The 62139-nt window shown below is 37.4% G+C and overlaps 2 protein-coding genes across 3 annotated transcripts; both read right to left on the bottom strand.

The window, feature by feature from the left end:
- Window positions 1-25136: 25136 nt before the first annotated feature.
- Window positions 25137-32235, bottom strand: SPINK9 (serine peptidase inhibitor Kazal type 9). 2 transcript variants are annotated; one of them, XM_001143757.4, is made up of 4 exons: window positions 29315-29424; window positions 28531-28562; window positions 26384-26511; window positions 25137-25322 (listed from the first exon to the last, which is right to left on the bottom strand). In XM_001143757.4, exons 1-4 carry the CDS (start codon window positions 29367-29369, stop codon window positions 25277-25279), a joined length of 261 nt encoding a protein of 86 aa, XP_001143757.1. In that variant the 5' UTR covers window positions 29370-29424; the 3' UTR covers window positions 25137-25276. The 2 variants fall into 2 exon arrangements, 1 of the variants encoding a protein (XP_001143757.1); XR_680396.5 differs by lacking the exons at window positions 25137-25322; window positions 29315-29424 and adding an exon at window positions 32148-32235 and having other exon boundaries at window positions 26453-26511.
- Window positions 32236-49033: 16798 nt separating this feature from the next.
- Window positions 49034-52530, bottom strand: SPINK7 (serine peptidase inhibitor Kazal type 7). Its single transcript, XM_001160972.6, has 4 exons — window positions 52409-52530; window positions 51554-51579; window positions 50729-50853; window positions 49034-49314 (listed from the first exon to the last, which is right to left on the bottom strand). Exons 1-4 carry the CDS (start codon window positions 52467-52469, stop codon window positions 49269-49271), a joined length of 258 nt encoding a protein of 85 aa, XP_001160972.1. The 5' UTR covers window positions 52470-52530; the 3' UTR covers window positions 49034-49268.
- Window positions 52531-62139: the final 9609 nt, after the last annotated feature.

The following is a 62139-nucleotide window of genomic DNA, read 5'->3' as shown; positions in this document are numbered from 1 at the left end:
AGTTAGTTGAACCCTGGGATCCGGAGGGCTGCTTGTGAGTGTGTGTGTGTGTGTGTGTACATATACTATATATATACACACACACACACACACGTGTACATACATATATATTTGAATTGAGTAAGGAGATTCTGATTCACCTCTAATAAAGGAATGATAGATTAGAGGACCACAGTTTTACACTAAAGGGCTAATTTTCTAGATCTTTTTCTCCCTTATTCCCTAAAGGCATTTGTTCTGTCAGAGCAAACTCTTTTTCCCTTATTATTGTACTCATTCCTACCTCCCTAGATGTAGCACCTACTATCTTATATTTAACATAAAACATATTAAATAAATAAAAAGAGTATCCATGGAAACTTAAGGCCATTATGTATGATTTTTGGTATAATACCTGGCCTAACAAGGAAAGGACCTGGAGATCTTGTAAAATCAGTGATTCTATACTGAAGATTGCGTTGTGATCAGATGCAGTGGGGCTTAGTTCATAGTGTTACCAAATCAAAGACATGAGAAAATGTAGTCTAACTCTTAAGGAAGTAAGTCTTAAAAAAATGAATGGTTTTCAGATTTCCTAGGGATACCAGGTTCCTCTCAGTGCTGGTGTAACTGCACCAGACCAATTTGGCTCAATTTATATGTAACAAAGTTGTAAGCTGTTTTTCAGTTGCTATGAATCCCCGGGTTGAAGTGACCATGCCCATATGAACCAAGGGTGCAACCACAAGCAGAACCTAAGTGCTTGGACTGAGGAGTGGGAATTGAATTAAAAAGTGAACACTGCATGGTAGGATCCAGGACCCATCAGATCATTGCCTACTGGCATCACCTCATTGCAAGACATAATCAGATCACACCTCATTACCCTATGCTAATAAAACTCAAGCCAGCCCCCAGCTTGGTGAGACAGAGTTGATCATTTTCCTCCTGTCCTCTTGCCAGTCAAGTTGCAATAAACCTTTCTTGCTGCAAAATCCTAGCACTTTAGTATTTGGCTTCCTGTTGCACATCGGCAAACGGACCCAGTTTGGTTCATTAATAGGAGAGTTTGAATAACAAAAATGGAGTATCTTAGAACCGAAAATTCCTCTATAGAACAATGGAGTAGAAAGAAAGATTGAACCAAAAGGCCTGGGCTCTCATTCTGTGTCTCTCAGTACTTGATAGGATGTTAAATTCTGCCTCATTTCAGGGCATGTTTTCTTACCTGTGAAATAAATAGCTACCCAAAGGATCCTAAGGGTTTTTTGAACGCCACAAAGATACTCCTCGAGAAGAGCAACTCCAAGACACATAATTGTCAGATTCACCAAAGTTGAAATGAAGGAAAAAATGTTAAGGGCAGCCAGAGAGAAAGGTCAGGTTACCCACAAAGGGAAGCCCATCAGACTAACAATGGATCTCTCCGCAGAAACTCTACAAGCCAGAAGAGGGTGGGGGCCAATATTCAAAATTCTTAAAGAAAAGAATTTTCAACCCAGAATTTCATATCCAGCCAAACTAAGCTTCATAAGTGAAGGAGAAATAAAATCCTTTACAGACAAGCAAATGCTGAGAGATTTTGTCACCACCAGGCCTGCCCTAAAAGGGCTCCTGAAGGAAGCACTAAACATGGAAAGGAACAACCAGTACCAGCCACTGCAAAAACATGCCAAAATGTAAAGACCATCAAGGCTAAGAAGAAAAATGCATCAACTAACGAGCAAAATAACCAGCTAACATCACAATGACAGGACCAAATACACACATAACAATATTAACTTTAAATGTAAATGGGCTAAATACTCCAATTAAAAGACACAGACTAGCAAATTGGATAAAGAGTCAAGACCCATCAGTGTGCTGTATTCAGGAAACCCATCTCACGAGCAGAGAAACACATAGGCTCAAAATAAAGGGATGGAGGAAGATCTACCAAGCAAATGGAAAACAAAAAAAGGCAGGGGTTGCAATCCTAGTCTCGGATAAAACAGACTTTAAACCAACAAAGATCAAAAGAGACAAAGAAGGCCATTACATAATGGTAAAGGGATCAATTCAACAAGAAGAACTAACTATCCTAAATATATATGCACCCAATACAGGAGCACCCAGATTCATAAAGCAAGTCCTTAGTGACCTACAAAGAGACTTAGACTCCCACACAATAATAATGGGAGACTTTAACACCCCACTGTCAACATTAGACAGATCAACAAGTCAGAAAGTTAACAAGGATACCCAGGAATTGAACTCAGCTCTGCAGCAAGCAGACCTAATAGACGTCTACAGAACTCTCCACCCCAAATCAACAGAATATACATTTTTTTCAGCACCACACCACACCTATTCCCAAATTGACCACATACTTGGAAGTAAAGCACTCCTCAGCAAATGTAAAATAACAGAAATTATAGCAAACTGTCTCTGAGACCACAGTGCAGTCAAACTAGAATGCAGGACTAAGAAACTCACTCAAAACCGCTAAACTACATAGAAACTGAACAACCTGCTCCTGAATGACTACTGGGTATATAACGAAATGAAGGCAGAAATAAAGATGTTCTTTGAAACCAATGAGAACAAAGACACAACATACCAGAATTTCTGGGACACATTCAAAGCAGTGTGTAGAGGGAAATTTATAGCACTAAATGCCCACAAGAGACAGCAGGAAAGATCCAAAATCGGCACCCAAACGTCACAATTAAAAGAACTAGAAAAGCAAGAGCAAACACATTCAAAAGCTAGCAGAAGGCAAGAAATAACTAAAATCAGAGCAGAACTGAAGGAAATAGAGACACAAAAAACCCTTCAAAAAATTAATGAATCCAGGAGCTGGTTTTCTGAAAAGATCAACAAAATTGATAGACCGCTAGCAAGACTAATAAAGAAGAAAAGAGAGAAGAATCAAATACACGCAATAAAAAATGATAAAGGGGATATCACCACCGATCCCACAGAAATACAAACTACCATCAGAGAATACTACAAACACCTCTACACAAATAAACTAGAAAATCTAGAAGAAATGGATAAATTCCTCGACACACATACCCTCACAAGACTAAACCAGGAAGAAGTTGAATCTCTGAATAGACCAATAACAGGATCTGAAATAATCAATAGCTTACCAACCAAAAAAAGTCCGGGACCAGATGGATTCACAGCCAAATTCTACCAGGGGTACAAGGAGGAGCTGGTACCATTCCTTCTGAAACTATTCCAATCAATAGAAAAAGAGGGAATCCTCCCTAACTCATTTTATGAGGCCAGCATCATCCAGATACCAAAGCCGGGCAGAGACACAACCAAAAAAGAGAATTTTAGACCAATATCCTTGATGAACATTGACGCAAAAATCCTCAATAAAATACTGGCAAACCGAATCCAGCAGCACATCAAAAAGTTTATCCACCATGATCAAGTGGGCTTCATCCCTGGGATGCAAGGCTGGTTCAACATACACAAATCAATAAATGTAATCCAGCATATAAACAGAACCAAAGACAAAAACCACATGATTATCTCAATAGATGCAGAAAAGGCCTTTGACAAAATTCAACAACCCTTCATGCTAAAAACTCTCAATAAATCAGGTATTGATGGGACATACCTCAAAATAATAAGAGCTGTCTATGACAAACCCACAGCCAATATCATACTGAATGGGCAAAAACTGGAAGCATTCCCTTTGAAAACTGGCACAAGACAGGAATGCCTTCTCTCACCACTCCTATTCAACATAGTGTTGGAAGTTCTAGCCAGGGCAATTAGGCAGGAGAAGGAAATAATTGGCATTCCATTAGGAAAAGAGGAAGTCAAATTGTCCCTGTTTGCAGATGACATGATTGTATATCTAGAAAACCCCATCGTCTCAGCCCAAAATCTCCTTAAGCTGATAAGCAACTTCAGCAAAGTCTCAGGATACAAAATCAATGTACAAAAATCACAAGCATTCTTATACACCAATAACAGACAAACAGAGAGCCAAATCATGAGTGAACTCCCATTCACAATTGCTTCAAAGAGAATAAAATACCTAGGAATCCAACTTACAAGGGATGTGAAGGACCTCTTCAAGGAGAACTACAAACCACTGCTCAATGAAATAAAAGAGGATACAAAGCAATGGAAGAACATTCCATGCTCATGGGTAGGAAGAATCAATATCATGAAAATGGCCATACTGCCCAAGGTAATTTATAGATTCAACGCCATCCCCATCAAGTTACCAATGACTTTCTTCTCAGAATGGGAAAAAACTACTTTAAAGTTCATATGGAACCAAAAAAGAGCTCGCATTGCCAAGTCAACCCTAAGCCAAAAGAACAAAGCTGGAGGCATCATGCTACCTGACTTCAAACTATACTACAAGGCCACAGTAACCAAAACAGCATGGTACTGGTACCAAAACAGAGATACAGATCAATGGAACAGAACAGAGCCCTCAGAAATAATGCCGCGTATCTACAACCAACTGATCTTTGACAAATCTGACAAAAACAAGCAATGGGGAAAGGATTCCCTATTTAATAAATGGGGCTGGGAAAACTGGCTGGCCATATGTAGAAAGCTGAAACTGGATCCCTTCCTTATACCTTATACAAAAATTAATTCAAGATGGATTAAAGACTTACATGTTAGAACTAAAACCATAAAAACCCTAGAAGAAAACCTAGGCAATACCATTCAGGACATAGGCATGGGCAAGGACTTCATATCTAAAACACCGAAGGCAATGGCAACAAAAGCCAAAATTGACAAATGGGAATTAATTAAACTAAAGAGCTTCTGCACAGCAAAAGAAACTACCATCAGAGTGAACAGGCAAGCTACAAAATGGGAGAAAATTTTTGCAACCTACTCATCTGAAAAAGGGCTAATATCCAGAATCTACAATGAACTCAAACAAATTTACAAGAAAAAACAAATAACCCCATCAAAAAGTGGGCAAAGGATATGAACTGACACTTCTCAAAAGAAGACATTTATGCAGCCAAAAAACACATGAAAAAATGCTCATCATCACTGGCCATCAGAGAAATGCAAATCAAAACCACAATGAGATACCATCTCACACCTGTTAGAATGGCGATCATTAAAAGGTCAGGAAACAACAGGTGCTGGAGAGGATGTGGAGAAATAGGAACACTTTTACACTGTTGGTGGGACTGTAAACTAGTTCAACCCATTGTGGAAGTCAGTGTGGCGATTCCTCAGGGATCTAGAACTAGAAATACCATTTGACCCAGCCATCCCATTACTGGGTATATACCCAAAGGATTATAAATCATGCTGCTATAAAGACACATGCACACGTATGTTTATTGCGGCACTATTCACAATAGCAAAGACTTGGAACCAACCCAAATGTCCAACAACGATAGACTGGATTAAGAAAATGTGGCACGTATACACCATGGAATACTGTGCAGCCATAAAAAATGAAGAGTTCAAGTCCTTTGTAGGGACATGGATGAAACTGGAAACAATCATTCTCAGCAAACTATCGCAAGGACAAAAAACCAAACACCACATGTTCTCACTCATAGGTGGGAATTGAACAATGAGAACACATGGACACAGGAAGGGGAACATCACACTCCGGGGACTGTTGTGGGGTGGGGAGAGGGGGGAGGGATAGCATTAGGAGATATACGTAATGCTAAATGACGAGTTAATGGGTGCAGCACACCAACATGGCACATGTATACATATGTAACAAACCTGCGCATTGTGCACATGTACCCTAAATCTTAAAGTATAATAATAATAATAATAATAAAAGAATAACTACTAAACCAAAAAAAAAAAAATTCTAAGGCGTAATGTCTAGACCAGTTAGGAAAGTACTCCCCAGTCAGACCAAATTTGGAGTAGTTCCGATGCTACACCTGGAGTGAAGCTCTAGGGAGATCAAGATGTTGATGGATCTGTATACTAAGTCTCATGAATGGATAAAAGAACTGGGATAATTTACTATGGAGAGGAAAATATTTAGGAAGACATGAGGTGTCTTTCAGCTCCTTAGGGCCTTCAAGTAGAATTAAAAGCTCATTTTTGGTCTCCAGACACAGATTAGGACAAATAGCTAACATTTACATTATTTCTCTTAAAAACTCTGTTAGTAGTTACTATTAATATAAGTATCTCCAATACACAGATGAGAAGATTGAGGCAAAAATGGTTAAATTGTTCTCTCAAGGCCACAGTGATAACAAGTGTTATCGGTGGAATTCAAACCTAGGAAATCTGACTCCAGAGCTTGCCAACTTTACTATATTATTTAGCATTTTGGTTCAACAGAAAGAGTTCATTGAAGATACAGACTATTCTATTTATCATTGCATCTTGGGCTCTTAGCCCAATGCCTGACACATTATATGGGTTAAAAGATTAAGTGAATAAGCAATTTTCTCAAACTCCTGGCCTCAAGCAGTCCTCCCACCTACCCTTTCAAGTAGCTGAGATTATAGGCGCAAGCCACGGTGTCTTGAAGGAATGGTTTTCTGAACACTCAAGATGCCTAACAATTAAAACAAGCTGCCTTATGGAGGCCTTAATACCTCGTCTTCAGGGCTATTGAGACAGAAGCAAAAGGTGAATGATGATCTCTCAAAGATGTGGAATAAGATTTCTTTAGGAGTGAAAAGTTGAAGGAGAAGGTCTTTACATAGTCTTTTTTCAGACGCTGTGATTCTATGATTCAAGATTTCTCAATAGTCATAGAAATGAATTTCCAAAATTCCCTCCAGCTGAAAAGTATACTCACCCATCTGTGAGACGACAGTATCTCTAAACTCTGTGGACAGAAGGTTTGGGAAGGGTAATGACAATGGTGGAAGGGAGATATACACTGAAGACAGAGGCAGAGGCAGAGGCAAAGGCAAAGAGAAAGGGACAGGAGGCAAATGCCACTCTCTTGCGTTGAGGTGACCAAGGTGGTAAGGGGGATTCAAAAGAGGTGACCTGGTAATATCAGCCAAATCCCGATACTCCCATTATATTCAAGCAAGAGATTCCATGTCGATTATTAAATTACCTTTTAGTAATTCAAGGTAGTAAAACACATGCTAGAAATACTGTTGTCTCTCAGTGTCCATGGGGAATTGGTTCCAGGATTCCCCACAGATACCCAAATCACAGATGCCCAAGTCCCTTCTATAAAATGGTGTAATATTTGCATATAATCTACACACATCTTCCCATATACTTTAAAACATCTCTAGATTACTTATAATACCTAATACATTGTAAATGCAATGTAAATATTATACTATATTGTTTAAGGAATAAAAACAAAATAATCTATACATGTTTAGTACAGATATAATCATCTTTTATTTTTCCAAATATTTTTGATATGCAATTGGTTGAGTCCATGGATGTGGAACCCATGGATATAAAGGGCCAACTATATTTGCAGACCTATGAGAAGGCTTCATTTAGAAAAAGAATGCTTAGAACCAGAAAACAGATATGGGGATACATGACCTCAAATCCCTCAGGAATACCCCCTATGCTGCTGATCTGGAGAGCTTCTTCAAATCAACAGCCATCACAAATGTAGATTCACCTTCATATAATAACTAATGAAAATGTCTTTCAATGTGTTATAGGGTCCATAGTAATTAGTTTTATTGAAATACTACCTGTGTTCCTGTATCACCTAATGGTTTTGCAAGCATATTCTAATAACAATGCCAACAATAACAACAACATAAACAACATCATTTACATAATTTGAAATTGTTATATTTTCTAGGTACTTTCCTTCCATATCTGTTAATCTTCATAATAGTTTTGAAAAGTAGGTATCACTAATACCACTTTTACATCTATGCAAGAGGGTCTCCTTTGCCCTAGAGCCCTGTTTTAAAGAGCCTCCCTCCAGGTCTTCTCCATCCATGTCTCTCTCCAAAGTGCTTGGAGCTTGTAGGTCAAGGACATCTGCCCAGCACAAGACTTTAATCCCCTTCTTGTTTATAAATTGGAATCCTAAACTTTTGAATTTGCTTCCTAAGCAAACTTTAACCTGCTTACAGGGCCTATGTAAACTTCTTCAGGTCATCTCCCTCAAGGAAGACTATGTTTCTGATATGCACCTTCTTTACTCCAAAGTATGACCTAAGGGTGAATATTTGCAGTAGTTTGGATGAAGATTGGACTTGCAGGCTTTGGTATGCAGGCCCATGTTCACACTGCTCTTATGAGGCATAACAGAACTGAGTTGGATAGAGATCAGTGGCAGACCAGGAGAGAGACTGATGCTCTGTAGCTAACTTCTCTCATGCTGCTAGATTCCCACAAGAAACACTTAAGGAGTTTGAGAATCTTAAATTTGAGTCTGAGCTTTCATGTTGCAATGAAGACATATTTGCCAAGATATAAGAATAGAATTGTATTTAAACATGTGTTATCTATAAATTTTAAATGGTTTCTAAATACATTGTAGATATAGAATGCAAGAGCTTCCATTTTAATTCTTGCCTGGAGCCCAACACATGTTAGGAATGGGCCTGGATATTACTCTTAACTCTAAAAGTGTGTTAAAAATTCTGAGATAGATACCAAGTAACTTTCTTATGATCATAAAGTGAGACTAAAATTTTTAAAACTGCTTTATTGAAATATGATTGACATAAATATCTGTATATATTTAAAATATAGAACTTAGTGTATTTGAAGATAAATAAGTATATACTTCTGAAATCATCATAACAATTAATGCAATAAATTTATCCAGTATCTCCAAAAGTTTCCTTCTGCCTCCTTTTACTGTGTGCTTTGTTTTCTTTTGTTTTTCCTTTTCTGATAAAAGCACTTAAAATAAAAATCTATCCTCTTAGCAAAATTTTAAATATAAAATACAGTATTGTTAACCACAGGCCCTATGTTGTAGGGTAGATCTTTAAAACTTACTTATTTTGCATAACCGAAACTTTGTACCCTTTGATCAACATCTCCTCATTTCCTTCTTCTTCCATTCCCTGACAACAACCATTATACTCTCTGCTTCTATGAGTTTGGCTATTTTAGTTTATACATGTAAGTGAGATCATGTGATATTTTGTCTTTCTGGGTCTGGCTTATTTTAATTAGCATAATGTCTGCCAGGTCATCCATGTTATTGCAAATGGCAGCATTTCCTTCTTTTTTAAAAGGCTGAATGATATTTCATTATATATGTGGTATGTAGCACATTTTAAAAATTCATTCATTTATTGATGTCTGATAGAACAGAGTAGAGAGCCCAGAAATAAACCCACACATATATAGTCAATTGATCTTTGACAAGGATGACAAGGATACACAATGGGGAAAAGATAATGCCCTTCATAAATGATGTAGGGAAAATTAGATATCAACTTGCAAAGAATAAAATTGGACCCTTATCCCACACCATGTGCACAAGTCAACTTGAAATACATTAAAAAGTTAAATGTTAGACAAAACAATAAAACTCTTAGAAGAAAACATAGGGAAATAGCTTATAGCCATTGGACTAGGCAATAATTGATTGGAAATGGTACTAAAAGCACAGATAACAAAAAGGAAAATAGACAAGTGGAATTACATAAAATTAAATGGCTGCTACATGGCAAAGGAAACAACAAATTTAAAGGTGACCTACACGATAGGAAAAAATATTTGCATACCATATATCTAATAAGGAATAAATTCCAAAATACATAAGAAACTCCTGTAACTCAATAGCAAAAAACCTAATAACCTGTTGAAAGATGGGAAAAATAACCTGAATAGGCATTTTTTTCCAAAGAGGAACAACTGGCCCACAGGTACGTGAAAAGGTACTCAACATAACTAATTATCAGAGAAATGCAAATCAAAACCACAATGAGATATCATCTCACACCTGTTAGGATGGCTACCATCAGTGAAAAAACAAAAAGAAAAAAGTGTTAGGAAGGATGTGGAAAAGTTGGAACCTTTGTATATTGTTAGTGGGAATGGAAATTGGTGCATCTGCTGTAGGAGAGTTCTCAAAAAATTAAAAATAGGACTACTATTTGATCTAGCTATCCCACTTCTGGATATGTATCTAAAGAAACTGAAATCTGGATCTCAGAGGTATATCTACACTCCCATGTTCATTACAGTATTATTTGCAATAGCCAAGATATGAAAACTACCTAGCTTTTATTTTTTATTAGTCCTACCTTACTTCTGGAGACCTCATCTTATTAAGGACCCTAATATTTTTTTTGCCTGTGGAGAAATCAAGTAACAGTTACACTCTCAGTGTTTTTTTTTTTTTTTGGCAACTCACTAACATTTATTTCTTTAACCCCATCATCAAGTGTTTAGGAACCCATTATGGAAGGAAGATGAACTATTTTATCAGGCTATTGAATACATGGCTGGGTCCAGTGATATCCTGTGGTGATTTCAGAGTGTGTCTTCTAGAATAATCTTTAACATTTGTTCAACACGTGTTTATTAAATGTGACCTCTAAGTTTGTTTACATTCTATGTTAGGCCACGGGAGCAGGAGATAATTTAGATGCAATTCCACTTTTCAAGAGGTCCATACTCCAGTAGTGGAGTTTTGCTTATCAGCAGACAATTACATTTCAATGTGGCAAATAACAGAAAAATATATAACATTTAGTATAGTAGTGGTATCAAAAATTGAGACAGCAAATATTGTTGGAGGAGAGTGAGCAAATAAGTCATCAAAGAAGAGGTTCTAGCTGAAGGATGGGGAAGCAGTCTTTAGTCACATTTACAGGGTAAGGCCTATGTCTTCCGAAAGCATTCTCCCAGTGTTCCTGGCTAGTGATTGTTTCATCCTCTGATCTCCTGTAATATGTAGAATCTGTTATTTTGTATTTATCCTCTGGATTTTGGTATTATTTATTTCTTTTTGCAAATGACCTGTCTCCCAAATGCAAGTTCCATAAAGTCAGGAACACTTTATGTTTCTTTGTATTGCTAAAGAGTAGCCATTGGAAATTTTCAAGTAAGAAGTAACACAATTGAAATGCTGCTCAAACTCAGTTATTGTTCGTTCAAAAGTATTTATCGATTGCAATTAAATGTAAGGAATTGTATTTAGGTTCTATCTTCCAAGTACGTCATATCTTCTCAACTACAAAGAAAACTCAGTAAGGGCAGAAATAATGTTGATGCTGTTCATTGTTTTATCCCCAGATGTCAGCACAATACCATGTATTTAGGAATTGAATGATTTTTGTTTGATGACTAATATATGAAAGAGTTTTAAGGATGATCAGGGCACCTTCCTTGATCTCCAAAAATTATGTATCCAACTAGGGGTGTAAGACAAATTTCAGACCTGGTCTTAGGGATCAAAAATTTTAAAAAGTAGTGGAAAGATAAAAAAAAAAATGACCCAATGGAACATGCATGACTTTATGTTGATTCTCTTTCTCTACACTTCAGACCAATCCACTTGGGAGGGTAGGAAGAGTCAGAATCCTAATCTAGGGCAGTTCTCTATGCCATACTTCAGGGGATGTCAGCTGCTGCTGGTAAAAGTACATTTTCTGGTTATCAGAAGTTGAGGCTGCAATCTTCTTATTTATGAAACATTTTCCTTTATTTTTTTCAGGTTTCAGTAAAGAATCTACACAAAGCAAGCAAACCATAGGGTTTATTTCCATGGCCTGGGTTAGAAAAAAGCATGTTTTGGGCTCTTGAGCTGATTCCCATGATTCGCCAAGAGGGAAATTTCTGGCAGAAAGAGGCTATTAGCCATTATTTATGACTAAAGTAAATCCAAAAGATATAATTCCATACCAAAATTTTTAGAAAGAATTTCCTTAAGTTCTATTTTATTTAAAAATCAAATTAAGCAGTGCTTAAAATTAAGCATTTTACTTCAAAAGAATTTCCTTTAAGTGCAATTACTTAAAAAGCATCTTACTTAAAAAATAATTTTTAAGCCTTTTACTTAAAAAAGCATCCTTTTCCTGGAAAATAATTGCCTCTTGTGCTCAGAATGCACTGTAAGACATTTTAGAACCTCTTTACCTTCCCATTTGTAAACACTTAAATGCATTAATATGTGCTTCATGAAAAGAAAGACAAATGCTAAATACTAAGCCCGTAAGCATTTTCTTAGCATTACACTTCACCATTATGACTCAGAAGACTCCTTGCAACTTGTCAATTTTAATGGAAAGGACTGCAGCCCAATAATATCTTAGCGACTGATGTAATGTATTAAATAGAAATATCTTTTAATTAATAACTTTTGTCATTATTTTTATTAATTTTTATTTTCAAGGTGATCAAAATAGCTTAGAAGCTTCCTTTTATTCTAGATTATTAGTGTTTTCTCAGGGGGTAGGTAGAGGGTGAGAGGATCTGAATAAACTGCCAGATAAATTTTATGCTTGTTTTTCTTCACAAATATTATGTCTTGCAAATAATTAAAATGAAGGATATGTACTTCTTCAGATTTGACTGTAATTTTATTAACTTTTTGATATAGTACTAATGTGTCTTTTGAGATGATCACTTTGAAACTATTAGAGAATTTCAGTCTATATCATAAATCCTTCATATCCACCTTTGAGGCTTCTAGCACAAGGAAAGTGTCTTAGGTTTAGCAAAACATTTAAACCATTTGCTAATTTTTAACGTATAAGAACAAAAAATCTGAGCTCTTTCTAGCTGTCAGAGCTGTTCAGGAATGTGTTGTGCAAACAGAGAAAGTGAGTTTCCTTTCACTAGAAGTATTTAATGTGGCCTGGTAGACAACTTGGTGGGCTTCCTGGGGAAAGAATTGAAGCAGTAGATTTGATGAGAGGATATTTTATGATCCTCTGGCTCATCTTAGTAACCAGCTTGTGCTATGAGAAAAACAACATAATTTTTCTAAACCTGCTGTACATCAGCAGAATACTGTTCCTTAGAGGGACCATATGACACATTAAATTCTAAAAGAAATCTCTGAAATGAAGTTTACTTTAAAATTTAAGTATAGGAAATAAGCCCTTTATATATTTAACTTTGGAGCAAAAATGTTAATTTTTGGAATAGATTTTGCCTATAGGTTTGTCATCTTTTGTAAATTACCACTGTTAGTGACAGCTTCTTCTAAGAAAATATTTTTATATTTTTAAATGATGGATATTAACTGTTCTGAGCTATTATTTCAGGGATTTGGATTTTTCAATTAAATCTGTCAGACTGTAAGTACAAAAAATCCTGTCTTATCTACCTCCTATGAGATAAATGAAAGAGGCAAATCTCTGTGAATTGCTAACCTTCTCAAAGCTCTTGTTCTTTATAAAATGTGGATCTAATCACATCTATCTCATGTATTTGTAGTGAGGAATAATAAAAGAAATCGAACATGTTTAGGATTGGTATAGTGTGTTACAAACAGTAAGGACTAAATTTTAGTCATTATATTTAGTTTTGTCTTAAGTTATCCACCCAGATGATTACAAAATTTCCATCAGTATTTTTTACTATCCCAAAGTACCTACTCTGAATTTCTAATCAATTGCCAAACATCTCTACTTGAGTATCTTGCAGTATCTGCAGACTTAAGGTGTCCAAAATTTAATTCGTCTTCCTCCTCTCAACCTGCTCCTACCACTTACTTATTCTTCTACATGTTGTGACCCTATTGTTTTTAAGGCACTGGGAAGGGTTCTGAGATTATATAAGACACAATGCTGGCCAAATACCACCACAGACTCTAGTGGAGACAAGAATGACAAAATCTCTTGCACAATGTAAGGCAGCATTGCACATTAAGTAGGAAGGGTTGGAACACATTAAGGACAACAAATTCTGCACCTAGTTTTATAGAAAACTGACTGAGAAGTAATAACATTATCGTGTAAGCAATGGTCCAAACCAAAAACATCAACACCATCCTAAATATTTAAGTTCTCCTAATCATGCATATAAATAGTTTGCCAACTCTTTTTAAGTTCTGTTTCTGAAATTTATCTCCAATCTTCCATGCCCTGCTTTTTTCTCCTGTTGACTAATTTTATTTAGATGCACATTATAATTTCCAAATATCTCCGAACTTTTCTCCTTTGCTCTCTCTCCTCATTCTACCCATCCTCCATCCTCCATAACTCAGCAGAGAGCTGCCCTCTCCTCTCCTTTCTTTTTTTATTTCTCAGCATCTCTTCACCTCACTACTATGCAGAGGCAGTATGGTGTAGTGTTTAAAAGTAGAGACTGTGCTGCTAAATTTTGGTTTCAAATCTCACCTAAACTTGGGCAAATTGCTTAACCTTTATGTGACCTTTTCCTTAGGTAAAATGGGGGAATAGTACCTACCTCATATAGTTGTTTTGAACATTAAATGCATTTATATGAATTAAGCACTTAGAATAGTAGTTGTCGTGTAAAAAAGGACTACATGTATTTTCTATCATTATTTTTACTACTTCTGTCTGGAAAGAAATTTTTCTCAAGCACAGGCCTGCTAGAAACTCCCTATTAATAATATGTATGGTGCTGTGGCTGCAAGATGGAGGCTGACTTTTCCAACACTGTGGAGTGGTCTTCACTACCCCAAGCTACCTCAGGGCTCTTCATAGCGCTAGGAGAGCTCTTGAGTCCCACTACCAAACCTGTACCTACAACCCTCAGACAAATACTTCATTTTAGTTCCAGTCAAATTCTCACTGCTCCCAATTCAAGGTAAAGTACTTTAATCCCTACGATTTGCAGCCTCTCGTTGCTTGCTTAGAAAAAAAACTCCTACTTATTGTTCAAAACCAACTTACTCATCATTTCACAAACACTCCTCTGCCACTTCTTTTACAGAATGTATGCATCTTGGGAAAACAAAATGGCAATAGCTGACATTTATCCAACACTGGCCAGCTACCAGGAGCCCTCTGAAAACCCTACATGTGGTTACTGCTTAACTCTTGTAATCCTTTGAGGTAAATACTATAAATTTTCCTAAAGAAAAGGAAACCAAAACAGAAAAGTTAAGTAAAATTTTCAGGATCATATAGCTGTTAATTGATGAACCTATTACTTGAGCCCAACCCTATGACTTTAAAGTCAATAATCTTGATTTGTATGCTTATTTTATATTGTTTTACTTACAAGTCTCAGCCTCAAAGACAACTAAGTGTGATGCTTAGATTGCTTGCCCACTAATTGAAAGTTTTTATTGCCTTATATGAGAATTGTCTAAAATATATTAACAATTTTCACAATGAATCAAAATAGAAAGGCTAAATCATGTTCTTCATCCCTTGATGGGTAAGTAAAGACATATATGACCATTTTGTAATAATACGAGGTAGTTGCTATAATTTGGGTATTTGTCCCCACCCAAATCTCATGTTGAAATGTAATCCCCAGTCTTGGAGGTGAAGCCTGCTGGGATGTGTTTGGATCATGGGGGCAGATCTCCCATGAGTGGTTTGGGCCATCTTAGTGATAAGTGAGCTCTTAGTGATAAGTGAGCTCTTGCTCTGAGTTGACACAAGTTCTGGTCCTTTAAAAGTGTGTGGCACCGCCAGTCCTTTACTTCTGCTTTCACCATGTGATGTTTCTGCTCCCGCTTTGCCTTCCACCGTGACTGAAATCTCCCTGAGGCTTCACCAGAAGCCAGGCAGATGCCAGCACCATGCTTCCTATATAGGCTGTAGAATCATGAGCCAATTAAACTTCTTTTGTTTACAAATTACCCAGTCTCAAGTATTTCTTTATAGCAATGCAAGAATGGCCTAACATGGGAGCCCTCCTAGAATTTTTACAATGTGCAAAGGGCTATGTTGAGCTCTTTGTAAGACTTATGGCATTTAAGCTCCTAGAAATCCATTGAGGCAGGTATTATAATTATTTTCATTTTGTAAATGAGGAGACTGAAGTCCAGAAAAAGTCATTTATTCTAGCCACATTGTGACAAAGCTGGGAATCAACAGAATTTTGCCTGACTCTAAACCCAGTACATGTATGGCTACTATGTTCTATTAACTTCATTTAATAATGATTTGAATCTAAAATACTTTCAGTGAAACCAGCTTTGATATTCAAATGGGTAAATATTAGCTACATAACAAAATTATATGGCATATCAAATATATTTCTGATAGGTGACTCTAAATCATGTATTTTACATGTCGAAAAATATATGAAAGGGCTTTTGATTTTTGAGATGGAAAAATTTATCCCAACTTTTAGATTACATAAAAATAATAATTATATACTACATGTTGTGGAATGACCATTTTCTCTGGGACATACGTTTTGCATCTAGAATAAAATAAAAACCATTTTTTGAAAAAAATATGGTTATTTGCTTCAGTTATTAGTCTGTGCCACTGAAATAGGGTTCTCTTCAAGGCTTTGAATTAAAATAATTATCAGGGTTGATTCGCTCAGCAAGTGTGGGAATGCTATGGTTGCTCTTTGAGAGAGGTTGAGGGGAGAATAGAACACAGGAAAAAGGGCCTTGGCCTGGGAAAGTGACCATCATCATCATGAGAGATGAGTTTAGTAAATAATGCCAGACCATATTTAGTACTCAATAAATATGGAATGGATAAAACCATGATATATTTTTAAACCTTTAAAATCTTCTGTCAGTCACAGATGATGAGTCGAATCAACGTTGATTTCTACTCAATAAAGTAAGAATATTATGTAAACAAACGGGTCAATAATGGGCTGGGTTTTTGTTGTTGTTGTTGTTGTTGTTTTGACAAGAGAGTTGTTGCATCAAAGCAGAGATTGGATTGTGATCACCTTCAGGGATCCCACAGGAAACTTTCTTATACAGTAAGAAGTTGGGTTAGATGAGCTTTATGCTCCACTCCACTCCTGAGACAATGTGATTCAGTGATTTCTTGATGGAGAGAGAAAAATGCATAACAAAAACAAAAACAAAATAGACTTGCTCATTTTTGAGATGAAAGAATCTTAGAATTTCTTGGACTCAGGTTCTCAGTTCAGAAGATAAATCAAAGTGGTAGGATCAAGAGAGATTATTGCTTCTATAATTCTGAAAGTGGCTAAAGGTGGAGGCAAAAGAAGTAACCTGCTGTTATTAACCTAGCCCATTAAAGGCTTGAATTATGTCCTAGTTAGATGTGTCATCTCTATTAAGAAATGACTATTTCCCAGATCATGGCACTAGAACAGGTTTAAAATAATGAATCATTGGAAATAATTCCTGTGGAATATTATTACATAATATGACCCAAATTAGTGCTATGTTACATTTGAATGGTACATGAATAATTCTTACTGTGTTCACATATATTATGTTATGTTATTAGACTCACATATAAGTCTGGGGTGGATATTACCATCATCTCCATTTTATAGAGAAGGAAATTGGCCCTTAGAGAAGCTAAATAACTTGCTCAAAATCTCATAACTAGTGAATTTCTAAAATAAGTCTTAAAAATAGGTTCTTGGGTTCAGAACTCATTTTCTACAATGGCACCATTTTCATGTGAGTCTGCTGCAATGATCAGTAAGGCTCTCGTCACCAGCTGTCTTGGTTCTCTACCCAGATCCCTCTTCTGGAACCCTGTCAGGTCAAGTTCTACACTGGTCATAAAGCAGAGGAATCCATTCACTGATCTTGGTTGACAAGGCTCAACTAGTAACCCATCTTCTTAACAGAGAATGACTTTGTTAAGAGTGTAGAATTTGGTGGTGCAATAATGGAGATAGGGAGAGAGCTAACTGAACACCTGCTGTGAATCTACCTGTTCTATGTTGGAAGTTTCTTATATAAGTTTCCTTAGAGGGAAGATCAGTAGCATTCTCAGGCACTAGAATAAGGATCCATGTGTATATCTTAAGAATCAGATGGTACAGAAGCTGGACTGTCCCTGATGCTTTGACCATGATTGCCATATCTCCAAACATGGCTAACTCTAAGAGGCCACATGTATTTTGATGCATCAAGAACCAGAGACCTCCATTGTGTTCAGTCTCAAGGGGCATACTTAGCTAGTGATCATCAACTGCATTGCCATTTCTAAAGGAAGGGCAACATTTGCGCTTCTCACTATGCCAAACATTAGGAAATAACTTAGTTACCAGGAATGAAGATTTTAAGAAAATATTCTTTATTTATGCCCTTTGGCTTTGACTGTGCAAAATGGCATTTTCAAAGAGCCATTCTATGGCTTTACAATAAGACCACTGGCAATTCCTCTGGCCTTTTGTGTTCATGGGCAGGAAGGCACTCTGTGACACTAATGAACGTAGCACCTACAGCCTGAAAAGGTTGGATTACAGAGACCTTACTTACATTTATTTCCCTGTAAATCAATAAAACAGCCAGAATCTGTTCAGATGAGCTGCTGTGGGGATAGGAATTATGATGTTGCCTAGGGAACAGAGTACAGCAGTGTTTAAAAGCTTGGGTTCCGGACCCAGTAAATGCCCTTGCCAATCACAATTCCATAATTTCCTATTTGTGTTGAACAACATAGTCTGTCTTCACTGAATCTCATTTTTCACAAGTGAGAAAAAAGAGGACTCATTCATTAACTTATTACTTTTGGTTTTTGGTTTTTTGAACTCCTACTACGTTCATTACTATATTAGGTGTTAGGTATACCCTAGTAAACGTTATAAAACACTGTCTTCAAGGAAGTTTCCAAGCTGGTGACATGAAAAGGTCTGTATTCATAAGGTTGTTTTGGGATTTAAATGAGATTATGATGTAAAGCATTTAGTAAGAACCTGGTATCAGATATTCTTCAATGAATGTTAGTAAACTCAGGAGGCATGCGAGAACTATCTTAAAAATACCAAAAGTGTTCTCAACTAGACTTTTTCTCTGTGGCCCCAAGAGCTACATTTAGGACACATGAGGGGGTAAATAATACATGGTCAATTTAACTTGATGACCTTTTGGTAGTAAAATTCCTCATTAATTACTGCCTCCAGAAATGATGAGCTCCTGCTCACTCCAGGGATCCATGAAGTTACATGAATATCTGTTAGGAATCCCATGGAGACAATTGCTGCATTGAGTGTGAGGATTGTAGCCATCAGTATTTTGTACTTTTTAACAGTAATACTAATACTTGTTGAATGCTAATTATGTACCATAAATATTCTAAGCACTTTAATTCATGAAGTTGTTTAATGCTTACACAAATTCTATGAAGTGGGCACAAACAGGATCCCTATGTAACTGAAGAGGAAACTGAATCCCGGAAATTAAACACTTGCCCAAGTTCATACAGCTAGCCAGTAGTGAAGCTGGGAATCTAACCATAACCCAGTATAAAAAATATATAAAAGAGATGCATCTCTGAATTGAAGTTGGAGTAGAGAAGTCTAGTTTGTTGGTCCTGCTTTTTCTTTACTGAGCTGCTGCAGCATACTTGGGAATTCCTAAATTTCCTTAGAATGCCATTTGAGGACCACTGGTCTTCCTCAGTGGTTGTTAAATGCCACTATTACTCTTCCAGTAGTTACTTTATATAAATATTATGTTTACTGCTTGTTTCAGTTATTTTAGGAGGTTATTGTTTGGGAGGAAAGAAAAACAGACCCAAAAATGCAAGTATTCTTGCATTTTAACATTAAGCCAAAGGGAATACAACATTTATTTATTATATTATTGCCAATATGTGAATTTTGTGCCTTTATATAGATAAGGGCTAAAATGATGACATAGTTTCCTAAAAATTGTGGGTGATTTTTGTCTTGCAACAAATAGAATTTCTATTTTGGTTTTTGCTTTATTTTACAATAAATAATTATAAAAAATGTAATTGGTCTGTGATATCTAGAAATCTTTAGATTTCTGAATCACTGGTTCAATATTTAAGGTGTCTTCTTTGACCAAAAGTTTCTGTCAGAAAATGCTCTTGATGCTTTGCTTTGCTCTTCATGGAAGCTGTCACAGAGAAAGTGGAAATATTCACCACAGTTAAGCAACGTAATGCCCTACTCCAGTCTGCATTACATTCTTTGTAAAGTGGGCCCCTATGTGGATGAATTTCCTGGTCAACTTAATATATTTTAGTAGAAAAGTAATTCCCTTGAGGAAAAAAAGTCCTTGTGATCAAAGAGGCCTGAAGATATTAGAGAAGGTGTCTTTAAGAAAATACCTTAAATGCAAATATATTGATGCTTTTCACAAAGCAAATGTTTTCAAATTCATGGCCAATTTATTCCTGAGAACACCTACTTATTTTCTCCTTGTCCTTCTAATCTTTTCTCTATTTCGTCATATATTGTGTATACACAATGTATATGATAAATATACAGTTTAAATAATAATGATAATGACAATACACATGCTCATACGTCTTATCAGTCAGTTTACGAAATAGCACGTGGGCTCTATCTTTTAAACTGTTTGTATGCCTCCCTTCCAGCTGCCGTTCTTTACTGCTGCTCAGGCTACCAGCTCTCCTCTAATTCTGTTTCCATCTTCCTCTCTTTTAGGAAGGACACTCACGCAACCACAGATTCTAGAAACATTTCTTCATCTGTGGAGGTATTCAGTTGGTTTTGTTCTCTTGCCTTGGCTAAATAATACTGGTCTCTTTTGTAATTTTCAGGCAATGTAGAATTCACTATGGGGCTCTTTGTGCCCTTAGGATATTACATATGTGTTTTTAAATATATTTATCCTAGAGTTGGTTTTGATGTTGTTTTCCCTCACAGTAGAGTTTGTTTTGATGTCGTTTACCCTGACAGTTTAAAAATTACATATATATGTCAGGCGTTGCCTACTATGCGTCAGGCAGAAGAGATGAATATTTATTTGAGACACAAGGATGAACAAGACCCAATTCCCTACTCTTAAGGGGCTCGAAACCAGAAGATATATATATAATTTTATTTTATTTCTAAAAAACACTGAGGATAATTTTTTAAATGTCCTTCCAGAAGCCCTAATGGAGGTTTGTGTCTTCATTTCATTGCAGTCAAGCCTCTCTGCTGACCTCTGTGGCTGTCCCTGTGATTATCTACTCTAACAGGAGGCTCTCAGTGCTGTATCTCAGGATAGGGTCAAGTGGGAGTGGTGGTTGCGATAGGGTGGGGTTGCAGAAAATACTAGGAAGTGCCAGAACCTAAATTAGAACCACCCATAGGCTTACGAGGCAAACTTATTACAACTACAGATTTTTGTTATTATATTTTAAATCTGCCATTTCCTGTTAGCTAATTACATGCCAGGCACAATATTATGTGCTGTATACATATTAGTTCATGCTAATCTGGAAGGAACTGTTATTGTCTCCATTCGAAATGCAGGAACAGAAACTCAAGAGATTAAGCCACTAACTCAAGGCTACTTAGAAGTGGCAAACCTAAATTTGACCCCAGGACTTTCTCTGCCCAAAGCCCCTTAGTTCTTAACCATTATATTCTACAGGCTTCACAGATAATTTTAGTTTGACAGAGAGGACAAGTTAATATCTAAAGGGTGTGGCAGCAAACAGATGGTAGTTCAAGCAATTGGTGGGCCTCAGAGATGTATAAGAAACAACTGGAGCCCAGACAGGCAGCCAAAACAGAAGTAGGGTGGCCAGTGTTTTAAGGGTGTTTGCCACTGGGCTGCCATTCTAGAAGTAGTAAAGTGGAGAAGAGAGAAGCAAGGAGCACAACCTAGAGGTGCAAAGTACCAGAGGACTAGGCTCCTGGGCACATTACAGAGTCAGGGGCTCAGGCTGGGGATGCAGCAGTCACCAGGAGTTTCACGGGCAGGCAGAATAAGATTCAGAAACTGGGCACAAGGATAGAAAGAAACCCAAAGCCAGGCTTACTCTTTGATTAGTCATGCAGGGCTTGGCTGGGTGGGGCCTCAGTTGTTTTAACCTCCACACCTATTTGTGAGCATGAAATGCCTCATGTCCTAGAAAGGAGCACTTCGAGTCTGGCAACTGGGAGTGATGCACCAGTTTCCTGAACTCTCCAGAAGCATCTTGCAGAACTCCAGTAACCTTTTTCCTATTTTTAAGCAGGTGCTCTTAAAAAGCTTAATTTTTTATTGACTGCTGTGTTTGGATTTAGAGTTCTTTTTAAAGGAAGTTCTGAAATATTTCCAGAATGTGTCCATGTGGATGTGTTTTGTTAAGGAACGTATTTATAACTCTGGATTCCATTTCCTTGATCTGCACCCTTATTGTTAATCAACATTCCAAAGTCAATACTTCAGCTTAAAATTGTTCTCTGACAGACATGAGTTACCTGTTTTACAAGGACTGGTTTATTGGATATAGTAATGTGTGGTTTGCTTAAATGTGAGGAAGAGCTAATTAAAAATGAAACGAAGTGAGATTTCTTAGAATTTGTGTAGGCTTCAGTTCTAGCAACAGGTTTTGGTAATTATTTGTTTTCATCTTATTTTATTTGTATATCTTTAAAAATTTATGGTAATTTTTTTCATGTTACAAATGACAAGGATTTTACGAGGTGGTTTTGCAAGAGATGAAAGGAATGTAATAAGGAATCTTGGGCTGTGGGCTGTGCAAGGTAATGGCCATTTTGATGACTCCTCCACAATCTCCAGAAAAGCATTTATTGCTCTCTATTGTTTGTATGTTTGTGGATTCTTTATAGGGAGCTTGAAGAAGCAGAGTTTGGGTTGATGCAGAATGCAAATAGATATATATTCTAATGTTGGAGCTGGATCGGGAGTGAAGACACTTGACTTCAGAGTTATCTGGGAAAAGACATCATGGTTTCCTTGCTTACTTGTTGACAGAAGCCAAATTCAATTCATTTTAATTTAACTTAGTTAATTTATAAGGTATTAATTGAACACCTATGGCATGCCAACTGCAAGCCTGCAATATGCCAGTGGAAACAGATGGTTACAGAGCTAAAGTGAAAATAATATAAAGTATGCTAATTTAGGAGGACCAAATACATAAGAGATACTTTTTAAAGATAATGACATTAAGGCTGAAAGATGATGTGGAAATTGGTAAGATGGAAAAGTGGGAAAGAGAATTGTAGAAAGAGGGATGAGCATGTGCAAAATTTTAGAGTGCATGGGAGGTTCTGAGAGTGGTGACCAGTCTGGGGCAAAGTGTGGAATGGAGAGAGATGAGTTTGGAGAGTGAGGTGGCCGATATTGATGGGGCTGTAAGCAGTGAGACTCACTGAAGCAACCTTACCAGGGGAATGGATGATGAGGTCTATGTTTAGAAATACCACTCTGAAGGCTGTTAGAAAATGGATTGTTGGAAGTGGGTGGTAGAGAGGATAACAAGGAAGAGTGGTTGGAAAACATGAATTGGCCAACAACTCTTTATGCTGGTTTTCTACATTGCAGTCTCATGTGTTCACTCTGCTTAGAATGATGCTTCTCTCTTTTTTTTTCTTTTCTTTTTCCTGTTATTATTATTATTATTTTTGAGACAGAGTCTCACTTCGTCACCCAGACCAGAGTGCAGGGATGCAATCTCAGCTCATTGCAGCCTTGACATCCAGCCTCAACCTCCCGGGCTCAAGTGGACTTCCCAGGCTTAATTGATTCTTCTGCCTTGGCCACCCAAGTAGCTGAAACTACAGATATATACTACCACACCAGCTAATTTTTTCTATTTTTTGTAAAGATGGCATTTCACCGTGTTGCCCAGGCTGGTCTTATCTTCTAGGCTCCAGCAGTCCTCCTGCCTCGGCCTCCCAAAGTGCTGGGATTACAGGCGCGAGCCACTGTGCCTGCCTGCTTCTCATTTCTCAACCCCATGGCCAACCTCCCCCAACTCCAACTCACTGCTCTTGCCCACCATTTTCTTTTGCTGACTTCTATCCATCATTCAGGTTTCTGCTTATAAGTTACCTTCTCAGGGAAGTCTTTCCTGATTACCCAGTCTAAGTCTAGTTTTTTCAAATATATGTATTTAAGATTGATGTATTGTTAACATAGTTCTTCCCCTCTAGACTTAAAGCTCCATGAAGAAAAGACTAATGTTTATATTTATTTGCTCTCTGATTCATTTCTAGCAGCATCTGGCAGAGTGAATATTTAATAAATATTTGGTGAAAAGATGGATGAATAAATTCTAGGTTAATATTTTTAATTCCTTTAAAGAGTTTCTTTGAAGAGCACTTTTTTTCCCTCCCTAAATTCCAATCAACAAATTTAAAGAGAGTGTTTTTAAGTAATGTTAGTGATGGTCTTGCATCATTCCGAAAGTTAAAAAAAAAATGTAAAATAGAAGGAAAAGAAAAGAAAAGAAAAGAAACAACAAACACCATTGTACCTGAATTCTGTGGAGGTTAACATGGGTCATTCTGATAGACAGTCTTGTTCCCTAAATCTCTGATGAATTTGCAAGACCAGATCATAGCTCAAAAAGGGCTTGACTACATTTTCTTTTTCTCCCTCTTTATAGATAATATATAGGTAGGTTTTCATATGTTAAATTCATGGGTGACTCTGTTATAATCTAATGAAAATGTTGCTTAATTTCAATTAAATTTACTGAGCATGTTTCTATATCAGTTTTATGCAAGATGCTGTACCAAGCATAGGAAATTTCTTCACAGAATATAAACTCCAAGGTGGCAAGACCATATCTACTCTGCTCAACATTGTATTCTCCAAGGCAGAACACTGACACTGACAAAGTAGGCCTTAATAGATACTTGTGATTGAATATATGCACAAATGGATTACAAAGATTTACAAGGCATATTCTCTGGTCTTTAAGAAACTTATGATATAATAGTAGGATAAGCTAAATTTCAGGTCTCAGACCTGAGATCAAACATTCAAGAAAGAAAAATATCAGAGACGTCAACTAATATGTGAGAAGTTGCACAACTTTATCAACCGTTTTTTTTTACCAGCCACATTTTACAAACATATTCTCTGGTAGGAAACAGTTGGAGAGCAGTCCCAATCCAGAGCAATTCTCAGTGTCTTAAACCCAAGAGACATCTAGCAAAGCAGTGTTTTCTGATTCTTGTGCCTGAAGGGTCTCTCTTTATCTGTTCACATTTCATGGATGTTCAATAACTGAGTAATGTACATGGAGTGTTTTCCTAGCCTGGGTAAGAACAGTGCATCAGATTCAGGGCCTTTAATTTTCTAGTTCCTATTACTAGTCTTAATTGGCCCTTTTTTTTCTCCCTAAAATTATCTATTAGACAGCACCCAAAAGTAAAAAACAAATCTAGAAAATTCAACTCAGTTCCCCCCCAAAAAAGAGTCAGGTGCACATTTATTTCCCTTATATCTGCTTTATTCTACAAAGAAATCTACATATGGTGATGAGTAGGCAACGTGGCATAGATAATATGGGATCAGAAATGTGACTCTTGTGAATAGATGCATTAAAAGATATTTTGGACTCACAAGATAGATTTAACATTTTCCAAAATGTACAAATTTAAGTTTGCCGTCAGTTTTCCTGTGGAGAGAATATAGCAACAAATGAGAAATGCTGAGCCCATAGGCGTTTCATTAGCATCCAAACTTCACTAATGAATCCTAAAAATGTATTCAAGTTTCCCCGCTGATTGATGTTTTTAAAAGGAGTGACTGCAATTTAGAAATATTTTTGAAACTAGTGCTGATTATATAAGGATGATGCTCAAATACATCATAATTTATATCCCTGAAAACAGAAATGTTTTAATTTTTTTTTAATTTAAGGGAAACACACACTTAGAAGTCTCTTTTCATAAAAATTGTCATTTTTCTTTTATTAAAAAAAGAACCAGAACAATATGCCACATATGTTAGATGCTCGTTTGTATTTCATCTAATTCATCTATATTTTTTAAAATATTTAAAATGACCCATATGTTTTTATACATTCCAGTATATCATTCATTATTTTATAATTTTTGAACTAATGTTAATATATCTTGGAGATGATTAGTTTATAATCTTTAAACTACTTTTGGCTACCTGATTTTTTAAGTGTAATTTTTACTATAGCACCAACATATATTCTGTTGAGATATAATACTCTGAAACAGAAAAAGTTCTTCAGATTTTGCAGATATTATCCCCGTTGTACCAGGCATTAGGGGGCTCTAACATATCCAAGCCTCGTTGCTAAAGCTGAACAAAAACATGGCTCATTCTACCAGATGTGGATGGGATGCTTAGGAGGGAGGATATTCCTTGTCCCTGGAAATAATCCAGGTGGACTGTGAGACTACTTGGTAACTTTTCTGTAGAGGAAGTTTAAGCAGTAGATTATCAAGTGGAAGTTGAACTAGATGACCATATATTTCCTTTCAACTTGGAGATTTTAGAATTCTCTGATTCACTCTTACTTCCAAAATATGTGGGGATATTGTGATATCAGGGACTCCCAAATTCTACCAACTGGAAGGTTCTGTTTGTTAGAGACAGTATGATATGATTCACATATTCCTTAGGCCCTACATCACACCTTCTAATTTGTCTTAATATATACTTTTACCTTAAATATGAAAAAGAAAACATTTTAATACTTACTTAACTTGAGAACAGAAGAAGCAATCATTTTTATAAGTTTTGCCATCAGATCCACAAATTGGATCATACATGTGATGACAAAATCTCTGTTGTCCTGGTGGTAACTTTTTATAATGACTGCAGTCAACCTGAAAAAACATATTAAAAACCTTCAACTCTTTCAACCAAATCTTTATTATCAGAATTTAGGATTTTTCAAGCAAGCTCAGAGGGCTCTCAATGCATGTTTCTTATTAGAATTGTTGGTTCTCATCTACCCCCTTCAAGACATTTCAAATGTAAAGATGTTTTATGTCAGATATAAAATCATGACTGATAAACATCTTTACCATAGTTGGTTCCCAAATCATACCTTAATGTAAAAATAGATTTTTTTCTCACAATACTGGTTGATGTATCAGTTCTTAAAATACATGGCATATTCTCAAATGCAACCATTCTCATGGGAGTACTCAGAAGTGTGATATATTTTCTGTAGGAATTATCCCACTATTTCTGTCTTTCACTGAAAAAGCTCAATATGAATGCAAGTGTGAAATATAGGGATAACTACTATCATTTTAATGACTAGTACATTACTGACAGATTTTTACTACTAATTATTGGTAACAATTTACTTGTTATATACTTCACCAGCACATAGATGAATGTATCTTAATATTGTAGTTGGGAACCAGTGTTCTAAATTCCTAGAGCAAAGCCTGTGGAAGTAGGTAGGCAATTCCCAAGAAAGGTTTTTCATATTTTTTAAAAAATCTATGAGCATATAGAAGAGCATATAGAGTAAAGTCAAACACATCTGAATGCAAATCCTATGTGACCCTGTAAAAATTATTTTACCTCTCTAAACTTTAGTTTCTTTATCTGTAAAATAAAGATAATAACCACATTGTAGGGTGGAAATAAAAAATATGTAAATGAAAAGATATGTGTACAATGCTTAGCACTACATTGCATGGAAAATATTGAATGAATAATAGGCACAATTTTTTATCTTTTGATTTCTCTTTCAGGTCTACACAAACTCCAGCTGTATACAAAAGACTGCATCTCCAGCTTGTTTTGTCTGAGAGGTCTAGGCATGATATTTTATTAATTGTTGACTATCTCTACTTGAATAGCTTGGAATATACTCAAACTTAAAGTTGAATTCTTCCTTCCCTCCAGATATGCTTCATTAATTAATTAATTCATTCATTCATCAGCTTCCATACACCTCCTGTTTTCGGGCTAAGGTTAGTGGAGCTGATGCAAAGATACGTATGCATGGCATAATGGCAGGAGGACCTTAGAGGCTAGTGCAGCAGAATAGAAACAGCACTGCCTGATGATAAGTATATGCCAGCGTGATTTCACTTCCTCTTCTTGCCTGCTCAAATCCCAGGGAGACAGAGTTTATGTGATACTCAACAATGTGATGGGAAACTACCAAGCTCGTAACTTTCAGTAATCCTTTACATCCTCTCACAGCTACTAAATCATGAAGGATGGCTTGAACTCAGGCCCATCTGACTCCAAAATTTATATCCTTAACCTTATTATTTTCTTTAATAGGTAAAACAGAAGCCTCAAAGACATAAAATAAATTTCCCAGGCCCCAGTGTCACACAGTTAATAAGCAACAGAGTTTAGAGTGGAACTCAAATTGAGTACCAAATAAGATTTTTACTACCACACCTAGATTTTTTCAACAATACTCATTACTGTAACCTGAGTCATGAATGGAAGGCTAAATTAAAGTCCTTATTTTCTAAGACAGAGAACAAAGATACGTGTGACCCATTTAAAAATTATAAGAATCATGACTTGCCCTTATTGAGTTTCACTCTGTGCCAGGCACTGTGCTAAGCTCTTTTCAAATACTATGGCTTCAAGTCTTGGAATAATGTTATAAGTATGTTGCCCATGGCCACGTGATCAAAAACGTGGAATTAAAGACCAGGCCTTTCTAACTTTGTTGCTAGTGTCTCACCACCTTGTTCTACTCTCTCCATTTTAGAAAGATCTGCCTACAATTTTTGAAATAAAACCAGTTTTCATACACATAAATATTCAAACATATAGAAATTTAATTACTGTGTAGTATCAAATATTTCCTTACTGATATTGACTTTAAAATTACATAAAAGTAGGATGGGTGTACTGACCATCTGTTTCGTCTGTTTGGCACATTCTATACCTGGAAGAAAAACAAAGACAAGACAATATTAAACTCTGGAAGAACCTAATCTTACTAGAAAAATAATCTTTGATTTATGCTTTAGCTTTCAGCCTGTCATAAAAATGTAAGTCTCTCTTCACAACTGTGTATCAGCATTGTATCAAAGGTTGAAGCTCTTCACACGTATCTTTAAATTTTTTTCTTTTTTGGAGTGGGAGTGGAATCTAGTCAAAGAAATGGAAAAGATGCCACGATGAATGAGAATTTTGTCTTAATCTTTTCTACTTCGTAACCAGAGCTCAGTAGAGACAGAAGAAATAAGTGAGTCATATTTAGGGAGATGTGCTATTGTGGACAGGTGTAGATGATAGATGTTGGAACAGTGGTTGAAAATTCTAGGGAGGCCAATTTTAACTCAATAATAGAAGAATAGCCCATGGTGCCAAACAATTGATTGTAATGTTTTATGAATAAATGAGTTCCCTGTAAATGGTGACATCAAGTCAAAGCAGAGTCTGGATGATCCTCTCCCTAAAAAATTACACAAAGTATTCTCATGAATAAGCATTTGACTTTAGATGACTGTTAACATCCACTCTACCCCTGAGGTGATGTGATTTAGCGATTTGTTGGTTGAGGCAAAAGATTCATTTTAAAAAGTTTCCCTTATTATTTATGTGATGAATTACATATATCCCAGAATTACATAGGCAGAAGACTGCATGAGCTATTAGTACAAGGGCAGGGGCAGTATTATCAGAGATACTCACTGAACATGGTTGCAAGTGTCAGAGCCAAGAGTAGGACAATGGCTGTTGCTCTCATAGTACTGAAGTGGCCAAGGCAGTCAGATGTAGGGAAAAGAAGTGACCTGGTGTCCGTCCAGCTCACTTTGATCCTGCCTTATATATTTTCAAGAATTCCTGCCTCAATTGTGAAATAGCAATTTCTAAGTAGTACAACTCCAGAAAGAGGTCAGAAATGTCTGCGAGCCATGGGGATTCTTTTCTTGTGAAAGACAGGTAATTGCACATGCCATTTTAATAGCTAGTCTCCAAACCCAGGCTGATGGATGAAGAATGAGATGGTAACTTTGCTTTGAACTACAATTACGTACATAATCAGTGGCATTTTTCATTTCATACAATAACTTGCAATAGACAAGCCAGCAATCTTTTGGCCATGGTTTAATAAGTTTTAATTGTTCCTTAATTAAACCATGAGTCATTTGAATTCTTTAATAAAGGCTACAAAAGTGCTGATTTTGGAATGTGCTAGGTTTCAGATAGAGTGACTGTGAGAAAACTCTGGAAGAAGCTCTTGCAGGTGTTGTAGGTAGAATTGGAGGACACTTTATACTACTAATGGAAGTATTAGTATCTAAGGCTGAAATTCACATTTATTTCCCTTCTAAAGTAAAGAGATAGCTGGAACTTATTCTGGTATGATCTGGGGACAAGATCATCATACTATCTCTGAGAGCTGAAACTTTGGGAATCTTGCACACCTGAACTAATTGCCAGCTACACCACTCTCTATGTGACCTTGTACAAGCTATTTATCCGCTATAAGCCTTGGCTTTTTTTAGTCTTCATTTGATCATCTCATAAATATTAATGAGCATTTACTCTGTCTTAGAGACTGTATTTTATCTTGAATATGCCACAGTCCATGAAAAACTGACTGCTCTCATGTAGTTTGAGAAAGACCGTCTTCTTTTTTTTTGGAGACAGAGTCTTGCTTTATCACCTAGGCTGGAGTGCAGTGGTGTGATCTCAGCTCACTGCAACCTCTGCCTTCTGTGTTCAAGGGATTTTCCTGACTCAGCCTCCCAAGTAGCTGGGATTACAGGAGGATGCCACCACACCTGGCTAATTTTTGCATTTTTAGTACAGACCAGATTTCACCACATTGGCCAGGCTGGTCATGAACTCCTGACCTCAAGTGATCTGCCTGCCTTGGCCTCCCAAAGTGCTGCAATTACAGGCATGAGCCTCTGTGCCCAACCGAAAGACTCTTCTCTTCTTGACCAAACTTATTTAAGGTCCTCTGGACCCTTTTCTTGACTAGGCCTTGGCATTGGCCCTCATTTTGTCTTTGGCCTCCCCAGCTCCCAATTTAGTAAAGAACTTACTAAATTTAGTTTTAGTAAAGAATCCTACTAAATCATAATCATCCCCTCCAATTCTTGATATCTGATCACCCTTGATATCTGATAAAGTTCCTTATCCTCCACCTCTGACATATAATTGCTTAGCCTGCCTTTAGTGAGAATCCTATTAGGTCTTTTTATCAAGAATCCCCCCCACCCTTAATGTCTTCTATTAAGTAGTTTTCTATCCACTGACCCCCTCATTCTTCTTCTTGGCTATAAATCCCCACTTGTCCCTGTTGTGTCCAGAGTTGAGCCCAATCTCTCTTTCCTATTATAATAATTCTATTATATTAGAATTAAAGGAATCACCCTGCAAAGGTGATGATAATAGCAATAACAGTAAGCATACTTACTGAGCACATATTATGCCTCAGGTACTAGTGTAACTGCTATAAGTATACTAACTCATTTAAATTTCAAAACAAGTTAATGAGACAAGTATTATTACAATCAAGAATTTAAAAATGAATGAAGTGAGGTACAGAGAAATAAGTTTTTCAAGGTCATAAGAGTAAGTAGTAGTCAGGGAAGAGGTGGGACTAGACTCCTGAGGCAGAGCTTGGACACTGGAACAAATTGGGAACTAGCCAAAACAGGTCCAGAGCATAAGGACTTCTCCATAAGACATGCCTCACAGTATGCCATGTCAGTTTACCATTGCCATGGCAACACCCAGACATTACTGCCCCTTTCCATGGCAATGACCTGACAACCCCATAGTTACCACCTTCATCCTAGAAATTTCTGCATAAGCTGTCCCTGAATTTGCGTATAATTAAAAGTGGGTAAAATATGAGTGCAGAACTGACTCTGAGCTGCTACTCTGGGCACACTGCCTATGGGCTAGCCCCGTTTAACTCAGCAAGGAGCAGTAGCTGTGCTGCTGCTGTATACTGCCACTTCAGTAAAAGATGCTGTGTAACACCATCAGCTCGCCCTTGAATTCTTTCCTGCATGAAACCAAGAACCCTCCTTGGCTAAGCCGCAATTTTGGGGCTTGCCTGTCCTGCATCAGTAGAGTTGGAAAATGCTATGTAAAAACATGACATATTAAACAGATAAAAGAAGTGTGCTGTTAGATGAAGTGGGAATGTGGGTATGTGGCAGCCTGGTTTCCTTGTACCCCTCTTTCCACAATGACCCCTGGATCATGCTCATGGAGTCCTCTTGGCTAGTTGGAGTAATGGGAAGATCACTAGTCCAGATGAGAAGTTCCCAAATTTCAAAATCCGGACTGTGATAAAGTTTTGTCATTATGAGGCAAAATATGAAAAATTTTTAAATGCTACCAACTCGTTATTTGGGAACCTTATTTAAGACTCATCTTTAAATTTAAAAAAATTACTGTATAAGTTTCTCAGGTGAGGTAAAGATGATCTCTAATGTCCCATTTCTGACTTGAAGTGGGTATAATTCCTTGACAGTGAGCGAAGATGACCTTTACTCACTGACTTGTCAGGGAGCATCTCAGAGAGCAAGTAGAAAAATCCAAGTTAATGTGAGTTATTTAGCAGCCTCATTGTCAGTCCCACTTTTCCCTCTATGGTGAGTCCAGCTCTTCACTTTAGTGGAACTTTAGAATAGTCCATGGTATTTTCTGAGGAGAGTCCAATAAAATTACGGCTACTGAAAAAGAAGGAGAAAGCCTGTTTAACATTGATATTTTGTTCTTGAGAAATATTTCAAAAAGCCTGGTGAACTTGAGTTCCCATTATGTACTACTGCTTTTGCACCACTTTTCCAATTATAATCTTCCAGATGTCCCCCATTTTATCTGTCGTGAATGCTCATCTAGCACAGATCCTAGAAAAACCTATTGGTATCGCTATTTACTTCCATTTTACAGAAGGTAAATGAGTCTCAGGTTAAATCACATTTCCAAGGTTTCAGATTAAACAGCTTAATTTGTAATATGTGTGTGTTGGGAATGGGGTAAGTGAGCACAGCCTTATGGTTTACTTGAGAATTTACTGAACAACTCAGGCTGTGTGGCAAATCCCCTCAGATTCTCTTTGGCATTTAACATTCTGAAGTAACTGCTGTGCTTTGAGGTTGCTCTTTTGGAGGCTGACCTCCTTCATAGGAACAGATTTATCACGTTAGTAGTACCCACTTTACACAACAGTCAGGAAGAACACCTTTTTAAGTTTGTAACTTTTTCTTTTGAATTTTCTATTGCAAGAATAGACCAAAGAACTTCATATGTACTCTTTGCCTTAAGGCCACATTCAAATTTTGCAATCTGTGCCATTTGCCATCAATGCCTTTATAGAAAACTGACCCCAAAGAGCAAGAAGTACTATTGTTATAATGGTCATATTCCTCAAATTGATCTACAGATTCAACATAATCCCTATCAAAATCTCAGTTGCCTATCTGAGAAAGAAACTCACATTTTCCAATATTAAAATTTACTACAAAACTATAGTAATCAAAACAGTATAATAGAGACATAGGATAGTCCAAAAATAAATTCTTTTATGGTGAATTGATTTTTTGAAATATAGTTTTATTTTATTTTTAATTGACAAATAATAATTGTATACATTTATGAAGTACAATGTGACGTTTTGATGGATGTATACATTGTGGAATGATCAAATCTGGTTAACATATCAATCACTTCAAATACTTATCATTTTTTTGGAGAACATTTAAAATCCACTTTTTTAGCTATGTTGAAATATAGAATACGTTATTATTAACTGTACTCATTATGCTGTGCAATAGATCACCAAAACAGATTCTTCTTTTCTAATTGAAACTTTGCACCCTTTGGCCAGTGTCTTCCCTTTCCCTCTCCACTTCCCGACCCATAGCTTCTGGTAACCACCATTATACTCTCTCCTACTATGAGTATGACTCTTTTAGATTCCACATATAAGTGAGATCACATAGTATTTATTTGTCTTTCTGTGCTTGGTTTGTTGCACCTAGCATAATATCTTCTAGTTTCATCCATGTTGTCACAAATGACAGAATATCCTTCTTTTGAGGCTGAATAATATTCCATTGTGTATATCACATTTTAAAAATTCATTCCTCTAGAGGGGTGGAGCCAAGATGGCCGAATAGGAACAGCTCCAGTCTACATCTCCCAGCATGAGTGACACAGAAGATGGGTGATTTCTGCATTTCCAACTGAGGTACTGGGTTCATCTCACTGGGTAGTGCTGGACAGTGGGTGCAGGACAGTGGGTGCAGCGCACCGTGCATGAGCCGAAGCAGGGCGAGGCATCACCTCACCCAGGAAGCGCAAGGGGTCAGGGATTTCCCTTTCCTAGTCAAAGAAAGGGGTGACAGATGGAACCTGGAAAATCAGGTCACTCCCACCCTAATACTACGCTTTTCCATCGGGCTTAGCAAACAGCACAACAGGAGATTATATCCCGCACATGGCTCGGAGGGTCCTACGCCCATGGAGAAACTCTATAAGCCAGAAGAGAGTGGGGGCCAATATTCAACATTCTTAAAGAAAAGAATTTTCAACCCAGAATTTCATATCCAGCCAAACTAAGCTTCATAAGTGAGGGAGAAATAAAATCCTTTACAGACAAGCAAATGCTGAGAGATTTTGTCACCACCAGGCCTGCCCTAAAAGAACTCCTGTAGGAAGCACTAAACATGGAAAGGAACAACCAGTACCAGCCACTGCAAAAACATGCCAAATTGTAAAGACCATCAAGGCTAGGAAGAAACTGCATCAACTAACGAGCAAAATAACCAGCTAACATCATAACGACAGGATCAAATTCACACATAACAATACTAACCCTAAATGTAAATGGGCTAAATACTCCAATTAAAAGACACAGACTGGCAAGCTGGATAAAGAGTCAAGACCCATCAGTGTGCTGTATTCAGGAAACCCATCTCACATGCAGAGACACACATAGGCTCAAAATAAAGGGATGGAGGAAGATCTACCAAGCAAATGGAAAACAAAAAAAGGCAGGGGTTGCAACCCTAGTCTTGGATAAAACAGACTTTAAACCAACAAAGATCAAAAGAGACAAGGACATTACATAATGGAAAAGGGATCAATTCAACAAGAAGAACTAACTATCCTAAATATATATGCACCCAATACAGGAGCACCCAGATTCATAAAGCAAGTCCTTAGTGACCTACAAAGAGACTTAGACTCCCACATAATAATAATGGGAGACTAACACCCCACTGTCAACATTAGACAAATCAATGAGACAGAAAGTTAAAAAAGATATCCAGGAATTGAACTCAGCTCTGCATCAAGTGGACCTAATAGACATCTACAGAACTCTCCACCCGAAATCAACAGAATATACATTCTTTTCAGCACCACACCACACCTATTCCAAAATTGACCACATAGTTGGAAGTAAAGCACTCCTCAGCAAATGTAAAAGAACAGAAATTATAACAAACCGTCTCTCAGACCACAGTACAATCAAACTAGAACTCAGGATTAAGAAACTCACTCAAAAGCACACAACTACATGGAAACTGAACAACCTGCTCCTGAATGACTACTGGGTACATAATGAAATGAAGGCAGAAATAAAGATGTTCTTTGAAACCAACGAGAACAAATACACAATATACCAGAATCTCTGGGACACATTCAAAGCAGTGTGTAGAGGGAAATTTATAGCACTAAATACCCACAAGAGAAGCAGGAAAGATCTAAAATTGAACCCTAACATCACAATTAAAACAACTAGAGAAGCAAGAGCAAACACATTCAAAAGCTAGCAGAAGGCAAGAAATAACTAAGATCAGAGCAGAACTGAAGGAGATAAAGACACAAAAACCCCTTCAAAAAATCAGTGAATCCAGGAGCTGCTTTTTTGAAAAGATCAACAAAATTGATAGACGGCTAGCAAGACTAATAAAGAAGAAAAGAGAGAAGAATCAAATAGATGCAATAAAAAATGACAAAGGGGATATCACCACCAATCCCACAGAAATACAAACTACCATCAGAGAATACTATAAACACCTCTACGCAAATAAACTAGAAAATCTAGAAGACATGGATAAATTCTTCAACACATACACTCTCCCAAGACTAAACCAGGAAGAAGTTGAATCTCTGAATAGACCAATAACAGACTCTGAAATTGAGGCAATAATTAATAGCTTACCAAACAAAAAAAAGTCCAGGACCAGATGGATTCACAGCCAGATTCTACCAGAGGTACAAGGAGGAGCTGGTACCATTCCTTCTGAAACTATTCCAATCAATAGAAAATGAGGGAATCCTCCCTAACTCATTTTTATGAGGCCAGCATCATCCTGACACCAAAGCCTGGCAGAGACACAACCAAAAAAGAGAATTTTAGACCAACATCCTTGATGAACATTGATGCAAAAATCCTCAATAAAATACTGGCAAACCGAATCCAGCAACACATCAAAAAGCTTATGACCATGATCAAGTGGGCTTCATCACTGGGATGCAAGGCTGATTCAACATACACAAATCAATAAATGTAATCCGCATATAAACAGAACCAAAGACAAAAACCACATGATTATCTCAATAGATGCCGAAAAGGCCTTTGACAAAATTCAACAACGCTTCATGCTAAAAACTCTCAATAAATCAGGTATTGATGGGACGTATCTCAAAATAATAAGAGCTATCTATGACAAACCCACAGCCAATATCATACTGAATGGGCAAAAACTGGAAGCATTCCCTTTGAAAACTGGCACAAGACAGGAATGCCCTCTCTCACCACTCCTATTCAACATTGTGTTGGAAGTTCTGGCCAGGGCAATCAGGCAGGATAAGGAAATAAAGGGCATTCCATTAGGAAAAGAGGAAGTCAGGTTGTCCCTGTTTGCAGATGACATGATTGTATATCTAGAAAATCCCATCATCTCAACCCAAAATCTCCTTAAGCTGATCAGCAACTTCAGCAAAGTCTCAGGATACAAAATCAATATACAGAAATCACAAGCATTCTTATACACCAGTAAGAGACAAACAGAGCCAAATCATGAGTGAACTCCCATTCACAATTGCTTCAAAGAGAATAAAATACCTAGGAATCCAACTTACAAGGGATGTGAAGGAGCTCTTCAAGGAGAACTACAAACCACTGCTCAAGGAAATAAAAGAGGATACAAAGAAATGGAAGAACATTCCATGCTCATGGATAGGAAGAATCAATATTGTGAAAATGGCCATACTGCCCAAGGTAATTTATAGATTCAATGCCATCCCCATCAAGCTACCAATGACTTTCTTCACAGAATTGGAAAAAACTACTTTAAAGTTCATATGGAACCACAAAAGAGCCCGCATCACCAAGTCAATCCTAAGCCAAAAGAACAAAGCTGGAGGCATCATGCTACCTGACTTCAAACTATACTACAAGGCTACAGTAACCAAAACAGCATGGTACTGGTACCAAAACAGCATGGTACTGGTACCAAAACAAAGATATAGACCAATGGGACAGAACAGAGCCCTCAGAAAGAATGCCACTTATCTACAACTATCTGATCTTTGACAAACCTGAGAAAAACAAGCAATGGGGAAAGGATTCCCTATTTAATAAATGGTGCTGGGAAAACTGGCTAGCCATATGTAGAAATCTGAAACTGGATCCCTTCCTTACACCTTATACAAAAATTAATTCAAGATGGATTAAAGACTTACATGTTAGACCTAAAACCATAAAAGCCCTAGAAGAAAACCTAGGCATGGGCAAGGACTTCATGTCTAAAACACCAAAAGCAATGGCAACAAAAGCCAAAATTGACAAATGGGAACTAATTAAACTGAAGAGCTTCTGCACAGCAAAAGAAACTACCATCAGAGTGAACAGGCAACCTACAGAATGGGAGAAAATTTTTGCAACCTACTCATCTGACAAAGGGCTAATATCCAGAATCTACAATGAACTCAAACAAATTTACAAGAAAAAACAACCCCATCAAAAAGTGGGCAAAGCATATGAACATAGGCTTCTCAAAAGAAGACATTTATGCAGCCAAAAAACACATGAAAAAATGATCATCACTGGCCATCAGAGAAATGCAAATCAAAACCACAATGAGATACCATCTCACACCAGTTAGAATGGCGATCATTGAAAAGTCAGGAAACAACAGGTGCTGGAGAGGATGTGGAGAAATAGGTAAACTTTTACACTGTTGGTGGGACTGTAAACTAGTTCAACCATTGTGGGAGACAGTGTGGTGATTCCTCAGGGATCTAGATCTAGAAATACCATTTGACCCAGCCATCCCATTACTGGGTATATACCCAAAGGATTTTAAATCATGCTGCTATAAAGACACATGCACATGTATGTTTATTGCGGCACTATTCACAATAGCAAAGACTTGGAACCAACCCAAATGTCCAACAATGATAGACTGGATTAAGAAAATGTGGCACATATACACCATGGAATACTATGCCGCCATAAAGAATGAAGAGTTCATGTCCTTTGTAGGGACATGGATGAAGCTGGAAACCATCATTCTCAGCAAACTGTCACAAGGACAAAAAACCAAACACTGCATGTTCTCACTCATAGGTGGGAATTGAACAATGAGAACACATGGACACAGGAAGGGGAACATCACACACCGGGGACTGTTGTGGGGTGGGGGGATGGGGGAGGGATAGCATTAGGAGATATACCTAATGCTAAATGAAGAGTTAATGGGTGCAGCACACCAACATGGCACATGTATACATAGGTAACAAACCTGCACGTTGTGCACGTGTAGCCTAAAACTTAAAGTATAATAATAATAAAAATTCATTCCTCTGTTGATGGGCACTTTGGTTATTTCCATATCTTGGGTATTGTGAATAATGCTGCAATGAACATGGAAATGCTGACATCTCGTCGACTACCAGTTTCAGTTTCTTTGGGTGTATACCCAGAAGTGGGATTGCTGGATAACATGGTAATTCAATTTTTAGTTTTTGAGAAACTTTTATGTCATTTTCCAAAATGACTGTACTAATTCACAGTCCCACCAACAGTGTACATATTCCTTTTTCTCACGTTCTCATCAACACTTGTTATCTTTCATCTTTTTGATGCTAGCCAATCTAACAGGTGCAAAGTGATATACTATTGTGGTTTTAATTCACATTTCTCTGGTAATTAGAGATGTTGAGCATTTTTTCATATATCTGTTGACCATTTGTATGTCTTCATTCAAGAAATGTTTATTCAGGTCCTTTGCCCAATTTTAATAGTTTTTTTGTCACTGTATTGTTTGAGTTCCTTGTATATTTTGGGTATATAGCGAATTGATTTTTGACAAGGGTGCCAAGACAATTCTTTGGAGAATAATCTTTCGAAAATTCAGGCTGGGACAACTGGATATCCACATGCAAAATAACGTAAGATACCACATATAAAAAGTAACTGAAAATGGATCAGAGAGTTACATGTAAAATCTAAAAACGAAATAACTTTTAGAAAAAACGCAAAGTGTAAATCTTAGTAACCTTTGAATAGGCAATGATTTCCTAGATATGACACTAAAAGTACAAGGCAAAAGATATAATAGGTAAATTGGACATTATGAAAATTGAAAGATTTTGTGCCTCAAAGGACAGCTCACAGAATGAGAGAAAATATTTGCAAATCATGTATCTGATGAGACACTGGTATCTAGAATATATATAAAAAATTACAGTTCAATAATAAAAAGGCAATCTGATTAAAAATGAGCAAAGGATTTGAATGGACATTTCTCCAAAGAAATGCAAAAGGTCAATAAGCACATGAAAAGACCGCTAACACCATTAGTTATTAGGGACATGAAAATCAACATCAGTTATCACTCCCCATCCATTAGGATGGTTAAGATAAAAAAGACAGGTGACGTGTTGGTGAATAGGTAGAGAAATTGGAACCATTATACATCGCTGGTATAAATGTAAATGAAAATGTAAAATGGTGAAGCTGCTTTGAAAAATAGTTTGGTAGCTCCTCAAAAAGTTAAACATAGAATTACTAGCAATTCCACTCTTAGGTATTTATTCAAGATTATTGAAAACATGTCCACACAAAACTTATACATGAATGTACATAGCAGCTTTATTTATAAAACCCCAAATTGGAAACAACCCAACTATCCATCAATTTATGAATGATTGAATGTCATATATCCATGCAATGGAATATATTTCAGCTGTGTAAAGGAATGAAATACTGATACATGCCACAACATGGATTAACCTTGAAAAGTTAATGCTAAGTAAAAGAAGCCAGACACAAAAAGCACATATTGCATGATTTTATTTATATATAATGTCAAGAATAGCAAATCCACAGACAGAAATTAGATTAGTGATTCCCAGGGGTTGGGAGGATAGTAGGGGGGTAGATAGGAGTGACTGCTAAGGGAATAGTTTCTTTTTGGTGTAATGAAATGTCCTGGAATTAGATAGCGGTGATGATTGCACAATTTTGTTAACAGACCAGAAACTACTGAAATTTATATTTTAAAAACATGAATTTTGACTCTCTCTCTCTCTGTCTCTCAGGGTACAAAAAGCCATGAATTTTATGCTTTGTGAATTATTTCCCATTAATAATAATAATAATAAGACCCATTCAGGATCATGCATTATCATGTTCTTCAGTCTTCTTCAAGGCATAACATTGAAACAGTGCTTTCTTGGTTTGGGTAGTTATAGACCAGTGATTTTGTAGAATGTTTCTGAATTTGAGTTTGTCTGATATCTCATAATGATTATATTCAGGTTGTGCATTTTTGTTAGAGAAATCCAAACGTTATTCTGTGTTCTGCATATTGTATCTTTTCAGCCAGTATATATGATGTTGATTTGCCTATCATTAATGATGTCAACTTTGATCACTTGAGTAAGGGCAGTGTCTGAATGATTTTTCTACTATAAAGTTACTCTTCTTTCATAATTAATAAACATTTTATGATGAGATTCTTTGAGATTATGTAAATATCTCATTTTATGTTGCAAACCCATACTATTTAGCTCAACAGGCCATGTTTTAATGGGACAAACTATGTAAACGAATGTGTATAATCTTTGTATGTTCCAAGTTATACATTCTCCTTTTCACTTTCTAATATCAATTTCTAACGAATAGAAATGTTTTCATTTTTCAAGCAAGGGGAAAAAAACTTGAAAAATTACTGGTTGTATTTCTTTAATATGCCATGCATGTTGCAAAGAAAGTGATTTATGTTTTTAGGCCTTAGTAAATATTGGAGAAGGATGGGCATTCAGATCATAATTGTTTCTTTAGATTTTTGTAGGACATTATAGTTTACAAAGCATGTTTGCATGCATTATCTCATCTGACTCCCACAATATACATGTGTAATTAGGGGTGATTATTCTCTTTATTTTATAAGTAAGGGAAGAAATACTTTAGATACACATTAAATTACTTTCGCGGGCTACATACCTTGTAAATGTTCAGGTTGGGTTAAGCCCATGAGTCTCCTGGGTTCATTGTGTTCTCCTGAGCTGCTTGGTGGAGTTTTATAATGAAAACAATGATGAGAAGGATTCATAAAGACCATAAAGATGCAAATGCTGATGATCACACAGAGAGACAAATCTCAATGAAATCACTTCTTCTCCAATACCTAAACTTCAAAAGGTAAAATTTTAAAAACAAATTTACTTCACATTCATATGACGGCAAGTTAGCAGCTTCCCATGTGGGAATGATTTACTCTTCCTAAGAATAGAGAAGGAAAGAAAGTTAATAAAGTTAATATATATGTCATTGTAAGAAATACTTATAAATTCCATTGACATTAAACAGTTTATAATGAAAAACCAGTCTTTTATCATCAGCATCACACTTCAGTGGGAACTCATTTGAACCATTTCTGTTTTTAGATTATTGCCATCATAATTCTTAATAATATACATCTATTACCTTACAAGCTAAAATTATTTGTTGACTCCCATCTGTGGAGGAAAAAAGTATTAATTTACATTTCCTTTTCATTCATCCCAGTTTTTGATAGGCATATCATGACTTTTTAAAATTCTGCTTGTTAACTTTGTAACCTAAAGTAATGTACTTTAGTCACTATTTCTATGTCATCATCTTCAGACAGTATCTCATAACCCAATAAGTAGTTCATCTGTCTCCATACACTTCCCTCAATCAGCACTTTTGTCTAGCGATTTTTCACCTCTATTTTTACTTTTATATTTCATAGATTAAAAATATGCATGTTCTGTTCTGTATTCCATAATTGTATCTTCTATATTTTGCTTATAGGTGGGTTTTAAAATTTGAACAGCAGTAACTATTTTTAAATTCATTTATAAATATTAAAAGGATTCTGGGAATGTATCCATTGTAGACCAAATCTAGACTTTAATTTCAGAAAGATTGGGGATACTTTTAAGGTCATGAGTTTTGATAAATGCTGGAAGAAAAAGGTCAGCATTATCAACAGTCTGGTGTCCACTTTGGATGTCATATAGATTGCAGAACTAAGCCTGCCCTGGTCTCCTATGAAGCTAGATGTTTCCTTAGCTTTCTTATGTAAGTCTGCAGAACAAACGTTATTTAGACCCTGAGCCAGTAGACCCGTCTGCCACTTACAGCCCTACAACTGGGCTATGAAAGTGTTTTGTAAACTATAAAGTGCTTTATAGATATATGTACTAGGTCATATCATAGTAGAAGGAATTTGATTTCCAGGTATCATAAGATATAGTGGATAAAACTCTGGAAATAGTATTTGGTCCCTGAATTGATTGGGACTAAGCAGACCTGGGTTCTTCTCTTGGTCTTCCACATAAGCAATGAAGCATTTTCAGCTTTTGGAGCTCAGTGTTTCCATCCATAAAATGAGGCTGTTGACTGGCTCTCTTCCATTCCTGACAGTGAGGAATTATTAAAGTAAAGACGTATATTTTGTGCACATTCTATATCATGGTTCCATTGATATCTTTACCTGATCTTCATGTACAGTTGGCAGGGATTGACATAAGTCTTTCTATGTGTACCACACACAGGGGTAAAGATGAGCTCCCAGTGTCAGAGTATACTTGTGTCATGATCAATGTATCTATTACAGAGTATACCTGTGTCATATCAATATATCTATTACAATTTACCTGCAAGCTTTCATGTACACAGGCTGTAGACTATAGTGATTAAACATATGGGGTATAAAGTCAAATCATCAAGGCAAAAATGCTAACTAACTTTGTGGTTTTCTATAAATTCCTTCTTGCCAAATCTCAGTGGATAACAGGAAATTTCTCATAGTATAATTGAGAGAAATAAATGAAATAACAAACATAAAACATATTTCACAAGTTCTAGTCTAAAACAAGTGTTAGCCATCATTATCTTAGATTATTTGAAAGTTAGACAAAAAAAAATTGCTAGGGCTTTTGAGTAGTATACAGTCATTGTGAGGAAATACTCAATATAAAATATCTTTATTTTTACTCATACAAATTGATTACTGCAAACTATTTCCTGCAATTATTTATTCATTGGGAAACAATGCTTTTCTTTGTGGGTAAGTAATGACTTGGGGAGATCTCAGCTTCATTGATGCTTTCTCAAAACTGATTTTTGCTCATACAGGTCATATGTTAGACATAATGTAAAGATATTTTAGTTATAACTTATTTTCCCTAGATTTTAAGTCAATGATACCATACTGATGTTGAAAATCAGGGTGGCATAATGAAAAGAGGATTGGACTTGGACTTGGAATTAGAATATATGGCATTTAATCCTAGGTCCCCACCTATGCTTTCTAGCTTAATTTCCCTCGTTTGTTAAAAAAAAAAAAAAAAAAAATTGCACCAGTCCATCCTATTGCAGAGAATAAAATTAAGAAATTCTCATTAAAATGTTTTAAAATTCATTTCATCTTCCATCACTGATACCCTTTCTTCCAGTTGATCGCATTGGCTCCTGAGGCTTCTGCATTCTTCATGTAGTTCTCGAGCCTTGGCTTTCAGCTCCATCAGCTCCTTTAAGCACTTCTCTGTATTGGTTATTCTAGTTATACATTCGTCTAAATTCTTTTCAAAGTTTTCAACTTCTTTGCCTTTGGTTTGAATTTCCTGCTGTAGCTCAGAGTAGTTTCATTGTCTGAAGTCTTCTTCTCTCAACTCGTCAAAGTCATTCTCCGTCCAGCTTTATTCCATTGCTGGTGAAGAGCTGCGTTCCTTTGGAGGAGGAGAAGTGCTCTGCTTTCTAAAGTTTCCAGTTTTTCTGCTCTGTTTTTTCCCCATCTTTGTGGTTTTATCTACTTTTGGTCTTTGATGATGGTGATGTACAGATGGGTTTTTGGTGTGGATGTCCTTTCTGTTTGTTAGTTTTCCTTCTAACAGACAGGACCTTCAGCTGCAGGTCTGTTGGAGTTTGCTAGAGGTCCGCTCCAGACCCTGTTGGCCTGGGTACCAGCAGCGGTGGCTGCAGAACAGCAGATTTTCGTGAACTGCGAATGCTGCTGTCTGATCATTCCTCTGGAAGTTTTGTCTCAGAGGAGTACCCGGCCGTGTGAGGTGTCAGTCTGTCCCTACTGGGGGGTACCTCCCAGTTAGGCTGCTCTGGGATCAGGGGTCAGGGACCCACTTGAGGAGGCAGGCTGCCCGTTCTCAGATCTCCAGCTGCGTGCTGGGAGAACCACTGCTCTCTTCAAAGCTGTCAGACAGGGACATTTAAGTCTGCAGAGGTTACTGCTGTCTTTTTGTTTGTCTGTGCACTGCCCCCAGAGGTGGAGCCTACAGAGGCAGGCAGGCCTCCTTGAGCTGTGGTGGGCTCCACCCAGTTAGAGCTTCCCAGCTGCTTTGTTTACCTAAGCAAGCCTGGGCAATGGCAGGCGCCCCTCCCCCAGCCTCGCTGCCGCCTTGCAGTTTGATCTCAGACTGCTGTGCTAGCAATCAGCGAGACTCCGTGGGCGTAGGACCCTCCAAGCCAGCTGCGGGATATTATCTCGTGGTGCGCCATTTTTTAAGCCCATCGGAAAAGCGCAGTATTAGGGTGGGAGTGGTGACCCGATTTTCCAGGTGCCATCTTTCACCCCTTTCTTTGACTAGGAAAGGGAACTCCCTGACCCCTTGCGCTTCCTGAGCGAGGCAATGCCTCTCCCTGCTTCGGCTCATGCACGGTGCCCTGCACCTACTGTCCTGCGCCCACTGTCTGGCACTCCCTAGTGAGATGAACCCGGTACCTCAGATGGAAATGCAGAAATCACCCGTCTTCTGCATCGCTCACGCTGGGAGCTGTAGACCGGAGCTTTTCCTATTCAGCCATCTTGGCTCCAGCCCCCACAACCCTTCATGCTAAAAACTCTCAATAAATTAGGTACTGATGGGATGTATCTCAGAATAATAAGAGCTATCTATGATAAACCCACAGCCAATATCATACTGAATGGGCAAAAACTGGAAGTATTCCCTTTAAAAACTGGCAAGACAGGGATGCCTTCTCTCACCACTCCTATTCAACATAGTGTTGGAAGTTCTGGCCAGGGCAATTAGGCAGAAGAAGGAAATAAAGGGCATTCCATTAGGAAAAGAGGAAGTCAAATTGTCCCTGTTTGCAGATGACATGATTGTATATCTAGAAAACCCCATTGTCTCAGCCCAAAATCTCCTTAAGCTGATACGCAACTTCAGCAAAGTCTCAGGATACAAAATCAATGTACAAAAATCACAAGCATTCTTACACACCAGTAACAGACAAACAGAGAGCCAAATCATGAGTGAACTCCCATTCACAATTGCTTCAAAGAGAATAAAATACCTAGGAATCCAACTTACAAGGGATGTGAAGGACCTCTTCAAGGAGAACTACAAACCACTGCTCAATGAAATAAAAGAGGATACAAAGCAACGGAAGAACATTCCATGCTCATGGGTAGGAAGAATCAATATCATGAAAATGGCCATACTGCCCAAGGTAATTTATAGATTCAATGCCATCCCCATCAAGCTACCAATGACTTTCTTCACAGAATTGGAAAAAACTACTTTAAAGTTCATATGGAACCACAAAAGAGCCTGCATCACCAAGTCAATCCTAAGCCAAAAGAACAAAGCTGGAGGCATCATGCTACCTGACTTCAAACTATACTACAAGGCTACAGTAACCAAAACAGCATGGTACTGGTACCAAATCAGAGGTATAGATCAATGGAACAGAACACAGCCCTCAGAAATAACGCCACATATCTACAACTATCTGATCTTTGAAAAACCTGACAAAAGCAAGCAATGGGGAAAGGATTTCCTATTAATAAATGGTGCTGGGAAAACTGGCTAGCCATATGTAGAAAGCTGAAACTGGATCCCTTCCTTACACCTTATACAAAAATTAATTCAAGATGGATTAAAGACTTACATGTTAGACCTAAAACCATAAAAACCCTAGAAGAAAACCTAGGCATTACCATTCAGGACATAGGCATGGGCAAGAACTTCATGTCTAAAACACCAAAAGCAATGGCAACAAAAGCCAAAATTGACAAATGGGAACTAATTAAACTAAAGAGCATCTGCACAGCAAAAGAAACTACCATCAGAGTGAACAGGAAACCTACAAAATGGGAGAAAATTTTTGCAACCTACTCATCTGACAAAGGGCTAATATCCAGAATCTACAATGAACTCAAACAAATTTACAAGAAAAAAACAACCCCATCAAAAAGTGGGCGAAGGACATGAACAGACACTTCTCAAAAGAAGACATTTATGCAGCCAAAAACACATGAAAAAATGCTCACCATCACTGGCCATCAGAGAAATGCAAATCAAAACCACAATGAGATACCATCTCACACCAGTTAAAATGGCAATCATTAGAAAGTCAGGAAACAACAGGTGCTGGAGAGGATGTGGAGAGATAGGAACACTTTTACACTGTTGGTGGGACTGTAAACTAGTTCAACCATTGTGGAAGTCAGTGTGGTGATTCCTCAGGGATCTAGAACTAGAAATCCCATTTGACCCAGCCATCCCATTACTGGGTATATACCCAAAGGACTATAAATAATGCTGCTATAAAGACACATGCACACGTATGTTTATTGCGGCATTATTCACAATAGCAAAGACTTGGAACCAACCCAAATGTCCAACAATAGACTGGATTAAGAAAATGTGGCACATATACACCATGGAATACTATGCAGCCATAAAAAATGATGAGTTCATGTCCTTTGTAGGGACATGGATGAAACTGGAAATCATCATTCTCAGTAAACTATTGCAAGAACAAAAAACCAAACACAGCATATTCTCACTCATAGGTGGGAATTGAACAATGAGAACACATGGACACAGGAAGGGGAACATTGCACTCTGGGGACTGTTGTGGGGTTGGGGGAGCGGGGAGGGATAGCTTTAGGAGATATACCTAATGCTAAATGACGAGTTAATGGGTGCAGCACACCAGCATGCCACATGTATACATATGTGGCTAACCTGCACATTGTGCACATGTACCCTAAAACTTAAAGTATAATAATAATAAAATTTAAAAAATACAAATAAATGTTTCAAAATGATAAAATTCTGTTTGAAAACAAGATTTAAAAATTTAAATGAATGCAATAGCTTTAAAACAACTTTTACAAAACTTGATAAATCATATACAGACTCAAACTAATGTTTGGTCTCACTAAGAATATCTAAAAAAGAAGAAAACAGTGAAAAGGATCAAAATTTGCTCTTTAAAATTATTTGCAGACAAGAAGTTTTTAAAATTCGTAGTCAATGTAAGAACTATTTTCCATTTTCCATCAGACAATTTTGTGATGTGATTTAGCACTTACCATTTTTTACCCTAAGTATGGTCGTAGACTTTATGGATGACAGAGAGGGAGTGCTCATTAATAACCAGATGCTTACCAGAGGAAAACCACAATACCAGAATGAGGACAAGCAGGATGTGACCAACAACTTGGAGAAGACTGTTTCTTTGCTGTGGATACTGTGTTGAGTGAATGTTCTGGCTAAATTCTTGTCCAAATAGACCTATTTGCATGGATCTGCACAGAGGCTGCTGGGAGAGGGTGAGTTGTTATGAGCCAGTTAGTAAGAGAAGTAGAGGTTGGGTTCCATTCTCACGTGCCAGGAAGGACTCTGGTGAATAACCACAGTTCTGCCATGCTGGGCTCAAATGAAATTTCACCTTCTCTAAGAGAGATTTCCTGTTAATCTCATGCAGTAGTGATGTTGCTTTCAACCGGGACCCTCTTGTATTGAGCTGGGTCAGACATCTATCTCTGAATTTTCTAATTCTGAATATATACCAATTAAAAAAAAATTAGATTGTTTAGGGCTTTCTTCAGTTCTATTGAATGATAATTTGTAGGGTGGAGTCCTGGCATCTTTATTTTAGTTCATTCCTCATTATTCTTATGCAGCAAGCCTGGTATTTGCAAACACGTCAGATTTTATTCTAATGATGTTTCTATATTGTAAACATGATCCTTGGCGTATTCAGCTGCATTAATAGAAGGGAAGGTTTAGTAGAGAGGTGGTAGTTTTAATTTCTCTGTATCTGTCGGACAAAAAAAAATTTGGTGATTAGTCTATTTTTGGACAACATACCAACATATTTTAAGATGGACAATGCCTAATTGTAACAGATCCAAGGAGTATGGTCCAGGATAGAAATATTATAAGGGAAATAACACTTGAGAAAAAAGGGTTGAATTAACCAGAGATTTTTATCCTGGAGAAAATAAATTTCAATGGAGACAGAATATTCATTTTTAAATAATGAAAATTCTGTTAATTGGCAAAAAGGGTGAACTTCTTTGTTATGTAGTCTCACTGGCGCTGATGGTTGATAGCCTCATGAATGTAGTCTTCAATTCTAAACAAGTAGAACATCTCAACAATCAGATCTCTACAACAATGGACATGCTTCCTGTTGAAGCAGTGGCTTTCCCATCAGCACTCTAGAAGAGCTGGCCTATGAGAAATTGTGGTATGTTTCTGTAAAGGAATAGGAAGAAAAACTTCCCTTCCAGAAATGACTTCCTGGAACAAGAGAGGTTCTCTTTTAAGGGTCTTTTAAAAAAAGAGACCAATGTAAAGCAACGGTATAGTACATAGACTTGTCGCTAGTGGATAAAGACTCCAGGAGAAGGTGTGGTGTTCACTGGCATTTGTGTGTGTGTGTATGTCTGTGTATCGTGTGTGTGTGTTTGTGTGTGTGGTGTGCATGTGTTTCTTGGAAGCTGATTGGGATTCTTTGTATAAAAGTATTTCCTAAACATCAAGACTTGTGTGTTTTTCAATTTTCTTTTATAATTGTGTTATTTTATACCCCGATCTAAGAAACAAACACAAACAGAAGCAAAGATAAACTTTCTGGGAGATTATTTTTTTATTGACGTGTTAAAAAAAAAATGCTGGTCTGTCAGTGAGGCATGCGTTTGTAGGGGTAGCACAGAAACTTTCTCCATTCAATCAAGATTACTCTGAATCTGGCTCTGTCCCCCACTCAGAACATCAGTAAAACTGAAAGAAACTCAGTCAGAGCCTGGGATGATGAAGATGATGATGAGAATATCATTCCTTTCTCTCTATGTCCATGGAGAATTTAGCAACTTCCATCGTGAAGAAACTGAACTCTTCCATTACTTTTCCTAAGGGAAGACACAGTTCACAAGATTCATTAGCACAAGAGGAAATTTTATGTAATGTTAGAGCTGAAAGGAACTATAGAGATTATGAGGCAGCACCTCATTTTACAGATAAGGAAACTGAGTCTCAGAAAATGAATGACCTTGCCAAAGCACATTCTGACGGAGGAAGAAGCAGAATTTCCCTAGTCCAGTGATAATTCCACCCCTCTGCTGCCTCCTCTGATTCCAGAGCCCCACTGACCACCCAGTGACTTAACACAACAAAGAAAGAGTACTCTGACAAAATTGAGAGGGCCTGTCTCTCAGCTTTTCCTGGTCAGCAAGTCCTTTGACGAAGCTGGATCCTGCATTAGTGAGGAGGACTTTCATCATGTTTCTCTCCAGTGTCCCTTGAAAACAGCTAGTTTCCTGGCCAAGGGCTAGTTTCCCAGTCTGCCTATGTTACAGAATTTTCCCTTTTGTGAAATAAAACCTCCCAAATAGGAATAAATACATAGACATGTCCTTTTGGGCTAAGGGCTTGTTGTTCTCACTTGCTAAGATAATCACAAAGATGAAAACGCAAGATCTAAGTGTCCAAAATCCAGTGGCCTAAAAGAGTTAACGATGATCACAGCGGACTTGCTATGAGACAGTTAAGTGTAATTTGCATGTCTTGTACCAAAGAAGTGACATCTGCCTAGCTACATTTCTGCAAAAACATTTTGTGGGCCAAAGAAAATACCTAAACAAAACATGTCCGTGGTATTCTTGTCCAAATACTGACGGCTTGCATCCCTTATTTTAGATAAAGGAAAAGTAATCATTTTTGTAGCCTTATTCCCCCCTTAAAGCTACAGATACTTAGAGCCTCTAGAAATTCGAAGATAAAGAACCTCTAGGGACACTTTGTCTAAGAATCAAGCTGCAGTGAGAATGTTAATTATCTTAGAATCTAAGTCAGGTAGTGTAGTAGTTTTCAATTATTTTATGGGGGGTGGGGATTCAGGGCCCTTTCTTCAAACATGATATTGTATGGCACTCCACTACTTAAAATAGTCAAAGCTGAACTTTATGTTGTAAACTACCCCAAATGGTCCCTTTAACCCTAATGGTGACTCCTGACTTGCCTCTATAGAACCTCTGTGCTTTGGGGACAGCAGTTTGAGAATCCACAGTCTTACTGGATTCTCACAATTGACAGACAGGAACTGGAGGTTCTGTGATGGGATGGGACTAGTCCAAGCTGGCAGAGCAGGTGACTCTACCCTGTCTGATTGTGCAACAGTCAGTTTTCTATCCCCACCTGCTGTTCTGGGTGGGAATAATTATAAATTACAGCTTATAGAGATTTAAGCTGGATCCTGGAAAGTAGAAGCGTTTGTAGTAGAGAGCACTGACTCCAGATCTCATTTTCTTCTTATGAGGTACTCACAAGCTCTCGGTACACAAGTGACATTCATTCCCATAGGTGATGTAGTCAGAACCACAAACTGGCAGGTATGTGATGGGGCAGGGAATGGCCACCACTGGATACTTCTTGTAAATGCTGCAATCCACCTGTGTCATATACAAGCAAATGTCCTGTTTTCCTCCCAGACCCCAAGCTAGGCCACTATTAGATATACTACAAGGGCTGGAAGTCCCAGCTCAGATATTCAGATGTTGCTTGGCCACTTTTTTAAGTACTAGTGTTATCACTATGACAAATACTAGCACTACTGGTATTCTGTTTTTTTCTGCTACACTCAGTTAACAATTGCTGGGCATTTCTGGGCTAGGCGTTAAACTTAAATCTTACATGAATTTTCTTGTTTAATCTTCAGAACAACTAGAGTAAATTCTACTATTACCTCTCTTTACAAATGTGAAAATTAAAGCTTAGAAATAGAGATAACTTGTTGAAGATAAATGCTGGTAAGTAGTAGAGTTAGGATTTGAATCCAGAGCCTGTGCAATTTATCAGGGTACTTTTGCTCTGCCTTTTACACGTTATGCCTTTTATGAAAACATCACCAACCTCTCAGCTGGAAGGCAGTTCTCCCTTCTTTAACTCTGGCATTTTTAAAAAACATTTTTAAAATATGGTTGTTTATATGTATGTCATATTTCTTCAGTTGCCTTCTGGAGAACAGATACCATTTCTCCATGTGTGTTTGCCTCCCTCTCGAATCCCCCTAAACATAATTTATCCTACATATATGTTGACTAAATGACAGTCAATAGTTACTGACATTAAAATGTTATTCAACATACTTACTTTTTTTGGAGACAGACTAGCAGCTTCTGAAAAAGAGATACAGATGAATATGTTAAAAATAAAGCAAACTTTAAATCTCATTAATTAATATAAGTTTCATCCTATATAATTACTCTACATTTCCTTTAGCAATGAGATTCAGCACACTGTCCATCCTTATGCAAAATCCTAGTTGTTTGCTGAGGAAGTTGAATGGCCAATGGGTTAGGTTAACCCTTGGTTTAGGTAAGAGAATTATAAAAATTTCCTCTATTTATTGATCGTGGAATGTTTTCTGAACCTCATAGTGTTTTTGATAATGGCCAAAGTCAAGTAGCAATAAGAAGTATTAAAATCATCACTCCTAAGAGCCTGAAGAATCATCTCTGATATCCTTTCCTTCCCAATTGACATAAAGAAATGCAATTGAATGTCTTTATGTGGTTGGAAACACTTTAATTAATTTTTCACAGTATAAAAGTCTAATTGTTGACCCTTGGCTTTTTGAGACTTGTGTTTTATTTTAATCCCCCCAAACTGATTTGGGAAGACATCCAAGTTTTTCTGTATCTTTGCACTAAGAAATGGTATATCTAATAACACTGACAACTTCCAGTGTCCATATGAACATAGAAATGGAAGACTTACAGAGAAATTAGATCATTTTTTGTTCTATGGATGCAAATAAGAATCCTTGAAAGTGAAGACATTGGACTCAAGTCTCTCAAACTCCAGATGGAACATAAGATCCTATTACAAACCAGTACACTTTAAATTCTTACAACCAGATGTTTCTGAGATGCTCACATCGCAGGAGGGATTATTTATGAAAACAATCTTAATGGCTATATAGGGCACTGTCTGACCTTAACTTACCTGAGCTGCTACAGAAATAGACCACTGTACAGAGCAGAAGGAGACCCCCAGTGATCTTCATGCTGGAAATGGCTGTGGTGTAGAAGCTGCTCTGAGATTGTCACTACAGCTGCATCGACCATATCCCAGGTAAGGGGTCATGTTTATATATATGCAAGGCTTGGTTTCTCCACCTTTCCTGTGAGGTCATCCAGAGGATCTCAAAGCACGGTGCCACACCCTGGGCTGTGTTACAGTCCTTGTTACTGAACTGCCACTTCTTATCTGACCAATGATTTGATTATTTGAGGTAAGAAGTATTTTCTATCTTCCCCAAAGGTGGGACTGTTAAGAATTCTAAACTTCATGAACTAGAAGAGACTAAGTATGAGCTTCTTGACTTAGTTATGAAATAAGTGAAAATCTCAAACCTCCTTTATTTTACAAAACTGGAATCTATTAAACCCAGATTAGACTGATTACACCTAGGTTTATATCTTGGCACCTGGGGAAATATTGTTTATTTTTAGGCAATGAACCAATGAAGCAAACTGGGACCTAATGGAAGGAACACTGACATTAGCATTTATGAGGTATGGAGAAAAGCACTAACATAATACTTCTGTTATTTTCTACCTGTATAATCTTGGATAAGTCGTTATATGCTGTGAGCCTTTATCAATCCAAAAGGCTTGGTTATGTCGTGATAACATGTAACCACAAGATTTCTGTGAATTAAAACAAAACTTTGTTTCTTACTCAAGCTACACTTGTATGGTAGTCAGCTGTTCATGCTACATTGCCTTCACTGTGGATGCCAAGTGGGCAGAGTCATCACTATTTGGAACACTGTAGTCAAGGTGAAGTGAAGTTGAGTTAGTTCTCAAGGAGTTCTCATTTTAGCAATTAAAACTTCCAGCCCAGAGCAATACTGCTGTCACTTCCCCTCATGGTCTCGTGGCCATCACATGCTTTGTTATGTATGGAGTGAGTGCAATCAATCTGATGTGGTTTAGCTGTGTCTCCACCCAAATCCCATCTTGAATTGTAGCTCCCATAATTCCCATATGTTGTGGGAGGGACCTGGTGGGAGATAATTGAATCATGGAGGCAGTTTCCCCCATACTGTTCTCATGGAAGTGAATAAGTCTCACAAGATCTGATGGTTTTATAAGGGGTTTCCCCTTGCACTTGGCTCTCATTCTCTCTTGCCTGCTGCCATGTAAGACATGCCATTCACTTTCTGCCATGATTGTGAGGCCTCTTCAGCCATGTGGAACTGTGAGCCCATTAAACTTCTTTTTCTTTATAAATTACCCAATCTTGGGTATGTCTTTATCAGCAGCTTGAAAACAGATTAATACACAGTCTTACCTTGTCCTGTCCTGTTCCCTGACCTGAAGGTTGGATGAAGAACTAGAATAGTTGGCAAACAACAGAGACTGAGTTTCATCCCAGTCCAATAGGGCCTGTTGTTAGCCACAATAGAGTTCACATAATTGGAATCATATACATAAAAGTCTGCTCTAAAGCATAGTGCATTTAATAATATTATTGTGATTGTTATTATTATTTACAAACCAAGAGTTAATGCTATGAGTTGCTGACATTAGATTGTAAACTGTATTGTCCATGCACAACTGTCCAAATAGCTGCAGTTTGCTTATTGAGTTTAAGGACATATGTATGAAGACCTGGGGGAAGGCAGTAGACTGTCCCACTAGTTTACTGCTTGGCAGGTTTATTTTAGTACATTCTAAAACTAGCATCTACAAGACATATTAAGTGACTAATAAATGATATTGCATAATCTCTAATATTTTACTCCTATATCTGTTTGGGAGGCAATGTAATCGAGTAGTTAAGAGCATGGGCATTGAGTAGATCCCATTTAGAATCTTTCTTCTAAAAAATGTTGACTGTGTGTCTTTTAGTATTTAGGTTAACATCTGATACTTTAGTGTCTTCATCCTTATGACAGAAATAATATTTACCTCATAGGTTGTTTTGAGTGTTAAATTAGATTTTACAGACACACACTCTCTCACACACACACATTATACATTCAACTCTTGAACAACATGGGGTCCAGGGGTGCTGACACCACCACAGTTGAAAAATTAACATACAATTTTTGATTTTTCAATAATTTAACTATTAATATCCTACTGTTGACCTTATTAATAACATAAACAGTTAATCAACACATGTTTTGTATGTTACATGTATTATACACTGTATTCCTACAACAAAGTAAGCTAGAAAAAAGAAAATGTTATTAAGAAAATTGTAAGGAAGATAAAATATATTTACATTAATTAAGTGGAAATGGATCATCATAAAAGTTTTCATCTTTGTTGTCCTCATCTTGAGTAGACTAAGGAGAAGAAGAAAGAGGAAAAGTTGATCTTACTGTCTCAGGAGTGGCAGAGGTAGAAGAAAATCTATAAGTCAACATGTGCGGTTCAAACCAATTTTATTCAAGGGTCAACTGTGCATATAATCTCTTATGGATGCATGTCTGTGAGGTGTCTGTGTGGTATGCTTGTGTGGTTTGTATGTATTTGTGTATTAGGGCACCAAGCTCATAATTAGATCTTGATATATGGTAGCTAATAATATGGAATGTGCTCTTTATAACAACTCATTAAGGAAAGAATTTTTGTTACCCTAGTTTTGCCAGTGAGTAAGTTAAGACTCAGAGGATTTAAGTAATCTCCCAAGGATCATGATACAATTAATGGAGGAAACTGCTGAGTTCAGTCAAGGAAAAGAAGCAAAGTGAAGGTTCCAATAAGGAGAGGTAATTGTAGGTTTCATTGTTTGCCGTGAATGTTTGAAAAGAATGAATCCTAAGAAAAAGCCATTGTGTTTCAAGATGAGGTATCTTTATTGCAGTTTGAAAATGTGCTTTTATCAAAGAGGAGTGGGAATAGGGTCAAAGGGTGGTCAAAATGGTGGTAAAAGATAGGATCACAGATTTTTTTTTTTAATTTTTGATAGTCAAAGGAGGAATGGAAGAAGCTGAGGCTACAGAAAGATCTAGGATAGACTGAGCATGTCTTAAAACCAAAGAGAAGAAGAAATTTTAGATACTTGGTAGAGAGTGGCTAATTAGATGCATGTAGAAAGATAGAAAATAAGGTTAAGAGCACAGATGAAAAACCATTTTCTCTGACACATGAGAGAGAGAAGAGTGGATAAATGTAGAGACAGGCGTATTTTGAAGGGTAAGGAAGGAGAGATGGGGGAAGCCCACTGTAAGGTAGGCTCTAGTTGTTCAGTGCTGGTTTGCTTTTTTGCACTGGGAGAACTGGGTTCGTTTGGGAGCTTGAGAAAGATGATAGAAGACTTGGCAGCATGTCAGATAGTCAGCAATGGATCTAAAGATTAATGGCCACTGGACAAGTTAGAACTAGATTTTAGAAGGCCCAATTAGTACTATTCCTCGTATTTCTCCCAAAGTTTGTGCGACACAGAGTGAGAAATGGGGAACAGTGATTTTATAGATAGGGAATGGATACATCAGAGGCTTGAGGATACCGTAAAGACTGCATTAGGAGGTGGCAAAGCTTGAAAGAGAGTTAAATGTTCCAGAAGTTTCTGATGGGCTACACAAGGTACAGGCATTTAAGTGTTTAGAGATCAAGGTTTAGGCAAAATGTGGTAGGTATAGGAAATAAGAACAATTGTTTATTGAGACAGGGCTAGGAATCAAGTTGTCGGATACTATTTCTCAGGGGTGGGGCTGAGATAATGATCCTCAGGGTGTATCCAGTGGGTGGAGATAAACGTCTCTCGATTGAAAAGGATGAGGAAAGGTGAGGTCAAGGGATCAGGAGAGGGGTTGGTTTGGGTTTTGGAAGCCGTTTACATAGAGAGGAAATTTTCCAGCCGGATACTGAGGCACAGATTATGGAGGAGGCTTTTAAAATGAGAGTCAAAGCCTGTGAAGATAAAAGCAGTTCATTTCAGGATAGTTTTTTCATTTATCCTTGTAGTTCTCCAAGGAGAAAATCTTGAGGCCTTGTAAGAGACAATAACTATGGTCCTGGTTTCATCATGAAGAAGGCAGAATAAAATTAGCTCTTTTCCCATTTAGAAAAAAAAGTGCAGCTTGCTGCCAGCATTCATTTATTTTTACATAAACATGCTCTTTGAGGCTGAAGTAAATCTAATTTTCAATGTGAAAATAAAATACAAAAACTGTTCTTGGAGTTATTTCTAAACAGAACTTATCTCTAATCCTAATGTAACAGAAATGTAAATGATGATCAGTATTTAGTAGTTTTTTTTTAATTTGGTAAATTTCAAAGCACAGAACAACACAAAGCAGAACATCATATTATACACAAAAATATTCCGTTTCTCTCCAGATCTTGCTATGCTTGTCATTGTGTAAGCAGCAAACTTGCAGTGACCAGTTGGATTCCACCCCCCTGATGTTGGTGGTGTGCTCTTGGGGAGATGTCTTCCAGACAGGCAAAGAAGAGTGACATCATCAGAGCATGGATGACCTCAAAGATATTACAGCTATGGTCTGTGATATTTTTCCAGCATTCTTTCAATCGATGTCAGTCTGAAGTTTACATGGCTAATTGTGTGCTCAGGATTGTCCTTCTTGAACAGGATGTAGGAGTCCAGCACTGTAATTTTTAGAAGGTAGTGAAATAATTTCTTATACCAAACATTTGATCTCAGTTGGTTAAGAAGTGAGCATCTGATCAGCCAAATCCACCGCTCCCATATTCTTGTTATAATCCACAATGGCACATGGCTCCTTAGTTTTCTTTCCATTTCTGTTGTCTACTTCAATCACAGTATCATGGTTGATATGGTTTGGCTCTGTGTCCCCACCCAAATTTCATCTCAAATTGTAATTTCCATGTGTTGGAGGAGGGACCTGGTAGGAGGTGATTGGATCATGGGGGCAGATTTCCCCTTGCTGTTCTCATGATAGTGAGTGAGTTCCCATGAGATCTGATGGTTTAAAAGTGTATGGCACTTCCCCCCTTCCCCTCTCTCTGGCCACCATTAGAAGAAGGTACTTGCTTCTCCTTTGCCTTCCGCCATGATTGTAAGTTTTCTGAAGCCTCCCAGTCATGCTTCCTGTTAAGCCTGCATAACTGTGGTCAATTAAACCTCTTTTCTTCATAAATTACCCAGTATCAGGTAGTTCTTTATAGCATTGTGAGAATGGACTAAGACAATTGTGGAATGTTGACAGCATTGTCACCTCCTTCTTCTTGGGGTAAATGCTGCAGCCACAAGTGCTACCAGCGAGTATTCTCAGGGCAAATGGGAAAAGGTTTGGAAGAAAAGCATAAAAAATTAATATAAAAAATTGAGAGTATTGGGGATTTATTCCCTTATAGATTTGGGGTGTCACAAGGAAGAGTGGGATAACTCATTAGAGGGTTAGAGAAAGGTGAGGGAATTAAATTGGAGCAAGGTCTATATGAAGAGTTTTTGGGTTAGTTAGCTGGAGGGAAATAGGGAAGCCAGCACTGTAGCTGTGCAGGAATCCAGGTATAGAATAGTGGCGTTAAGGATGGACTGTTATAATAAGAAAATTAACCATATATTCAGCACTTATGAAGTGCTAGAACTGCACTACACCTGCTGTGTGCATTATCTCATTTCATACTTAAAACAATCTTAGGAAATAGGAATGACTATTCTCCCTGCTATTTAGCTGCAATAATGGGAACTTAAGAGATATGACTAGTTTAAGGTAAAGAGCTTAAAGATTCTTTTTAATCACTCCTGTGTATTACCTTTAAATCTAAACCTAAAAGGTAGATTTGTAGACTCATTGGACACTGAAATAATAGGAGTGTAACTGGCAGAATCAGAGTAGTCAGGAAGGACAGCTAAGTTCTGAGTGAGCAGCAGAGGGAGCTGAACACTGGGCCAGAGTGTGTGACATTTTCATCTGTGAGGATCATCTGGAAAGAGGGTTCACTCCAGTGGAAAGAGGGGAGGACTGAGAGCCAGGATCCAAGGGTTCCTATCCTGTCCCCCATCCCCATCTATCTAGGGAGCAACGCTGTGACAATCCCTTCTCCAATGTGAGCTCTCTACTTCCTCTAAATCTAGTAAGATTAGCCTAGATTGGTAGTTCACATTTTCGAGTTAAAAAGCCATCCATGGTACACTAATTTATACAATAAATAAGGCTGAGGAGTGAGGCTAGGTGGGAAGGGGAGGGTGGAACTTTATTAATTGATTCTGGTTTTCCCTCCTCATTGCTTCACCAGCACCTCTCACCCACCCCCACCAGGGTGCCTTTCTTCTTGACGTCCAGCAAACAAACCACTGAACACTCTCAAGCGGTCTTTTGACAGCTTAAAAATCACTGGCTTAGATTTGTCTCTTCTTCTTTCCCTTTATGGCCCCTTCACATCCCAACTCTTTTCTTTTTTATTTTTCAAGATAGCCCTGATTATGATCATGTCCTTGTGACCACTGAGGGTACAGTGACCTAGGAATCTGGATATTTGCATTTTGACTTTGTGTCTGGCAAGACTTTGCTTCCTGCATCTCATGAGAGCAGGGAGTTAGCACATCCAGGGATCTTATGCTTTGAATGCCTTCACTTCTTTTTGGGCCATTGAGACTAAATAGCTCCAATCATGGAACAAGGTGATTTGGATGAACAGTAACAACTATTTTTTTTTCTTAATTTATGTTGTTCCTAGGGGACCTCACAGTATCTGGATGAAGACTCTTTACACACACGCGCACATGAGCACATGCACACACACACACACACACACACACACACAGCTCCCAGCTCCAATTGGTAAAAATCATGTTTACTAGGAAGGAGCAGAGCGTGATGGCAGAGTAGGATTCTCCAGTGATTGTCCCTGAACAGAAAAATTGATTTGTAACAATTACCCATACAGGAAAAATCTTGACAAGAGCTAAATAAACCAGGTAAGAGTACATCGTTTAAAAATAAGAAGAAGAAAATATACATTGAAGAGGGTAGAAAAGACAGTTTTGTATTACCCACAACCCCCTCCTCTAACCCCAGGCAGCACAGCTTGGAGAGAGATAGATACCTGCTTGGGAGAAGGCCAGGGAAGCAAGTGTAGGACATTGCCTATACCAGAGGCTAGAGTTATTAGGAAGAAGGTGGAGATGGGGTGACATTGGTCAAAGGAGACATAATTACAGTTAGGAGAAATACATTTCAGCAGAACTATTATACAGCAGGGTGACTAGAGTTAATGATGATATATTCATTTTTATTCTGAAAATGTCAAGAAAGTGGATGTTATGTGCTCTTGCCACAAAAATGATAACTATTAGTGGTAATGCATTTGTTAGTTAGCTAGGTTTGACCATTCTTCAGTGTAAATGTACTTCAAAACATCAGATTGTACAAGATAAAAATATGTAATGTTATCTGTCAATTTAAAAAAACATTTAAAAATAAATAAATAATCATGTTTCCTGTGCTCAGTGCTGAAAAGATACCTGTAATCTCAGAGTTAGCCAACAGCAGGAAATGTATTAGTCTGTAGGGATGCCGTAACAAAATGTCACAAACTGAGGAGCTTAAACAGCAGAAATTTTTTCACTTCTAGAATCCAAAATCAAAATGCCAGCAGGTCTGGTTTCTCCCGAGGCCTCTCCCTGTAGCTTGCAGACAGTCTGTCTTCTCACTGTGTGCTCATCTGGTATTTTCTCTGTGTACATGCCCCTGATGTCTCTTCCTTTTCTTATAAGGACTCCAGTTCTATTGGATTAGAGTCCCTCTCTTATGACCTCATTCGACCTTAATTACTATCCTAAAGCCATATTTCAAAATATAGTCACATTGGAGATGTTAAATCAAGTTTAGTCTAAAGCTGCCTCCCTACATATTTTAAGTTCAGTCTAAAGGTTTCTCTGTACATCGTGAACTATTACAAGTGGAGGTGTAAACAGACCATAGCCTACACTTGTGGCAATCACTGAGTTTTGGCCAATCAAATGTAGCCAACTGTTCGAATTGTGTTCAAATAAGGCAAAGGCTGAGCCATCACCAATCCAGCTGTTTATGCACCTCACTGTCATTTTCTGTACATCACTTTACTTTTTCTGTCTATAAATTTTCTTCCACCACATGACTGCGCCGGAGTCTCAGAGCCTACTCTTGCTAGGGAGGCTGCCAATTTGCAAATCATTCATTTCTCAGTTAAACTCAACTTCTTTAAATGTAATTCAGATGAAGTTTTTCTTTTTTTCTTTTTTTTTAAATCAGAGATCAACATATACATTTTGAGGACACAAAATTCAGTCCATGACGTTCTACCCCCAGACCCTCAATATGCATATTCTTTTCACATGTGGAGAACTATAGACTTTTGATCTTCAAGACCCTGGTATTTCATAAAATGTTAATAAGTGTTTCTTGAAAATAAGATTCCCTGATCAACCAGACATGGGAAACTCTGGGTACTCCATTTCTTTTTGAGGAATTCACAGTACATTTTATTTTATTAAAGGTTCAATTACATTTTTTTGCAATATGGAAAGTTTTCACTTTATTTAACTCAATTTTTCCAAAACTTAACTGGCTACAGTTTATTTATCATGTTATAGAACACTTACTAACATCTAAAAGGTGCCAGTGTTTTCTTGAACATTAAAAAAAAATAAGAATTTACTCCAATTTTCCAGACTCATCACCAAAGAAGGTCACTGAATTTTTGGTCTTTTTCGACCGCTCAGAAGTTCTTTATCACATTGAACAGAGCTCCACTGGGATGTGGCCTCCAACATTCTAGTTCTCAACAATGGAGCCCAACATAACAAGTCTGCACCCTCTTTTCAAGTATAGCCCTTCAGACCTGCAAAGGCAGTTCTAGAGTGCCCTGTCAAGGTCTTTTTTTCTCCAGATGATTAGATCTCTTAATATTTCCCCTTATAGTACATAGTCTTATAAGTCCTCCCTATGCTGACATATTAATACAAGTTTGCTTAATAAAAATGAAATACCAAGTAATAACCAATTTTACTATTTCCCTTCTCTGTTCCAGGCAGTGTTCCCCACACTAGAGATACAGAGTTGAAAAAGACACACAGGATCCCTACTTCATGAAGCTTACTTTATTGTAGAGTAAGAAAAAAAAAATCAAGAAAATATAATAAGATGATTTCAGATCCTGACAAATATCTTAAAAATATGTATCATGATATTGAGATAGGAGGTAACACGGAAATGGGGGATGAATTGGATCGGGTGACTAGGGAATACTTCTCAGAGAAGGTGATATTTGAAGGACACCTTAATTATGAGGAGCCAGTCTGGGAGTGCAAAAAGCTCAGGTAGTGAAGAGGGAATAGCTGGTGTGGTAACACATTAAAGGATTCTGTTTTCTTCAATTCCAGCATTATATAAAATGGCTGTTTTTTCCTTAAAACATTCAATTTGGAAATCAAGCAAGTTGTAGCCTGTATCTTCTGTAACTAGGCAAAATGTCTTATACTGAATTCTACATGGCATTGAGTTGAAAACTTCTTCCATCTAGTTTCTTTTTTAAATCACCTTTTCTTTTTCCTTGGTTCTCTCTTCTTATTTTTTATTGCAAGTGTTCCTTCCAGTGATTTCAGCTGGAGTCTCTGTCCAGGAGTTTATAGTCTCAAACTTCCATTCAACATCTATCTATTCAATTCCTATTATATGCCTCACTTTTTATCATATGACTTTTAATTCATTTTTACGACAGCATTCATTACTGACATACTGACTATAT

The sequence above is a fragment of the Pan troglodytes genome, chromosome 4 (assembly GCF_028858775.2).
Source record: "Pan troglodytes isolate AG18354 chromosome 4, NHGRI_mPanTro3-v2.0_pri, whole genome shotgun sequence".
NCBI lineage: Eukaryota > Metazoa > Chordata > Mammalia > Primates > Hominidae > Pan > Pan troglodytes.
Note: the sequence above shows the minus strand (reverse complement) of the source record. Positions and strands in the feature narration are given on the sequence as shown.

Bases quoted from the DNA above. Each gene is read 5' to 3' on its own strand.
- SPINK9 (XM_001143757.4), bottom strand. From the start codon at position 29,369: ATGAGAGCAACAGCCATTGTCCTACTCTTGGCTCTGACACTTGCAACC. The intron at 28,563-29,314 runs GTGAGTATCTCT...TTTTTCTTCCAG, and splicing joins GACACTTGCAACCATGTTCA to GTATAGAATGTGCCAAACAG. The intron at 26,512-28,530 runs GTCAGTACACCC...ATGTTTTTTCAG, and splicing joins CCAAACAGACGAAACAGATG to GTTGACTGCAGTCATTATAA.
- SPINK7 (XM_001160972.6), bottom strand. From the start codon at position 52,469: ATGAAGATCACTGGGGGTCTCCTTCTGCTCTGTACAGTGGTCTATTTC. The intron at 51,580-52,408 runs GTAAGTTAAGGT...TCTCTTTTTCAG, and splicing joins CTATTTCTGTAGCAGCTCAG to AAGCTGCTAGTCTGTCTCCA. The intron at 49,315-50,728 runs GTGAGTACCTCA...GTCTTCCCTTAG, and splicing joins CACTTGTGTACCGAGAGCTT to GAAAAGTAATGGAAGAGTTC.